Raw genomic sequence first — 57033 nt, 5'->3', positions numbered from 1 at the left:
GGGATTAAGGACATGGGCCACCATGCCCTGCTGTGGATTCTTTTTTAAAACACCGAAGTCCAATATTATACTGCATTATAAAAGCTAAAACTTTAACTGTGTAGCTATAGGAGCCTGATTCAGCAGCAGAGGCAGAGCCCCTTCACGGAATCTCTGAGAGGTGTGAGGGTACAGCACCTGCCTAGAATCTTCTAGAGAGGGGCCGGGAAAGCAACCTGTGGTAGAACATAGACTATTTTTGTCACTGTTACATTGCTGTGAAGAGACACCATGACTAAGGCATCTCTTAAAATAGAGAGCTTTTATTTGGGGGCTTGTTTAATCCATTATCACCACAGCAGGAAGCAGGGCAGCAGGCTATGAAGAACCATTCAAATATTTGAACTTTGGGTGGAAGCTACTCTTATTCAATCCACCACATTCCACCCCCTGGTCCCCATAGGGCTATAGGGACAGCATAATGCCTATGGCCAGCCAAATTGCTTAGCAGGGAAAGCCACGTGCCCAACCAAGCTCAAGGACCTGAGTTCAATCCTTGAAACACACATAGTGGAAAGAGAGAACTGACCTCTGTAGATTTCCTTTGACCTCCACCAAAGTTGCTGTAGCACACTCTTGTGCATACACACACACACACACACACACACACACACACACACACACACACACACACTTAACTAATAAATACAAACTACTACCAATAAGACTGGATTGTAGTTGCTGGTTTGTGTTGTGGTGTCCTCTCAAGTGCCTGGAGAGGACTGGACTAAACCTTCTGAGTCATATTTGGTCTTTGCTACAGGACTGAACTGCTGACAAAGAAGGTCGAGCTTGCCTCCAAATAACTATTGTTAAGCAGATCTACTTCTCCCATGGCCTAATAACATTTCCCTTCCATTGTCTCTGGTGGGCATGAGGAGAAGTTAACCTAGGGAGGCTTAAAAGATATGATACAGCATTTATTTTACTATTTTATAATTTTGGAAATGCCAAGAGCTTTAAAAGCAGACAATGCCCCTCTTTATACTTCAGAGGCTTTTAAAAATTGGCACCTGACTTTGAAAATCTCACAGTCCCTGTAGTGCACAGGGACAGATAGTTATGGAATGAGCCCATCAGACCTTAGAGATCATAAATATTCATCCCCTTATTATAGTTTACAAAACAAAATTAAGTCTATTTTTGAACACTTCCAAACCAAATTAGGCCAAACCTCTAATGAAATCAAAAGACCTGCTAACTGGATAATAAAAAGGACCGGGTGTTTTATTTTGGGAGAATCTTTGCTTGTATATTTTCACAGGGTATTGATCCATCTTTGTGGGTTCCAGACTGGCTGATTGTGCCAGGAATTCCCTCATTGACAGAGGCAGAGACTTCCACCCCTGCCACTTCCTCCATGCTCACCTCAGCTGTGCCCTCCCCGCCTTGAGCAGGCCTGAATGGGTCATTTACCACAGTAGACCAAAACAATAGGACCTGGGAGGCATTGCATTGCCAGCCTTGGTGCCCTGCAGTCTGCTACAGGAGCTAGAAGAATGGATCGCCTGCTGAACTTACCTTGACACCTTCTGGCTGCTATCCCCTCACCCAGCTGCTGGGCTGAAACAAGAAGAGACTCAGGAGTGGAGCTTCTCCTTTATATGTGAAAGCAAAATATTAAACTTTGGGCCTTGATCAGAATACGTTGTCTTGGCCCCACATTTTCTCTCGCCCTCCATTCCCCTTTCATTCCCAGCCTTCCTCTCAGGTAAACGGGGTTACCCTTAGCCGCTGGCGGCTACACTCAGCCATCACTGTTTCTAGGCTCTCCATCTGTCAGACACCTCACCAAATGAGGACACTGAGGACATGGCTCCTGATCTACCTGATGGAATCTGATAGTGTGTTGTTTTACTTTTTGCTGCTCTATACTTGGGGTGCTAAATATTCATGCCACTCAAGGGCAGGAAAGGCTTTTACTGCAGGTGACTGACTCCCTTTGCAAACTTTCTATGCTTTGTAAACTTTGTAAACCCATAAGTTGATCCCCTGAACCCTACTCTTAAAAGCAAAGACATAAAAACCTGTAAGTCAAACACTGTGTTGCCTCAGTCCCAGGAAATTAGCTGACCATTTGAACAGATGGCCCTAACTAAACAAACCTTAAGATTCATGGTGTCAGGATGCTATGGGCCCAAGATTAGCCTGGCCACGCTTTGAACTAACAGCCCTGAGACAGTTGGTGCCAGGATGCTAAAAGTTTGAGATAAGCCTGACCCCCTTGAACTGGAGCTCATGATATATAGTGTGAAACTAGTTCGAAATAGCCAATTATAAAGTGACACACCATCCATCTTAGGAATTTGAGATCAAATATATCGATGACCTAGTGACCTGTTCCCCCTCCTTCCCCCTTCCCTAACTCCACTCTCAGCCTTCCCCCTTCCCTAACTCCACCCCCACCTGGTTTGTAGATTCACCCTTAAAAGCTCTAAAGTTTTTTTGTTTGGGCTGCTGAATGCCCGGGCTTGAAGGAAAGACAGCCCTGGCTAGCCAGTAAACCTCTTGCGATTTGCATCAAGTTGTGTTTCTCGTGAGTGATTTGGGGTGCGTCTGCAGTTCTCCATGGATCGGTGAGGTCCTTTTCATTTGGGTTTTACACCCTCAAGGCAGAAAAGTGACCAGGCTTCCACCTGAAGGAGCTCCAGCAGCCAGGCCCCTTCCTCCAGACCTTTCCTAATTGTCACAAAGGTCATCTCCAGCCCCTCAATGGGACCCTCCCCAGATTATGCTAATTTTAGATGAAAAGTCTGGACAGAAGTCACCAATCCCTGAATAGGAAAACCTGCCAATCCCTGAACTTTTTTAAGAAACACACCAATCCCTGAGCACAAAACTCACCAATCACTGAACAGGAAAACCCAGCAGTCTCTGAGCTCAGGCCTTGATATCCCACTAATCCTCACCCTGGAAATCTCCACCCTAGAAAGCTCCACTACCACCACCCCTAAGAATCCCTATATAAAGACTGTGCTTTGACCAATTCTCTGCTCCTGTCTGCTCCCTCCTGGAGCATAGGCAGTCACTCCTGAATTTGTCCCTCCACACCCTGAACCCTTCAGGAAATCTCTTTCATGATATTTGCTGCCTCATGTGACTCTCATCTGAAGAAGACAAGGAGCAATGACGAGGAAAAGGGAAGAAGCAAAGAGAAGGAGCGGGGCTGAGGCTCAGCGCAGCTGGGGTTCCCTCCCCTGGGAGCTGCAGCAACTCTGCTGAGGAGGTTTCCTCTCAGATCTCAGACTTAAAGCATTCCATGGCTTTCTAAATCCAATGTCCCCAAATCCACATTCCTCAAAACAAAAGCATGGTCAAAAATATCACGGCAATACTCAACTCCTGGTACCAACTTTTGTCTTAGTTACAGTTTGTAGGAGGAGCTAAGGTGGGAGGAGTAAAGAGAGGCAGAGGAGGAGTAAGGGGAGGAGCATGGTGAGAGGGAGAGGGCAGAGATGTAGGAGGATGGAGAGCCATGCAGGTATGGAGAGCAGTCCTGGGTAACAACTTATATTTAGGTTAGCTCATTGGGAAACACCTCTAATTGTATGGGCATATTGTTATTGAGCATTACCAAACATATAAAGCCTTTGATTAATCTTTAAGCTGTAGAATCTCATTTCTACCAGATTGGCAGAGCCATCTCCTATGCTGGCGTCTTATGGGTAGCAGGTCCTGTGTCTCTGGCCGCCTGAGCTGGTGGTCTGAGCCGAGCAGAGGCAAAAAGAATTGCCACTGCTTGTGGCTGCAGAACTAGGCTAGTCGGGAACATGGCGGCTGATTAAGAAAAGCCAGATTGAATTCTTCCGCTGTAAATATCTCCTGCAACAACAGTTTCATTGCTGTGAAGAGAAACTATGACCACAACAACTCTTATAAAGTAAAACATTTAGTTGGGGCTGGCTTACAGTTTCAGAGGTTCAGTCCAATGTCATCATGACGGGAAACATGGCAGCTCGCAGGCAGCCATGGTGATGAACGAGAGCTGGGAGCTCATTCTACATTTTGATCCAAAGGCATTCAGAAGGGGACCTTCCTTGGCAGGCAGCCAGGAGGAGGTCTCTCTCACAGTGGGCAGAGCTTGAACTCTAGGAGCCCTCAAAGCCCGCCTACACAGTGACACACTTCCTCCAGCAATCCCACGCCTTTCCAACAAGGCTGCACCTCCTAGTAGTGCAACTTCCCATACATAGGCCAAGCATATTCAAACATTACACCTTCTATCCTCTATTCTTTCAGGAGGCCAAGTTTCAAACAAGATGGAGAATCTTTATACAACAGGAATGAGATGCCTTTCACTGGGGGAGCTTCCATGTTGGCACATGACAAGCCATGATGCCAACAAGCTGGCCAGAACCCCAGAAGGTGTAATCAACACTCAAGGAAAAGGTTCCCACGTCCCAGAGCAATGCCATTTCTCCTGCCACACGGGAGCAGAAGAGACTCCTGGGGCCTCCAAGGACAATGGCTGTCTCGAGGGTCTCATAAATGACCATTCCAGCATTACTGAAAGTCAGAAATTTCTGTCTGAGAGAGTTCAGAGTTCTTGGAGTAAAAAACATCATATCAAGAGACAGAACTATCAGAAACACTGTCTGCAGACTCCAGTGAAAACCAAGCCATGGCTCTTGGCTCCAGGTGTTGACAGAATGAATTGCATTTCCCATCAAGATAACAATACACTGCCTGAAGGAGACAAAGGCCAGAGCAACAGTGACTGTGGTAAAGTTATCTTTCCTGTGTCACCTGTCACCCAGCATCGTGTTCACACAGATAGGAAGGCCTACCAGTGCAGAAAGGTCTAAGAAGCCTTCACTGACAGACCCACTAAGGAACTCAATCAGCAGGTCCTCGTAGGAAAAAAATGTCCCTTGAACATAGTACACAGGAGGTCTCCAGGCATAGCTCCAGTGTCTCCATTCAACAAAGTGTTCATCCAGGAACATAGTGCTACTGGTGTCGGGAGTGTGGCAAGGCTTTCAGTCAGAGCTCAGCTCTTCAGACTCACCGGAGAGTGCACATGGAGGAGAATCCCTACCAGTGCAACAGCTGTGGGAAGGCCTTTACACAGTGGTCAATCCTCTGTGTCCACCAGAGAATTCACACAGGAGAGAAGCCGTATAAGTGTGGAGACTGTGACAAATGGTTCAGGTTTCGTTCAAATTTATACACCCACCAGAGAGTCCACACTGGGGAGAAACTGTTCAAATGCCACATGTGTGGGAAGTATTCCAGATTCAGACTTCACAGCCATCAGCGGGTTCACACAGGAGAAAAGCCATATAGATGTGACAAGTGTGGGAAGGTATAGGGAGCCAACAGAAGGCAGCTATCATCCTTGCAGCCATTTTGAGCCATATACCCTGACAAGAGACTTGTTTTCAACAGCCTACAACAGCTGAGCACACTCTGATAACATCTTGTTTTATATACCAAGGATTTCCCCTTGGTTGTGTGTGACTTAAAGGCGTGACTTGAGAAGTTAGACTTATAAAAGGCGAGAGGCAGACAGAAGAAGGAACTGAGGAAAACTTGGAAGTTGGAGGCACTAGGGACTGGGAACTTGAGACTTGGGACTTGGACTAGGAACAAGAAACTTGGAAAGAGAGAAGAGAGACTTGAGAATAAACAGGACTGAACCACACTCAGTCTGGTCTTCATTCTTCATGTCTGCCCTCACTCTCCCTCTTGCTGAACCCTGACCCCGCGGACTGGAGCAGCAGTAGGAGGACAGTTTAGCCCCCAAAGCTTGGGGCAGTGTGAGTTCCAACATTGGCAGAGCGACAGGAAGGGTTTCAGTTTGGTCTCAACCTTCCGAAGCCACCAGCGTGTCTATACAGGGGAGAAGCCACTTCACTGTGATGTGTGTGGGAAGGGCTTCAGGAAAGGCTCCAGCCTTCAGGCTCATAAGAGTGTGCACACTGAGTAGAAGCCCTACCGGTGCGACCACTGTGTGAAGGGCTTCAGCTGCAGCACGTATCTCAACATCCACTGCTGGGTGCACACTGAGGAGAAACCTTACAAGTGTGAGGTGTGCAGGAAGGGCTTCTTGAGGTTGTCGCGCCTCCAAACCCACAAACGATTCACACAGGAGAGAAGCCACATAAACGTGGAGAGTGCGGGAAGGGTTTCAGCTTGGTCTCAAACTTCCGAAGCCACCAGCAGGTCCATACAGGCAAGAAGGCATTTCATGCAATGTCTGTGGGAAGTGCTTCCGTCGGGCTTACAGCTTCACACTCACCAGAGAGTGCACACTGGGGAGAAGCCCTACACATGTGACACATGTGGGAAAGCCTTCAGCCAGAGATCCAGTGTCCAAGTTCATCGGCTAACTCATACAGGAGAGAAGCCATATAAATGTGAAGAGTGTGGGAAGGGTTTCACTTCAAACACAAGCTTCCAAGGACACCAGCGGATCCATACAGGAGAGAGGCCATTTCACTGCGATGTGTGTGAGAAAGACTTTAGCCGGAGCTCATATCTTCAGACTCAGCAGAGAATGTACACGGGGGAGAAGCCCTACAAATGCGACACGTGTGGGAAAGCCTTCAGCCAGAGGTCCCATCTCCAGGTCCACCAGAGAATTCACGCCGGAGAGAAGCCGTTCAAGTGTGAGGAGCGTACGGGGCTTACTTCTCACCGGAGGGTCCACAAGGAAGAGAAACCATACGCGTGTCAGCAGTGTGGGAAGGGTTTCAGTCAGGCCTCATTCTTCAAAAGACACCAGAGGGTCTACACTGGGGAGAGGCCCTACATCTGCAGCATCTGCTGCAAAGGCTTCAGTCAGAGATTACATCTCGTCAAACACCAGAGGGTCCACAGTGCAGGGAATCTCTAGGTTTGTTTTGCAGTCAGGTGGGCTCCATGCTGCTGATGCTTAAACCCCCCCCCCCCAAACCCAAAGGCTTCAGAAGACTTCACAGGGGATTATATTTTGGTTATTTTGCCATAAAGTCTTTATCTTACTGCACTCATTATACAAAGGGAATATAGTATTTTAGAATGGATCTTCTTAGTATACAAAATAAACAATTAAAAACATAGAAGTTATCGGATTTCTAATTTTCTATTCAATTTAATATCTGAAAGATATTAAGAACCTGAATTAATTATAAAAGGAAGAATTCTCAGTTGTAAGGAACAGATCCAACAGAAATCGCAGTTCCTGGGCTGGTGAGATGTCTCAGTGGTTAAGAACACTGACTGCTCTTCTGGAGGGCATGAGTTCAAATCCCAGCAACCACATGGTGGCTCACAACCATCCACAATGAGATCTGATGCCCTCTTATGGGGTATCTGAAGACAACAACAATGTACTTACTTATAATAAATAAATTTAAAGAAAAAGAAATCACAGTTCCTCATACTAATGCTGAATTTATATCATTATGGGTAATCAATGGATTGGTAAAGATGTTGCAGCATCTCCTTGGGAAACATTAACAGCAAATATCCTAAAAGCAAGTGACTTTAGTTTATACAAAAGACAAATGATCCCTGATATAGTAAAAAGAACACCAATTCCTGAAGCACTTACGTTTTATACTAATGGAATTTTTCTGACATGTGAGAAAAAATAAGCAAAGTCATTCAAAACACAAATACGCTTCGGCTCAAGAATCAGAGTTGTATACCATTCTCAGGGTATTGTTAGATTTTCCTGGATTTCTTAATATAGTTACTGACTCTCAACATGCAGGAAGAGTTGTCTTGCATGGAGAACTTATTCAGAATTATTCTAAATTAATTTCACTGTTTATTCAACTATAATAATTGATCAGAAATAGAAACCATCAATTGTATACAATATATATCAGATCCCATACAGGTCTACCAGGCCCTTTAGAACAAGGTAATAATGAAATTGATCAGCTATTGATAGGAAATGTACTAGAAGCTTCAATTTTTCATAAGAAATACCATATTCACAACAAAGGTTTAATAGGTGATTTTTCTATCACTTGGTAACAGGCTAAGGAAATTATAATAAAATGTCCTTCTTGTTCTTTATATATTCAAATTCCATTACCTGCAGTGAGTAACCCAAAGGTTACCCAAAGAAATTAAATTTGGCAAATGGATTTGGTTCATTTCACAAAGGTTGGAAAATTAAAATATGTGTGACATTCCATAGACACATTTGGGATTTCAGTGGGCAAATGCTTTAAGTTCTGAAAAGCTGACTCAGTGGGCAAGTTCTAAATTGCTTATTTATTGGAAGTTATGGTAACCTTGGGAATACCTGTAAAGATTAAAACTGACAATGCTCCCCACATATGTATTTCATAATAAAAAACATATTACAGGTACTACACAATCCTGTAGGACAAGCAGTTGAGATCTAACTGTACCTTCAAAGAGATGCTTAATAAACAGAAAGGGGTAACAAAGACTCCCACAGGTAGATTACTGTGGTGATTTTTATATGCGTGACCCAGGGAGTAGCACTATTTGAAGGTGTGGCCCTGTTGGAGTGGGTGTGGCCTTGTTGGAGGAAGTGGATCACTGAGTGGTGGGCTTAGACTTCTCCTCCTATGCTTAGGCTCTGCCGAGATGACATGTGCCCTTCTGTTGCCTGCAGATCAAGATAAAGAACTCTTAGCATCTTCTACAGTAGCGTGTCTTCCTACAGGCTGCCATACTTCTAGCTATGATAACAATGCCCTGAACCTCTGAAACTGTAAGCCAGCCCCAAATAAATGTTTCTTTTATGAGCATTGTCTTGGTCAAGGTGTCTCTTCACAGCAATGAAACACAAAGATAGCAATGCAGTCCAAAGTAACATATAAAGAAAGACAAATGCCTTTCACCTGTTCATACAAGGAGCAGAGAATCGCATTTAGCAGATTTGTTCTCATTGCACATTCCATACATGTTCATGCAAAATGTGTATTACTTCTTAAAGTTAACATGTTTACAGAAGTAAAGGACTGGGCATCAGTGAAGTGAAACATCCCTGACAGAATTCATCCTGGAGGATGCTGAGATGCTGAGAAATTTCTTCCAGCATCCTACTTGGTCCACCTTCAGACTGCCTTAATAGCTGTTTTATCAAAACTTGCTTCCAAGACACCTCCTAAGAAAACTGCCGACTCCAGATGAGCTCTGCTGATCCAGGCTCTCAGAGTGTTTTAGTCAGGACTTCATTTAAGATTCTACTTTCACAGCACACAGAGACTAGACAGCACATATTACAGCTAGGTCTCATAAGACTGGTGAATATCTCTACTTAATTGGGCCTCCAAGAAAGGAAAATGATGCCACAGACAGCAAAAATCCATTTTAAGAGAATGATGCCTCATTTCCCAAAATGTGGGCTGGGTGGTTATTGTTCATCAGGTTATGATTGTCGTTAAAAGGAGTTTGTTTACAAGTTGCTAATGATCTTGATCAGGGAGGAGACAAGGTATAGAAGATGAGATTCTGTTTGTCTTATTTTTCTTATCTAATGTTAAGGGGGAAAAGGGTAGAGAATGTTTGAAAGTGGGGGATATAGGAATAATATAGGAATGATATCTTAAGGGTAGATTATTGAGTCTATTCTTAAACTAGAGAGGTTCTACTAGCCATGCAGGAAGAACTGCCGTGGGTAACTGAGCTTCCTGGAGAAGGTCCTCCATCTTTGTCAACTTTGATGGGTGTGCTCTGGTGAGGCACTGCCCCAAGAATTGCTTCTTGCTACTGATGCACTTTCTCATGTTCGTCATTGCCATGCACCTTGTTTATGTGGCTTGGTGTGAGTGGATGCTGGAAGACACTCACTGCCTATAGCTTGGTGTTCTTGCTTCCTGGGTGCTAGGCCACACTTTTGGGCAGATTTCCTGCAGATCAACATGAAGATGAACTTTCATGAATTAATGTTGTTTATATGAATTACTGATTTTATAGAATTCCCGATTTAATTCATGTAATTTTACGAAGAAAGTTTAAGGAGATGATTGTAGTTGTTTTGCCAGAATGATGGAATACAGTCAGACTAAAGAATAGCATGTGCCCTCCTCCTAGAATAGTGAGTAAAGGCTGCAGAATGACAAAATACAGAGAAGGAAGAAGAAGAGGAGGAGGAGAGCAAGAGGAGGAGGAGGGGTGAGGGGGAGGAAGAGGAAGTAGTTTGCCATGAGGTTAAGCCATGTGCCTTAGCACTGAAGAAAAGACTCAGTGGCTCAGAGCTCTTGCTGCTCTCGCATACAGAGGACACAGGTTGGGTTCTCAGGGCCCACAGTGAGTGGCTCCCAATTGCCTGTAAGTACAGTTCCAGGATCTTAGCCCTCTTCTGGCCTCTGAAGGCACTGCATAAAAAGCAAATATAAAAAGAAGAAAAAAAAAATCTTCTTTGATTTCTCCTGGCATTTGGCAGGTTGCAATTTAGTCTGAATTTTAGGAAGAGAATAACTCTCTGTAACTGTGGATGCGAGGTCAGTATCTTTTGGTGGAAATTTACAGAGCTAAACATTACAGTATCCAAATAAAAATCTTAAATACTAGTTAAGTGGGCTCAAAAATATATTGGTGATGGAACAGAAAACAAATGAACTGGCAGATAGCATGATAGAAATTACTTCCTCTAAACCACAGACAAGTACAGATTAAAAAAGTATTGCCAAACGACAGCTGGTGGCACATGCCTTTAATCTCAGCATTCAAATGTAAAATGTATAGTTGATATAACTGTAAACAGTAAACTAATACAGCTGATTTTTTACTTTATCTTAGTTAGTTTTTGCAATAAGGACAAAAAGACAAAGATTTATTTATGTCTTTACCTAAATACCTATGCAGTCATTTGATCTATTTTAATCTCCAAACTAATCTGGGTACCGTCAAACGAAAATTCCTATAATACTTGCGTTTAGGGCCTCCCATTCTCCAGCTGAACTCTCAAGAATTCCTTCCTCTTTCCTCCTCATTGCTCAAATTGTATCTCTTCAGCTCTCTCTCCTTCCCCTGCCTGGCAGTATCACATCCTATTCTCCCTTTTGCCCAGCCATTGGATGATCAGCTTTTATTGATAAGGTAGAGAATAAATGTTCACACAAACATGTGACAGGAGAATCTTGACATAAGCATTGCAACTAAGTGTCCATATTGAACCAAGATAAAATGGCAGAGAAATCAGCCTTTGAATAACACAAATGGAGGTAAACCTGGTGGAGGAAGAAACCGGATGAAGAGCGATGTGCCATAGGCTCCTGTGACTCCTTGAGGAGTCCTGACCTACGGTACTCAAGCCTTTCATCCCAGCACTCAGGAGACAGCCTTGCAGATCAATGAGTTCAGGTCAGTCTACAGAGCACGTTCCAGTACCGCCAAGCTTAGGCGACGAAGGATTCATAGAACAAGAGGGCTATGTTCCAGCTCCAGCAAACAATGGAAGATGCTACCTCAGTGAATGAAAAATATTCCTAACATTTGCCAGGCATATGTATAGGAAACCCTGCAATTTGTCATAGATGTTTGCTTTGCTTTGCCTTCCATTATATGGATGATATCCTTATGGGTCATGCTGAATCTAAGCCTCTCCAAAGAAAATAGACCACTGTCGCTGCCATCTTGCAGAAGTCTGGGTTGTACATAGCAGCAGAAATGATACAAATACAGGAACCATACCTATTTCTAGGTCACATCATTACAGGTGATATTATTAAACCTCAAAACCTTCACGTCCCCATACCGACTACTATGGAACCCATGCAAACCTTCCTGGGAAATCTGGCCTAGATCCAACCTAGCTTGTCTATCACATCTGGGCAATAAACCCACTTTCTCAGCTTGTAAGGGGGCCTAAAAGGGCAGAAGACATCATCACAGTCACTTCAGAGGCTAGAGAGGCCCTCCATATAGTCAACCATAGTGTTTACCAAGCCTACCTTCACAAATTTGACCCTGCTCTAGAGCTCTGGGGGCTGGTTTTCCCCTACCAAACGCCTCCTCACTAGATCTCTCTTCCAACCTTCTGACAGGATCCTCTATTGGATTCATCTTGCTTCCTCTTCTGCACCCACAACAACACCATTTATAGATGAGATTTGTCTTACAGTTTCTAAGGTGCTGAAATGGCCCTTACAATTCTTAACAGATCTTCCCAAATGATGGCATTACCACTTTCCCAGGAACGTCTGCCAACCATGGACCAACAGGGGAGGGCACAGAGATGACTCCAGCAGAGAGGACATCCCCAGTTATACTCCAAGTGACTTGGGGGAGCCTCAAGGCCCTTGTAAACCAAGCCCGGAGAATGTCCCGAAAGAGGCAGAGACAGGACCTTATACCCTATTCTTGCTCATGTGTGCCATTATAACAACTCACAGACACAGCTACTCCCCTTTTATGGGCAGTGGTGAGAAATTCACTGATACTACTTCCTGTGAGTTGGGAATCCAGTCTCCCTGTAAGGTACAGTGATAACCTGTAGGAAGCCACTGTTAGCGGTGGTATAATCTGCCATTCCAAGATGGCGCGGACATCGTGTCCTCCCACTAGTAAACAAGTAACTGCGCAGCTGCAAAGGCAGAAAGCCCGCCAAAGTCACTGGCCAATCCCGAGGCGTAATATTGGGTGATGAGTGAACAGCAAATCAGAAGTGAATACATCACTCTAGGGTGTATTTAAGCTGGGCCTCTTCCTGTCTTCAGCCTTTCCGCGTTTTCCACGTTTGCTGTTAAGAGTAAAGCCTCGCTGTGGTAACTACCCAAATTCTGCCTCTCGTGTTTCTCTTCCATGGGTGAAAAGGGGACACGGGAGGTGCACGCAACAATAACCCGCTGATGGGAGAGAACCCTTTTCCAGTTCAGTCCACCCTAAAGGCAGCCTTTTATGGCTCATACTTTCTTGTGGAAAGATTCTGCCTGAATGAAACTGTTTGTCCACTGGACTTCATTACTCTAGCCAGTAACAGGTAACTTCTCTAATTGGATTGACTGGCACTGTGACGCCCTGCCCCCCCAGGGATGTTGGACTGTTTCCAATTATGCTCCTTCTATAGTTTATGACCCCACAACTCATTTCCAGTACACTTTTATAAAGGGTACCATGGTGGGAAGTAATGGAACTTCTCCAGTATAACCAAGGAATCCCTCCTTTTTAATGGGCTCTGTGTCTTTTGCTCACCCGGAGGTGCCCTCACTATGTGACTCATGGAATCTCTATGGGGGATGGTACCTTTATCCAGGATGGAAACCTACTTACATGGGATATCTCAACCGACTTGCCAGTACCAGTGGCTTTCAGAGCAGCATTCTGGGGCCAAGAATTTTACAATGCATCTGGCTTTTTCCAATGAGACTCACAACCAGATGTTCATTGACATCTCTGATCAGTCTGGGCTGGCCATACCTCTGTGACCCCTGGACCGGTTTGGGTTATTGGTTATTCATCCCTCATCTCTATTCAAGGTGACTCTTTTATGGCTCCCTACTTGAAGGAAATTATACCACAGCTTTCTCGGAGAGTTGTGGGCTGCAAGCCATTCCTCTCATGAGGAACCAGCCCCCAATTTGACCTACAAAGGGCATCCCTGTGTGAGGCTCCTTTTTTCTTTCTGACTTGGCTCCAAAGCCACATTCCCAATACCAACTTAAATTGTTCAGAGATTAACTGCACTCTCTCCCCTGTTGGTATCCCATGAACGGAGACACCATTGTGCTCCTCTGAGAGCCACCACTAATTGGGGTTCCTGTACATACCTCTGATGGCTTGATTGGGGACCTTGTCATTTCTGAGCATGTCCCACCCCTACATTGTTATAGAAAAAATTTTGGCATTCTGCTATTATGGGGCCCTCAGCCACAGCAACCTTCCACTGCCTTACAACACTCTAAGGAGAGGGCCACTATGAGAGCGCAATAGCTCCACTTGGACAGTCCTGGTTTTAGAGACGTAGTTGCAGTTAAGCCAGCTTTTGCAGTTACGTGTCTTAAGTGTCATCAAGTGGGACTTTCACAGGATGATGTAATCATCAATAGATCTTTGTGACCTGAAGTACCCTGCTATCTGCTTACCGCAGCATCAAACACACCTCAGTAGAATGGCAGCACTGGGTTACAGCATAGCTATGTAACTGGTACATGAAATTCCTCATCTCTCTCTCTCTCTTACATCAGCTGCATCACTTTAAGGATATGGGGTCAGAGTGACTCCAATTTGCTTCCCCTGCAAACATTTTCATTTATGCTATTATTCTTGTTGGAGGCAGAATTATGTTTTTCATAACCCAGGCCATTAGACACATAAGGGCTCAGGAGCTCCACACCAAGTCCCTTTTATTAGAAGTTCTTAGCTTTCAAATAAAGAAGGGGGACCTACGTGGAATATGGAGGTGAGCGAGGTGGAGGAAGAAATGGGATGGAGGGCAAAATATTATAGGCTCCTGTGACTCCTCAAGGAGTCCAGATGTACATGGTACACGATCTAAGATGGCTCTCGGCATACCAGTAAGAACAAAGGATGTCGAGAACTGCACCAGCCCCACGTTCAGGCACCAAAAAATGTCTCAGCCCAAGCAAAATGTTGAGGCCCGGGCTGCCCCGCATTTGGCGGCAACTGTATCCTGGTCCAAGCTACTGCTCCGGTCCGAGAGTCGGGGTTCAACAAGAGAGAGAGTGAGGATGGACTCGAAGAATGGAGACCAGACAGAGTGTGTTTCAATCCCGTTTATTCTTCAGTCTCTCTTCCTAGTCCAAGTCCCAAGTCTTGAGTTCCTAGTTCCTAGTTGTACTCCTTCTGTTCTCTTCCGAGTGTCTAATGTCTACTCCTGTTCCTAGTGTCTGAATCTCTGTTACTCCAAATTGTTCTGTCTCATACTCTCTAAAATGTCTGATTCTCTGATCTCTCTTCTGTCTGCCTCTCGCCCTTATATGTCTCACTTCTAAGCCATGCCTTTTGGTCACACCTTTAATCATGCCCTTAGGTCTTGTCTCTAACTCTGATCTCTACACTTCTAAGTCATACTCTTAAGTTACACACCTTTAATCTCACACACCTTTAATCTCACACACCCAAGGTATCTAAACCAAGATTATCGGAGTGTGCTCAGCTGTTGTAGGCTATTGTAATCCAAGTCTCATGTCAGGGTATATGGCTCAAGATGGCTGCAAAGCTGATAGCTGCTTTCTGCTAAATGTCGGCCCCCAACAAAAGGACCCAAGGCCAGGGAAATGGCTGCTCCCTGAACCCCCACCCTGCATCTTCACAGAAATCTCATTGGGTGATCTACCCTTCTTTTTCTATACCCTCTCTAGTTCCCAAAGATGACACAGAAAACTATTAAATTCACTAATAAACTTTAAGCACTGTAGTTGGGCAGACATTCATGTTTTCTACCCCAACTATGCTGGCCTGGCTACTTCCCAGCCATGTGCCCCATTTCCTGTCATCTTAGTCTCACCGTGTGTGCTCCTGCCCATCCATTTCCTCAGGGCTATTGCCTCATGGAGATGCCTTGTGGCCACCTTCTCATGGTAACCTTCTCTCCCTGACCTTCTCTCTCTCTCCTCCTTGGACCTCCTAACTGGGATAGAAGTCCCTCCTCAGCTCTCCTCTCCTGCCCAGCTATTAGCTGTTCAGCTCTTTATTAACCAATTGGAAATGATGAACAATTTTTACACGAGTTTGAGACAGAAGATGAGTCATAGAAATGGCAGTGACCACGTCCAAACTGCAACCAGAAATCAGCATCTGAATACACAAGTGTGCAAAGCCCACCCCCAGCACTCAGGTTATCAGGACTCGTGTGGCCCACGATTTGCTGTGTGAGGATAGCCATGACTGATTGCTATACTCAAGGCTCTCAGAAAAGGGAGCAATTATTACCCACGAGTAGACAGGAGGTTCCTAGGGAAGTTTGTAGGGGCAACAGGGAGAGTCCAGAACAGTAAACTTATAAAGAATGCTTCTGCCTGGGCATTGTGGCACAGACATTTAATCCCAGCACTCAGGAGGCAGGGGGAGGTGGGTCTCTGCAAATTCAAGGCCAGCCTGGTCTACAGAGTAAGTTCCAGTATAGCCAAAGCTACAAAGAGAAACCCTGTCTCAGAAGAAAAAAAAAAATGCTTCTGAGTCTGGCATGGTGGTACACACAGAATTCAGAGGCTTAGGCAGGAATTTATGAATTTGAGTCTGGTCTCAAAAATGTGACTATCTCAACAACTATAAGAATTATGTTTAATATTATAAAATATTTTATAAAATAAATATTTATTTACTAGGCTGTGTGCAATTGCTAGAAGATTACTCTAATCTAAATTTCTAATGCTGGTCTGGTTTCTACCCCAACTGTGTTTTACAAATACTTGTGTTTAAGAATCCTCTGGGTTACTTCTGCTCCAGCAGTCTGGTGTCCTGGGAGGCAGATTACTCTGGCTCATGTTGTTGATTTGTCACTACCCACCGTGACATCCTGTTTGTCCATCTTCTCCTCTACACACCTAGTAGCACCTACTATGACCCCCAGCCTTGTAACTCAAACTCCACTTCTCTCTATTCCCCCAGTAATTGGCTGTTACCAGTTTTATTTAACAGTTTCAAATCGGGGAGCAAGGTATACACAGCAAGGGCTGGTATCCATAAAGATCTGCTCATGTTGGAGCAGCCAGATCTTGGGGTACAGAATTCATTCATTATTTGAACACAACTAGCGCCAGACCAACCTCCCACACAAAATAGCTGGAAAATATATAAGAAACTTCATGATAGGTCAGTGGAAAGAACCCAAACTAAGCCTAGCACTTGAGAGGTGGAACCAGAAGTATTAGGATTTCGAGCTTTTCTTAATGACAGAGCAAGTTTGAGGGTAGTCTACTCTACATGTCATCCTGTACTAATTTTTCTTATAAAAAGAAAACAGAAAAGTCTGACAAAAATACACAAATACAAATATTTGGATGGTAGAAACTCATGGTGGAGAAGAAGGAGGGAGGAAGGGAAGAAGGGAGTCAAAAGGGGGGAAGAAGAGAGAAAAGGAGAGAGGTGGGGGAGGGGAAGAGTGCAGAGAAATGAAAAAGGTATCTAAGGGATAAAGGCAGAGAACATTCCGAAAGCAATAAAAGACCTCACCTGCAATACTTGAGAAGGACTCAAGCATAACATCAGGGCATGTTGGACTCAGCAGTGAGGGGATGGGGCCAGAATCATCAGGAGCCCAGGTCCTCTCTAGGTACACAGTAAGTTCTGGGCTTCTGCTCCTTTCCATCAAATGTGCTTCATGAGATCACTCTAGTAACCACACAACAGAATCCATACCAGGCTGTTTTGAGGCTTCCTTTGCTAATGCAACTCATCTAAATCCTTTCACTTTAGTCTCAGGTAGACTCTCTGAACAAGGGCAAAAAACCAGCCACATTCATCTCCAAAATATCACAACAGTCTCTAGGCCACATACTAGCATTCTTCTCTGAAACCTCTTAAGCCTGGCCCCCATAGTTCAAATCACCCTCAGTACCAATAGCTTCCATGTTCCTACTAGGGATGATCCATTAAGCCTAACTTAAAGCATTCCAATGCTTTCCAAAGTCCCCAAATCCACATTTCTCCAAACAAAAGCATGGCCAGGCCAATTACAGTACTCTACTCCTTGTACCAACTTCTGTCTTAGGGTTTCACTGCTGTGAAGAGACATCATAGGATTAAAGCTATGTGCCACTACTATCTGCCTTAGTCAGGGTTTCTATTGTTGCAACAAAACACCATGACTAAAAAACAAGTTAGGGACAAAGACTTTATTTCTCTCATACCTCCATATTGCTGTCCATCATTGAAGAAAGTCAAGAAAGTAACTCAGACAGAGCAGGAACCTGGAGGCAGGAGCTGATGCAGAGGGCATGGAGGAATGCTGCTTACTGGCTTGCTCCATATGGCTTACTCAGCCTGCTTTCTTAAAGAACCCTGGACCACCAGCCCAGGGACGGCCCAAACCACAATGGTCTGTGCCTTCTCCCATCAATCAAAATTTTAAAAATGCCTTACAGCTTAATCTTATGGAGGCATTTTCTTGTTTAGTTTTTCCTTTTCAAGACAGAGTTTCTCCATGTAGCCAAGGCTGTCCTGGAACATTCTCTGTAGATGAGGCTGGCTTTGAACCAACAGACACGCACCTGCCGGGCTAAAGCGACAAGGGATTCTGGTGGTGGGAGTGGGGTTTCCCCTTTTTATTTGAAAGCCAAACAATAAACTTTGAGCCTCTATCAGAGAACTTTGTCCTGGCTTCATCTCTTCCCACCCTCCTGTCCTCTCTTGCATTCACAGCTTCCTTTCCAGGTGAACCCGGTTGACTGTAGCCCCTGGCCAGCTACAACTCTCATCTGAAAAAGACAAGGAACAATGATGAGAAAAAGGGAAGAAGCAAAGAGAAGGAGCGGGGCTGAGGCTCAGCGCAGCTGGGATTCCCTCCCCTGGGAGCTGCAGCAACTCTGCTGAGGAGGTTTCCTCTCAGATCTGTGTGGTTCTTAAGCTCCAGTGTCTCAGGATGCCCTTCTACTGGGACACTGTCCCACCTCAGAGCTGGATGGTTGCTGGGCTTCTAGTCCCAGGTCACCTTCCCATTTAAGTAGAAAGACCAACACAGGGTACAAGGGATATAAAAACTACAAAAAAACGGGTCTTTATATAACATTTTCTATAAAAATGCTACTTGAGTAACTGCCAAAAATAACAGATAATAAAATATAAGTTGTCTAACACACAATGAGAAAAAGCATTAGGACTCATAATTATTTGGCTTATAATTATATTCCTGTTCCTTGTTGAAGGAAGTTGGGATGGGAACTCAAGAAGCACTGGGCCCTGGAGCTTATGCCGAGGTCATGTAGGAGTGCTGCTCATTGGATTGCTCATTATGGCTCGCCCAGCCTGCTTATGTATAGAACCTCCTAAACTTGGTGATGATAGTGTATGCATCAAATCCCAGAAAGCTGAGGCAGGTGGGTGTCTGTTGGTTCAAAACCAGCCTCATCTACAGAGAATGTTCCAGCCGATTGTCTGTTTTGAGGACTTTAGGTAATCCCACAGTTTTGTGGTAAATCTCTGACTCAAATTAGTCCGGTCAAGAAAAACACAACTCAGTATTTATGGATATAAACTGGAGGCCTAGATTGGGCAGATTTACCATTGCACTACTCTATTCCCCAGCTACGAGATGCCTTACAACTTGTGATTTTTCCAGGCCACATTCTCCTCCTCCTCCTCCTCCTCCTCCTCCTCCTCCTCCTCCTCCTCCTCCTCCTCCTCCTCCTCCTCCTCCTCCATTGTCCTTCTACTTCTGGCTCCTCTGTTGCCTCTCTCTCCCATCTCTTCTGACTCCTCCCCTAAGCCTTTCTCCACCTCCAGGATGCAAGGGAATGGTGAAAAAACAATCTTTCAAATCTACTATTATTTTATAATATCCTTTAGGAATGGATACTGGAGATGGAAACCCAGATTGTAGGTACCATGGTTTCATTAACCTTTCTTAGATCTTGTAACAATTGCCATTTTCCAGATTTTTTCTTGATAACAAATATCGGAGAATTCAAAGGTGACTGAGATTCTACTATATGCCCTGCCTCTAAATGATCCTGCACAAGCAACAAAGCAGCTTCTATTTTTTCTGTAAATAAAAACAAAGACCACTGATCAACCCACACTGGGACATTATTAAGCAATCAAATTTTATCAGCGTGGGATGCAGGCAAGACAGTGGCCATTATGGAAAATATCCCAAACCTCTAGTGTCAGAATGAGGCTTAGGCGCTTCAAACATTTTAATACCTTGTCCTTCTTTTTCTAGTCCTTGGCCAGGCAAAAATCCTTGTCTTAGCATTTGTTTAGTCACTACTTCATTAGGGCTGTACATCATAAGACCCATCTGTGACAAAAGATCTCTTCCCCAGAGGGTTATAGGCAAATTTGACATGACTTAGGGCTGAATTTGTCCTAAATTGCCTTCTTCATCTCTCCAATTTAGAAGTTTAGAACTCTGTTTCGGGTTATTGGCATAACCAATCCCCTGAAGGTGAGTGAGAGTATCAGACAAAGGCCAGGCTGAAGTCCACTCCTGTCCTCTAATAATCATTACATCAGCTCCAGTATCTACTAATACTTCAAAAAACGTTTTCCTTCGATCATTAACCTAAGATTAGGTCTCTTGCTAGTAATAGATTGAACCCAATACACATCAGAGGAACCAAAGCCATCTTGTCCTCTCTCATTCTTACCAAATTTGGAAGGAAGTAGATGCAAAGGAACCAAAACAAGTTGAGTGATTCTTTTGTCAGCAGTTACAGTTGTAACACCATGGGGGGAAGTAATAATCTTAATTTCTCCCTCATAATCACTATGTATAACACCCAGATAAATTTGCAATCCTTTTATAATACTGCTGCTTCGGCCCAGAAATATTCCCCATGTCCCTGGAGGCAAGGGCCTGAAAACTCCTGTGGGCAGTGTCTGAACTCCCATTTCTGGTGTCAGTACAACATGGGTAGTGGAACTGAGGTCTAATCCTGCACTTCCTGGGGTTGCTCTAATAAGTTCTGAAATAGATTCCCTGGCTTGGCAACAGCTTCATGGCCCCATAAGCGGTTGGCTGTGGATTCCTGGGGCCCTAGGGATGGCCCCGACACTCGTTTCCAGACAAGGGATTGCCCTGATTATCTGCTTTAGATCTTCATTCCTTAGCCCAATGATAACCCTTCTTGCACCGAGGACAAATTTCTGGCATGTGAGCTGATTTTTTGCTCGTGCCCTTTTTCTTAGGTCAGTCATTTTTAAAATGACCTGAATCTCCACATTCAAAACACCTTTTATCTTTATAGTTCTGTGCAAGTATTGCTTGTACAGTGGTCCCTTGAAAACCAGCAGCCACGGCCAGCCCCTGATGGTAAGAGGGCCCAGTTTCAGCACAAAGACATGTAGGGCGGTAGGCTGAGAGAAGCAGCTGGGTGCTTGGTTGAGAATGAGCTTGGAACCCAGGACCATTATTGGACGGCAGAAGTTCCCTCTGCTCCCAAGCCCTGGTTCTTTTCATTTAGCTTCAGTCCTCCAATAACCCCTCCCACAGAGAGGTTTATGACCATCAGTCATGAGGAACAGTCTCTCAGGCTCTCCCACATGCAGATGAGGTATCTTCAAGCTCTCAGACCAAGCCAATAGGCATTATCTGCTGCCAGACCCTAACCCACCCCTAAACTGTATATAAGGGCTCTATTTAGGGAAAGTAAAGCACTCTCAAGAATCATCCTGGTGTCTGAGGGTTTCTGTCACAAGAGCTGTAACACTTGGGGAGAGCTCTGCTCTCCCGGAACCTGCCCGAGACACCAAGCTGCCTCCTTGCCAGCTAGCCGGCTTCTTATCGGCCCAGCCCGGGCCTGGACTGGCTCAGTGCGGAGAGACAGGTGCAGCACTTGGGAGAGACCTGTCAGAGACAGTGGCAGTGAGGGAGCGGAGGCAGCAGTAGGGGCAGGCAATCTCCCCTCCTGACCACACTCTGTGTCCTTGGACCCCGACCTCCTGCATCAGGATGGGCCAGAGACCTACAGACAGTGGAGATGCAGGCCGGAGGCAGCGCAGAGACACTAGCAACCCCTCCCTGTGCTCACCCTGTCCCCAGCCGGGAGACCATCATGGGACACCCTCCAGAACAAGGGGCCTACAAAGACGAATGTATCCATGTAAATCTGTCTTTGCTTTGTATGGCCTGATAGCCACGCAGCAAGCTGCTTTATCATTCTCATAAGCCGATTGTGTAAAAAAAGGAATTCCTGCTTGAGTATCTCCAAAAACTCTACCAGCTGCCTTTAGCATCCTGTCTATGAATTCCCGAAATAATTCATCAGGACCTTGTTTAATACTGGATAAATTCCCACTAAGATCCCCTTTAGTAGATACTTGATTCCAGCAGGCAGCCATAGAAATCTGTGCATACACTCCTGCAGGCAGCTGAACCTGATTAGCATTACCTTCATATTGACCTTCTCCTAGAAGCATGTTAAAATCTCAATCTGCATTGCCTGCCTGATCATTCATCATGGCGTGTTTTTTTTTTTTTTTTTTTCCTAGTATCACGCCATTCTGAGCTCCAAAGCATTTCTTTAGTCTCCTCCTGACAAAGTAGCCTTACATAAAGTTTTCCAATCTTGGGGCATTAAATTTGCTTCTACCACAGTATCCAACAAAGCTTGTGTAAAGGGAGCAGTAGGCCTGTATTTCGACACCGAAATTTTTGATTCTTTTTATCACTTTGAACTCCAATGCCTGATATTGTCTAGTTCTTCTGTTCTGCTGGTCAATTACATCAACTACAGGAAAAGCTAACATGTCAGATGTATCTTGCCCATACCTGCAGGCCTGATTCACAGCTCTTTCAACGGTGATTGGCGCATCTCAAAATCATTCCTCCTTTTTGCACCTGACTGACACTTTAACTCCTGTAGCTCATTAGTCAATTTCTGCAGCTTAATTTCCATCTCTAATTTATATACCTTCATGTCCATCTGGGCAGCTTCTGCTGCGTAAAAGACCATAGGTGGAGCGGAAGGTGCGTGGTGGGACAGCAATCCTCATGATATTTGGAAGCCCTTTCCTTTAAATCAGCTCCTTCCTCTAGATCTGAATAATCATCAGAATCTCCGATTTCTTTTGTCTGAGCTGTAAAAGGTGTACTAGGTCTACACTTCTCTGATTTAGAGTTGAGAGTGCCCCTTTGTGTAAAGCACTCTCTGATAGGCATTCTTGGAACTCTTCAAGCTGCACCTGGGCAGTAGCCAACGCCTGCAAGGTCTCTTTATCTATTTCATTATCAATAGCATCTTTTACCAGCTCCTAGAGGCAGGGAGTGGTAGGATCTGCCTTTGTGGTTCTCAAGACTTCTCTGACTGTTTCCCAGGTTTTCTTATTCAAAGTTCCTTCTTGTGGGAACCATGGGCAGCATGAATTTATTTCTGCCAAGAATTTTTTTAACATACTATTTGAAAACCCTGCTCCTCCTGCCTGGGGCAGGTCTTGCAGACTGCAGGCAAATGCCTGTTTGGAGTTCTCCTGACCCATAATTCATTGTCAGCACCTAAGTAAAATCAGTGCTGGCTCAACACCTAGACTGTATTCCCTTAAACACACTTCCTGCAAACACAGCCTTCAAAGAATAACCGTAACTACTGCTAGTGTCAAATTTGTTTGCTGCTGACCAAGTGCATGGGATACTCTCCTTCTTGTTCTGTTTTCTGTAGAGCTCTACACAAGACAACGCTCCTCAGCTGGTCTCCCGTCTTCAAGGTCCCTGTTGCTGCACCATTCTGTAGCCGGCCAGCAGCTACAGTCAACCTCAACCGAGTTCACCTGAAAGAAAAGCTGAGGCTCCAAGTTTATTGTTTGGCTTTCCAATAAAATGGGTAAATCCCACCCCACCACCAGGATCCCTTGTCTCCTGAAGTATCTCAAGGCGACTTCAGCAGGCAGTCCATTCTTTTCAGCTCCTGTAGCAGGCTGCAGGCCACCAAGGCAGGTAATGCCTCTGGGGTCCTATTGTTTGGTCTATTGTAGTAAACAACTCATTCTGTTCCAGCCTGCTCAAGGCTGGGGTGAGGGCACAGAGAGTCACATGAGGCAGCAAATATCATGAAAGAGATTTCCTGGAGGGTTCAGGATGTGGAGGGACAAATTCAGGAGTGACTGCCTATGCTCCAGGAGGGAGCAGACAGGAGCAGAGAATTGGTCAAAGCACAGTCTTTATATATATATGGATTCTTAGGGGTGGTGGTGGTGGAGCTTTTTAGGGTGGAGATTTCCAGGGTGAGGATTAGTGGGATATCAAGGCCTGAGCTCAGAGACTGCTGGGTTTTCCTGTTCAGTGATTGGTGGAGTTTTGTGCTCAGGGATTGGTGTGTTTCTAAAAAAAAGTTCAGGGATTGGCAGGTTTTCCTATTCAGGGATTGGTGACTTCTGTCCAGACTTTTCATCTAAAATTAGCATAATCTGGGGAGGGTCCCATTGAGGGGCTGGAGATGACCTTTGTGACAATTAGGAAAGGTCTGGAGGAAGGGGCCTGGCTGCTGGAGCTCCTTCAGGCAGGGGCCTGGTCACTTTTCTGCCTTGAGGGTTTACAAAGTTTACAAAGCATAGAAAGTTTGCAAAGGGAGTCAGTTACCTGCAGTAAAAGCCTTTCCTGCCCTTGAGTGGCATGAATATTTAGCACCCCGAGTATAGAGCAGAAAAAGTAAAACAACACACTATCAGATTCCATCAGGTAGATCAGGAGCCATGTCCTCGGTGTCCTCATTTGGTGAGGTATCTGATAGGTGGAGAGCCTGGAGACAGTGATGGCTGAGGTGAGCATGGAGGAAGTGGCAGGGGTGGAAGTCTCTGCCTCTGTCAATGTGGGAAGTCCTAGCACAATCAGCCAGTCTGGAACCCACAAAGATGGATCAATACCCTATGAAAACATACAAGCAAAGCTTCTCCCAAAATAAAACACCCGGTCCTTTTTATTATCCAGTTAGCAGGTCTTTTGATTTCATTAGAGGTTTGGCCTAATTTGGTTTGGAAGTGTTCAAAAATAGACTTACATTTTGTTTTATAAACTATGATAAGGGGATGAATATTTATGATCTCTAAGGTCTGATGGGCTCATTCCATAACTGTCTGTCCCTGTGCACTACAGGGACTGTGAGATTTTCAAAGTCAGATACCAATTTTTAAAAGCCTCTGAAGTATAAAGAGGGCATTGTCTGCTTTTAAAGCCCTTGACATTTCCAAAATTATAAAATAGTAAAATAAATGCTGTATCATATCTTTTAAGCCTCCCTAGGTTAACTTCTCCTCATGCCCACCAGAGACAATGGAAGGGAAATGTTATTAGGCCATGGGAGAAGTAGATCTGTTTAACAATAGTTATTTGGAGGCAAGCTCGACCTTCTTTGTCAGCAGTTCAGTCCTGTAGCAAAGACCAAATATGACTCAGAAGGTTTAGTCCAGTCCTCTCCAGGCACTTGAGAGGACAACACACACAAACCAGCAACTACAATCCAGTCTTATCGGCAGTAGTTTGTATTTATTAGTTAAGTGTGTGTGTGTGTGTGTGTGTGTGTGTGTGTGTGTGTGTGTATGCACAAGAGTGTGCTACAGCAACTTTGGTGGAGGTCAAAGGAAATCTACAGAGGTCAGTTCTCTCTTTCCACTATGTGTGTTTCGAGGATTGAACTCAGGTCCTTGAGCTTGGTTGGGCACGTGGCTTTCCCTGCTAAGCAATTTGGCTGGCCATAGGCATTATGCTGTCTCTATAACCCTATGGGGACCAGGGGGTGGAATGTGGTGGATTGAATAAGAGTAGCTTCCACCCAAAGTTCAAATATTTGAATGGTTCTTCATAGCCTGCTGCCCTGCTTCCTGCTGTGGTGATAATGGATTAAACAAGCCCCCAAATAAAAGCTCTCTATTTTAAGAGATGCCTTAGTCATGGTGTCTCTTCACAGCAATGTAACAGTGACAAAAATAGTCTATGTTCTACCACAGGTCGCTTTCCCAGCCCCTCTCTAGAAGATTCTAGGCAGGTGCTGTACCCTCACACCTCTCAGAGATTCCGTGAAGGGGCTCTGCCTCTGCTGCTGAATCAGGCTCCTATAGCTACACAGTTAAAGTTTTAGCTTTTATTTTATTTTTTTAGAATGATGCTATTTTTATTTGTATTTTTCTTTTTTTTTAAGATTTACTTATTTTTATATATGTGAGTACACTTCAGACACACCAGAGAAGGGCATCAGACCTCATTATAGATGGTTGTGAGCCACCATGTGGTTGCTGGGAATCGAACTCAGGACCTCTGGAAGACTTGTCAGTGCTCTTAACCACTGAGCCATCTCACCAGCCCAAGTTTTAGCTTTTATAATGCAGTATAATACTGGACTTCGATATCTTAAAAAGAATCCACAGCAGGGTATAGTGGCCCATGTCCTTAATCCCAGCACTTGGGAGGCACAGGCAGGGAAGTCTATGTGTTCCATGCCAGCCTGGTTTACAGAGGGAGTTCCAGGACAGCCAGGGCTACACAGAGAAACTGTGTCTTGTGGGGTTGGGGGGGAGGGGTGGGGGGAAAGAAAACCGACCACCACCATCAACAACAACAAAAACAAAACCGTATCTTCAGTTGTCTTTCATGGCATTTTACAAATGAAACAAACAAACAAACAAACAAACAAAACCGAAAAGCAAACTCGGGAGAACAAGCTCCCAAAAAACTATTTCCAGGAACCTAACTACCTAACTATAGTTAAAACAGCATGGAGTTTAACCAAACTTCAGCATTCTGGGAAATGTAGTCCCAGAAGAGCACCAGAGCAAAGTGTTGCCACTGAGGCATTCTGGGAATGTAAATTCCCGCTCCAGCCACTGCCAAAGTCGCCTCCACTTCCGCAAGCCAAGGCGGCCTGGTGTTGCTTCAGGTGGACTGAGATCCTGTGGCGTTCCGTGGCCCTGTGCGCTCGTGCTCCCGGTGTGTCTCCTCGGGGACTGAGTCCGCGGCTGGGGAGAAGTGGGAGGCGGTGGCGCTGGGCTCCGCTAGAGGTGGCGATGCTCTGGATTCCTGGACCAATCTCAGCTGCCCTTGGAGCCCAGGGTAGAGACTAGCTTTCCAGGGGAGCCTGGCACAGGAGCGGTGATGATAGATAGCCAGTGTCCTGAAAGCATGAGCAGTATGGAACTCTGGTTTTGATGTGATTCATTTATTTATTTACTTATTTATTTATTTACTTACTTAGAGAGGTAGGCGTGCCACAGCTTGTATACTGAGGTGATCAGAAGACAACTTTTGGGAGTCCATTCTCTCTTTCCACTGGGTGGAGTCCAGAGACTGGAACTCAGAGGATCAGTTTCAGCTACAGTCACCTTTACCTGCTGAGCTATCTCCTGAGGCCAAAGTCCCCTCTCCTTAACAGAAGCTAAGTTTAGTTTTTATTGGTCGTTATCTTTATACACGTGGGAAAAGAGACTTTGTGAGATTCTTGAAAATGAGCAAGGGTTACTAGTAACTAAGCCTTTTACAGCAAGACAGAGAGAGGGATAATTTCACTCCCATGTGTGGAAACAATAATATGTAAGATAGCTGTCACAATGGACAGATCTTTCTGAGCGTGGTGGTCAGTCAGGACAAGCATTCATCGGAGTTCAGGGTTTCTTAAGCATTTGTTTTTCTGGGAAACCCATCACACAGGCAGCTTTGTAAAGGTAAGAGTGCCCAGCACCCCTGAAGCTGCCAGAACTAGAGAACGTGGTGAGTGAGTCTGGTAACCTGGAGGCTCACACTACCGATTAGCAGGAAGTAGGTAGGAAAGCCTGGTCAGCCCGCTCAGCCCTTGGGGCTGATGGAGAAGCTGAGGAAGCCATGTGGACCGACTGTCCTGGCAATGTTCTCACGAAGCCCTTCCTCCCCCAGCTTGCTTCCCAGAGCCCTGCCTTGTCTCAAAGAGAAGACAACAATGACCAAGTTACAGGTAAGTCGGCTGCTTCCCCATTCCACACAGAGCTAGGGATTGGAAACAGGACCCCTGCATGCTGGGCAAGTGCTCTGCAGCGGGGCCTCTCTGAACTGCATGGAGTAAGAGGGGAAGTTGCTGAGAAGAAAGGGCTGGAAGGAGGAGGATTAGAGAGGACAGTGGGGACATGTGCTCCAAGTGCACTGCATATGGGAAAGTGTAAAAGGATGAATAAAATATATTGAATTAGAGAAAATGGGCTGGAGAGGTGGCTCAGTAGTTAAGGGCACTGGCTTGGTTTGTTCCCAGCACCCACACCTGAAACAACTCCAACTCCATGATATTACAACTGTAACTCCAACTCCAGAGTGTCTGGTGTCCTCTTCCGGCCTCCCAGTGCACCTGCACACATATGTGCACACAGACACAGATACATTTAAAAAAACTGGTCACCTTTATTTTAAAGTTCATTTATATTTTAAAGGGTGACATCATTTTCCAAAGTTTGCCTAATTTTATTTTGCAAATAAGTGTGAATCTTCTCTATTCATGGGATTTACAAAGTTTTCACTTTAAAATTTTGTATTATTATTATTTGAGGGAGTTGTTTGTAACCATGCCAAGGCCATCTTTTGGAAGTTGGGCTTTCTTATTCCATCTCGCTGAAATAGGGTCTCCTCGTTTGGGGACTCTGTAGAGACAGGCAGACCCCTGGTGCTCAGTGGCTGTCATCCCAGCCTATTTGCTAAGTTCTAAGCCCCGGGAAGACCCTGGCTCTGAAACAACAGCAAAACAAATGTGGCTAGTACCTGAGGAAGGACATCAGAGATTGTCGTCTAACTTCCACATCCATATGTACCCTCAGGTACATACATACACATATGTGCATGCAGATGTGTGCACACATGCACAGAACACTGGTCACCCTCATTTCCTGCACGGGGCATCCTGAGCATTCATTTTCTGAACAACCATGGAGCGTCTGGCTGCCACCATCTGCACAGCTTCCATGGTTGACCCAACTCCAGTGATGAAGGAATGAAGAAAGGACAGACTCACAGACACGTGTACAGACAAGCGGGGATTGAATGAGCCCTGTGTTCTGAGGGAGACACACCCGCAGCCTGGAAACTCAGCTCATGTATTAGACACCACTGAGCACCCAGGAGTCAGGATTCAGGAAACTGAAGCATGAATACCAATGCAAAGGGTGTGTTTTACATGGTGTTCAGCCAAGCTCTCCAGCTACGCAGTACCATCAGTTCCCGGGAGCAGATGCTTGTTCTGCTAACAGTGGTGATTTTCCCAAGTAATTTCTGGGTAGCAAGTGTCCCTGTATTCTGATCAAAACTGGACAGTTATAAAATTACGGGGTAGTTTGGTAAGTGATTAAAAATGGTAATTTTTCTGAACTTTCACTTAATTTTTGCATTTATTGTATGTATATATGTGGTAAATTAAACATACACACACAGTGCAGCCTTTATGGAACACAATGTTGCCATGAATGTCATAGTGCATACAATGATGATAGTGTTGTTGGACGTATATTGGCTGCTTACTGCATATGTGCATATCATGCAATGTTCTAGTTGCTTTCTGTGGTCTCATTTATTCCCTTTAGGCATATTGGGATGGAGGTACTGTTAATGCAGATGGGTAAACTGAGGCTCAAGCAAATCAGGCCAGAGCCTTGAAGTGTGAACTGAGGTCCTTAAGATTTACAGAGGCAGTGCTCGCACCATTCAGCTCCCTGAATGTAGCTATTGTTGGCAGAGATGTGTTCCTGAGAACATGGAACGAGCTGCATGTCTCTTCAGCAGCGATGTGTTCCTGAGAACACAGAATGAGCTGCATGTCTCCTCCAGAAGGTTTCCGAAGGCTGGTTTCTTACTCATGGCTTCTTTTTTCTCTCCTTCCCACCCCCACCCCCAAGATAGTTTGTCTGTGTAGCATAAACTGCCCTGGAACTTACTCTGTAAACCAGGCTGGCTTGGAATTGGGAAATCCTTCAGCCTCTGCCTGCTGAATGCTGTGATTAAAGCCAAGGCCCAGCCGCAGTCTGCCTTAGTCTTTCTACTGATGCAGCAAAGCACCATGACCAAAGAGCAAGTTCAGAAGGAAAGCGTTTATTTGTCTTACACTTCCATAGTGCTGTTCATTGTTGAAGGAAGTCAGGACAGGAACTCAAAGAGAGCAGAAACATGGAGGCAGGCTGCTTACTGGCTTGCTCCAATGGCTTGCTCAGCCTGCTTTCTTATACAACCCAGGACTGCCAGCCCAGGGATGGCCCCACCCACAATGGGTTGGGGCCTCCCCCATCAATCACTAATTAAGAAAATACTTACCTCTAGATCCTATGGAGGCATTTTCTTCTTTTGTTGGTTTTTTGAGACAGGCTTTCTCCTTATAGTCCTGGCTGTTCTTGAACTCTTTGTAGTCTAGGCTACCTACATATCCACAGAGACCACTCTGCCTCTTCCTCCCAAGTGCTGAGATTAAAGAGGTGCACCACTGTCCCTCAGTTTAGGAGATATTTTTGTAATTGAGGATCCTCCTTTTAGATAACTCTAGCCTGTATGAAGTTGACACAAAACCAGCCAGTACAGCCTGTAAGACTGGCAGGGCTCAGGACTTAATGAGTGATTCAGGCTTGAGTGCCATCTGCCACATACTTCTGAACACACAAGCATTTCATAAGTTGGAGAATTTTTGGATTTGGGAATATTTGCATATACTTTTCTAATAAAGAATTCTGAATCTGAAATTTATAATCTTGCTCAACAGAAAAATTTAAAGGATGTCATCATTCATGAAATGGGTTTCAGAGAATTTTGGATTTGGGGATGAAAATACACCTGAGCTGTACTACCCAAGAGGAGCTGGGCATCATGGGTATAAGAGGACTTGGTATTGCCAGCTGTCTCCAGTACAAAGTCAGCACATTACTCATGACATAGTTTGGTGCTAACTCTGAAATCCGTGACTTCCCAGTTAATGTCCTGGACCTAGTGACTCAGTTGTGGAAATGACACCAAGTTGAGGAAGCACAGCATTTTTTTCTCTTTGCCCCTTATCCCCTTCTGTAACCATGGAAACGGGTGAATAGGTGTACTGGCTGGTGATGAGTGTCAAGTTGATACCAGCTAGAGTCAGAAGGGAGGGAGGAGCCTCAGTGGAGGAAATGCCTCCATAGGATCCAGCTGTAGAGCATCTTCTCAAGTAGTGAGTGATGTGGGAGGGCCCAGCCCACTGTGGGTAGTGCCATCCCTGGCCTGATGGTCCTGGGTTCTAAAGAAAGCAGGCTGAGCAAGCCATGATGAGCAAGGCAGTATGCAGCACCACACCCTGGCCTCTGCATCACCTCCTTCCTCCAGGATCCAGCCCCGCTTGACTTCCTGTCCTAACATCTTTCAATAATGAATAGGAATATGCAAGTGTAAGCCTAATAAACTTCCATCTTGCCTGTTTGTTCCCAGCAATAGAAACCCTAACTAGACAATAGATGCTGTGTGAACACATGCTCAGGTCCTAGTGACATCGGGAATGGAACTGAGGTGGCATGTGTTTGCTGTCACAGGAGGCAGTGACATTCAGGGACGTGGCCGTCATCTTCAGTAAGGAGGAGCTGAGGCTGCTGGACGCCACCCAGAAGAAGCTGTACCATGATGTGATGCTGGAGAACTTGAGGAACCTCCTGGCAGTGGGTGAGGACGGTCCCCTGTGTCCCTGGCAGTGTCAGAAGCTCACATCCTATGTGTCTGTTGCACTCCACTGCTTTCCTTTTACGTTTAGTTTGTATTTTATGTATATGTCAGTGTTTTGTTTGCATGTTTCTGTGCCACATTCACTCATGATGTCCACAGAGGCCAGAAGAGGGCATTAGATCCCCTGGAACTGGAGTTACAGATGATTGTGAGCCACCATGTGGGTGCTGTGAACTAACTCTTGTCCTCTGGGAAAGCATCCAGTGCTTTGAATTGCTAAGCCACTTTTCTAACTTCCACTTTATTTTTTTAACTGCATTTTATACATAGATGCTGCATTTTAAATATTTTTTTTAACATTCCATGTGTGTGTGTATTTATGTCTATATCTTAGTCAATGCCATGATAATAAAAAAAGCATTTAATTGGGGCTTGTTTACTATTTCTGAGGTTTAGTCCACTGTCATCATGGTTGGGAGCATAGCAGTATTCAGGCAGACATGGTAGCAGAGAATTCTACATCCAGATATGTAGGCAGCAAGAAGAGAGAGACACTGGGCCTGGCTAGAGTATTTAAAACTACAAAGCCCACCCCAGTGACAACCTTCCTCCAAAAAGGCCACACCTTCTGATACCTTTGAGGCTTGCCCCTGTGTATGGACCAAGCATTCTAACACATGAGTCTATGGAGTCCATATCTATTGAAACCACCACATTCCACTCCCTGCCCCCCCATAGGCTTGTAGCAATAGCAGAATGCACCAATGCATCCAGTCCAATCACAAAAGTCCCCATAGTCTATCACAGTCTCAACATTATTTCAAAGTTCAAGGTCTCTTGTGAGACTCATGCAATCTCTTAACTATAACCCTCTGTAAAATCAAAATCAAAAAACAGATCACATAATCCAGCATACAGCGGCACAGACTGCACCTTCTAAAAGGGAGGAAAGGGAGCTTAGTGAGGAAATACTGAACAAGCAGGAACAGAAACCATGAAAGTGAACTCCAAACTCTGCATCCCCATGACTGAAGTCACAGCGTCCTGCAGCTCCCAACTCCTTTCAGCTCCGTTGACTGGAACACACTCCTTTCCCTTGGGCTGGCTCCTCTCCCTGTTAGCAGCTTTGCTGGACAGGTATCCCATTCCTCTGGCACCTCTAACCTCTTGGGTTTGTAAGGCTATCTTCACCTTCACAGCCTCACACAATGGCCTCTCTGTAGGGATATCCTTGCCACACATCTCGCCTCAGTGTCTTTCCTTAGTTCCAGGGAGTTTCTACAGTTCCTTCTTTATGTCCTTGACTGAACAGGTAAGTACAGCCACCAAATGCCCCAGACTGCTTCTGTTCTTGTGTAGGGTGTTCCCTCCTCCACACAACTGAAGAATCCCATTGCATCACTCACTCCCTGTCTCAGACCGCTGGCTTCCCATTTCACTCAGTAAAGTCAAGTTTTTGACAGGTTATTTTTTTGTGAGACAGTCTTGCTATGTAGCCCAGGCTTGGCCAGGAATTTGTGATTCTCCTGCCTCAGCTTCCCAAGCATGAGGGTTACAGGTTTAGTCCACTGTGCCTGACTGGAAATACATTTTCCTAATCCCTCACACTTTGGCTCTACTGATCTCCTTTTTTATCCTGCTGCTTCTTTCCTGTTGAGGTTTGATCTTGCTGTCTATTGTAATGCTAAGTGTGTGCCCCCTAGACCTGGAGTCTTCACTTGGATCCAAGCGACTCAGCTACCAGGTTATTTCTGATGGATAAAGGTACCAACAGCCAATAGCTGTGCAGAAGAGACATAGGTGGAGTTTAGGATGCCTGGGCTTGGGGGTCGGAAGACAGTTTGAGGGGAAGAAGAAGGGGAAGGAGGAAGGAGAAATGCCTATGGGTTAGGTGAGTTCAAGAGAATATGGCCCCGAGGGCTGGCCAACTGGACTTAAAAGTAGCCTAGATGAAACAGTAATAACTCAGGGTTATTGATAGGAAAATAGATTCTAATAGCATAGAGGGTAGATATCTGCTCAGCTCTTGTGCTTTTTAAGGCTTATTGTAAATATAAAGGTTGAGTGTGTGTTTTATCCAGGAACTAAATGGCCAAGAAAGGGTAGAAACCCTGGGTCGGGATTAAATAATTTCTACAATGGTTTTGGTCTTTGTGTCTCAGCTGTTGTGACTTCTTTCTGCTCAGAATGCTGTTCCCTGTTGGAGTGCCGCGGCCTTTCCCCCACGCCCTGCCTCTGTCTGCTCGGCAGTCCTCATAGTCCCTTTACATGTGTCTGTCGCTCACTCTCTCCATTCTGCCCTTGCCTCTGCTGCTGTCTGAGCACCCCACAGCAGTTACCACATAGTCTTAGTCATGGTGACGTACACCTAAATTGGAATGGTCGCACGCTTTGAGGAACAGCAGCAACTCCATGAAGCCTATGGTCCTTGTGCAGCTGCAACAACATCTGTCCCCATAAAGCCGCCCCTGTCCCTCACAAGAGCATCCCTCTCCCAACTTGTAACCCTGCTCCTCAGCTTCTTTCTCCCTCTGACACTAACTATTCCCAATGTGTCGTACAAGCCACTGAGCTGCATCCTGGGAACACAGATCTTCTAATTCACTTGTTTCTGTTTTAGCTTCAGAAGTTGTTACATTCAGCGTTGTTGTTTCCTGTCCCTATAGTTTGATCTTGGTTTATCTTCTCGTTTCATCGGTGTACCTCTCAAATAGTGTGACAACCTTTGCTATTCTGTCAGGACGTCTGCATTAGGTTGGCAGCTGAGATCTTCCTTCTTTATTTAGCCCCTTCCCACTGCTCCTTTGTGAGCCTGGCATTCTTACGTTGGAGAGATGGTGTTTAAAGAAACCCACTTGCTCACGCCCTTGCAGTCTGCCCTCTTCCCAGAGAAGCCCTTCCCTAATCAGCAGGCATGTTTTGAGTCTTGCCATCTAAAAGCTGTAGCTCTCTTCTCATAGTTTCTAAGCATGCTTGTGAGATGAAGTTATTCCAGTCTTCTCCTACACGTGTTCTCTGAGACACAATAACAACTGTGTCTCAGGCTGGACATCATCATGTGGGCCTTGGCTGTTCCATGCGATCCCTGTACACTCCCTCTTTTCTTCAGCCTCCAAAGCCCCCTGTGCCTTCCCATTACACTCTCATGACTTGGATGAGTCAGGTTAGGACCAGGCAGGTCTGGTTTTCTCTGCTCCCTACAGTCTCATGGTCAATTGTGGCTGGCTCTTGAATGTGCATTCTGTTTGTTGTAGATCTTTCTTCCTTAGAATTCTTGTATGTTCATCTTTGATGCTGGTCTCTAGTTAATGTTTCCAGAGAGAAATAATGCCCCTATCCTTGCTGACATTACCTTCTATTCTCTGTTCTTTCAGGAGGCCAGAGTCCAAATAAGATGGAGACTGTTGATGCAACAGGATTAAGGTGCCTTTTACTGGGGCAGCTTCTATGCTGGGAAATAACAAGCCATGATATCAACAAATTAGCCAGAGCTTCAGACGCTGTAGTCAACACTCAGGGAAAGGGTTCTCACTTCCTGAAGCAATGTCACTCCTCCTGCCACAGGCTATCAGAAGAGCCTCCCCAGACTTCTGACGATGACAGTTCTCTTGATAGTCTGACAAGTGACCATTCTAGCATTATTGAAAATCAGGAATTTCTGTCTGGGAGAGCCCAGGGTTCTTGGAGTAAAAGACATCTTAGGAAAAGACAGAAACAACGTCTGCAGACTCTGATGAAAAACAAGCCACAGCTGTCGGCTCAGTATTCTCCTGTACATAGTACACAGGAGGACACCAGGCATAGCTTCAGTGTTCCAGATCAACAAAGCAGTCATCCAGGAAGGAAGCGCTACTGGTGTCAAGAGTGTGGCAGAGGTTTCAGGCAAAGTTCAGTACTTCAGACTCACCAAAGAGTGCACACGGGGGAGAAGCCCTACAGGGGCAACAGCTGTGGGAAAAGCTTCAGTTGTAGCTCTGATCTCAGCATCCACTGCCAAGTGCACACTGGAGAGAAACTTTACAAGTGTGAAGTGTGTAAAAAGGGCTTCATGCAGTGGTCACACCTCCAGGCTCACAAGAGAATTCACACAGGAGAGAAGCCATATAAGGGTGGAGACTGTGGCAAGCGGTTCGGCTGCAGCTCGAACCTTCACACCCACCAGAGAGTCCACACTAAGAACAAACCTTACAAGTGTGATTATGGGAAGCCCTTCAGCTTGAGATTTAACCTCCACAGCCATCAGCGGGTCCACACAGGAGAGAAGCCATATAAATGTGAAGAGTGTGGGAAGGGTTTCAGTTCAGCCTCAAGCTTCCAAAGACACCAGCGGGTCCATACAGGGGAGAAGCCGTTTGTCTGCAATGTCTGTGGGAAGGACTTCAGTCGGATCTCATATCTTCAGACTCACCAGACAGTGCACACAGGGGAGAAGCCCTATCAGTGTGACAGCTGTGGGAAGGGCTTCAGCTGTAGCAGGGATCTCAACATCCATCACCGAGTACACACTGGAAAGAAACCTTACAAGTGTGAGGTGTGTGAGAAAGGCTTCACACAGAGATCACACCTTCAGGCCCATGAGAGAATTCACACAGGAGAGAAGCCATATAAGTGTGGAGACTGTGGCAAACGCTTCAGCTGTAGCTGGAACCTTCACACCCACCAGAGAGTCCACACGGGAGAGAAGCCCTATACATGCCAGGAGTGTGGTAAAGGCTTCAGTCTTTTCTCTAGTCTACAGGCTCATCAAAGAGTCCAAACTGGCAAGAAACCATTTAAATGCAATGCATGCCAGAAGCGATTCAGTCAGGCCTGGAACCTCCATGCCCACCAGAGGGTGCACACAGGGGAGAAGCCCTACAAATGTGACACGTGTGGGAAAGCCTTTGGCCAGAGGTCTGGTCTCCAAATCCATCAGAGAATTCACACTGGGGAAAAGCCATTCAAGTGTGAGGAGTGTGGAAAGAAATTCAGCTTAAATTCAGGACTTACTGCTCACCGGAGGGTCCACACGGGAGAGAAACCCTATGAATGCAAGGACTGTGGGAAAGGCTTCAGTCTTGCCTCAAGTCTACGGACTCATCAGAGAATTCACACTGGCGAGAAGCCCTTCCAATGCAATCAGTGCCAGAAGCGATTCAGTCAGGTCTCACACCTCCAGTCCCACCAGAGGGTTCACACCGGGGAGAAGCCCTACAAATGTGACACGTGTGGGAAAGCCTTCAGCCAGAAGTCTGGTCTCCAAGTCCATAAGAGAATTCACACTAGGGAGAAGCCATTCAAGTGTGAGGAGTGTGGGAAGGAATTCATCTGGAGCTCAGGGCTTAGTGCTCACCGGAAGGTTCACACAGGAGAGAAACCGTACACGGGTCAGCAGCATGGGAAGGGCTTCATCAGGCCTCATACTTGCAATTAACAGTCTGTTCCAATGTAAACATAGCAGGAGCATTATATCAAGTCTGTGAGAAATTAATTGGAAACAAAATATAAGCTAGTATACAGTGAGAAAAAGCATTATGACACATGGTGAAATTATACAATTAGGCAAATAGCATTCTGATAGGAAATGATACATATAGATTTATATTTAACAATTTTATATTCCCTATATCCCTTGTATATAGAATTAAAAGTCCATTCAGATGCAATCAGGAACCATGTCTGCAGCATCTTCTTTTGATGGGGTCTCTGGCACGGGTGGAGAGGGTCCAGATGATGATGGCTCAAATAGTCATGAAGGAAGTGGCAGGTGTGGAAGTCTGTCCGTGAAGAAGGCCTGGCATAATCAAGTGGTCTATAGGGTCCTATAATATACAAACAAACCTTCTGAAAAAAACATCCAGTCTTTTTTATTGTCTAGTTAGTAAGGTCTTTATTTTATTAGAGGCTTGAGATATTTAAATGGGTGCTTATTTTTTGTTCTATGATAAGGTATGTGCGGCATGAATTAGTTAAACGACTCTATGCTTCAAACAGATTGCTCACATTCACCTGCCCAAGAGCTCTCTGGATTCACAAATGAAAGACACACTATTTGTGCCTTGGCTAGATCAAAGGCTAGGCACTGCTAATCCTTCCCATGGAATACCCTCCAGTATTCCAGAGTTAACATCCTTTAAAATCTGTATTTCATCTCTGCTATCCCGGACCCAATCAGGGAAGTGGCCACTAGGGCCACTTACCCGAATTCTTACATGGCTGGTCTGTTCTATGCCCCTCTCATGGAGATTCTGCTTCTTCCCCTCCTCTCTCCCAAGGCAGGGGAATCCTAAACCTCTGTCTGTCCTGCCTAGCCATTGGATGCTAGCATCTTTATTTACCAATCAACCAACTGAGAGCAGGGTCCCTCAGTAGTGTCTTACCTGCAGACATTCGTGTTAGCAGTTTGAGGGGGGACCAAAATTAAGATAACAAAAGCAGCGTTAAGTCAAACCCACTTCAGGAAGAAGTAATTGTGATCTTATTTTGAAGTTTATATGTCTGTCGTTTAAGGTCTGTCTGATGAGCTCATTCCACAATAGCACGTCCCTGTGAGCTGTAGGGAGTGTCAGTGGAGTTTGAGAAACTAGAGAGTTAAACACCAATTTCTAAAAAGACTTTTAACTTCAAACAAGGGTACTGTCTGATTTTTAAAAGCCCTTGGCATATCCAAGGTTATAAAATAATGAAACAAATGCTGTGTCATATCTTTGCAAGTTTTCCCAGGTTAGGCCAAGGCATAAATAACAATGAGAACTAAGTGTCCATACATACAAGAATAAAGGCTAACTTTCCAAAAGACATTGCATGCACGGGGAGCATTTGACTGTTTTAAATCACAAAGACTCAGGTTTATCAGGGTTTATCTCCCAAGAGGAGCTAGCAGTTCTGCAGGAATGCAGGAGCAGTTTAACTGAGTGCTGTAAGATTTTGCTAAATTGCCATTGTAGGAAAAGCAACACGTTTTTGTCAAGGCACTAATTTAAAACTTACCTTCATGCACAGGACCAGGGAGCATAGAATGAACCTGAACATATCCAATAGAGAAAAGGTGATGTCTGAATTGAGGCAAGACTTGTAATTCTGAAAGTTGGGGCTAGAATCATGAAATAGCTATAAAACAGTGAGGCAGTTTTTTAAAAGGGCTTGTCTTATTATTTAAAAGACAGTAACGGTTGTCATTAGCTCCATTGTTATGCAAAGGTTTCGTTTGTGAGGAAAACTTTAAGATCTTTAATAGTTAAGGTAGCCTGATTTGAGTCCCTCCCTATATCCCTCTCTTTCTTTCCTTCTGCCTGTCCATTCATCTGTCTGTCACTGTGTCTGCCCACTGGCCTGCTTGCTGGCCTGCCTGCCTTCCATCCTTCCTTCCTTCCTTTCCTTTCTTTCTTTTGGTTATTTAGGCCCAGATTTTGTTGATGTTTAATATAACAAAGAACAGTTGATAAAAAGGCTTTGATTATTTTTCTCTGCTTCAATTTTTATCAATTTCTGCTTTGAATTTTTGTTTAATTTTTGCTGTCTACTGAATTTGAGTTTGGATTGTTCTTGTTATCCAGAACTCCTGAATTACATTTTGAAGTCATTTTTTTTGTGTGTGTGTGTTCTTTCAGGTTTTTAAATCTACATATTTAGAAGAATTATGAAACAATTGTGAGAACTATCCAGTAAGAATTACATTCATAGTGTCCAGTCCATTTATAATTGGTAACTTTGAAGTTCTATACTTAAATTGTTTTCTATCATAGCTTGTACTTATCAACTTAAAAAAATCTACTTAGACATAAAAATATCTTTTAAAACATTTTCTTAAATCCTAAACACCTTAAGCTTAGTTGTGAGATTATAACAACTTAGTCTTCAACTCAATCAGAATCTTGAGAAGGATAAATATTACTTGAATATGCAAGAAGCGCAGAACAAGCAGCTTCCAAAACTAGAAATGACAGATATAGCTGGCTGCCTGGACAGATACCCAAAATTTCTCTAGAACTTTGGACTACCCACCTTCAGCCTTCTGGCCCAGTATATGACAGACGTTTTTGGGAAGCAAGAATTATGAACAGCTTGCCTACCTGTCCTGGCAAAGCTTAGCAGCCAACTTCCTGCATCAAGTTTGGTCAGTTTGAACATCTGGTCTGCAGTTGAAGCAAGGGCCGTTTCTCACCTGGTGGCTAGCTTACCACTTCTAAAGTAAATTCTGTATGGAAGTTCTTGGATGCTCAGCAGCTTTTTAAAAAGTAGAACCGGGGTGCTTCTAGAAGCAGACATGTCTCACTGCCAGAAAAGCCTGTTATTAAACAAGTATCTTTAAATGCCATAATCTGCGGATCTCTGAGGTTTTTGAAGACCAGTTCTCTATAGTATATCTGAATAGGCAGACATTCTTTGTTTCTAGGTATTTACTATCTGTTCAACTTTGTAAACATCTTTCTGCAATGAACTAGACTATCTAAATGAGCTTGATTGACTATCAACTTAAATCTCTTAATTATATAAATATTTTGTAATAGCAGCTTTCAAGGACTAGAACGTCACATTATGTTTTTAAATGAACTACATAGGTTCAATATCTTAAATAAGAATTGTAACATATACATACTATCTTGTAAACAAATATAACCTTAATTTCATATTGATATACAATTATCTATATCAATGTAAGATTTTTGGCTAATAGTAACAACTATAGTTTAAGGGTAGATTCAATAGCCTAATCTTATGTCTATTATTTCTGTATTATTCCTATATTCTGCCAGCCCTTTCCAACCCCTCTCCCCCTTAACCTCTGACAAGAAAGGACAGAGGAAAGGAAAAGGAAGAGAGAAATCCCGAAGTCTAATCATCTAGACCTTGTTTCCTTCCAGATCAAGACCATTAACAACTTGTAACCAACATCCTTTTAACAATGATCATCACCCTACAAATGAGCAAAACCACCCACCCCTGTGTTTTGGGAGTTAGAGAGTCATTAAAATTGTTTCCCACTGTCTGGAGCATCTTTTTTTCCATTCGAGGGGATCCAAGAAAATTGGGATACTGGCCAGTCTTAAGAAAGCTCCCTGTAACAATTGTTGTATAGTCTGTGTGCTATGAAAGAACAGGCTTAAATGAAGTCCTGACTGAAACAGTCTGAGAGGCTGGATCATTTGGGGGTCATCTGGGGTCAGCAGCTTTCTTTGAAGCTGTCCTGGAAGCAAGTTTTGATGAAACAGTTGGAAAGGCAGTCTAAGGCTGGATCAAGTACAATGCTGGAATAAATATGTCTCAGAACCTTCAGCATCCTGTCAGAGCTGCTGCAACTTATTAGGATCTGGATATTTTAGTCTGTAAATATATAAACTTTCAGAGGTGATGTTGGGCCTAACACAAGGTCTAATCTCCATTTCACCTCCACCCTTCAGTCATGTACACAGGTGGAGGGCGTGAACAGGCCCTAAAGAGATTTACATACCTGAAGGCCAGAGGTGGAGCCAATTAAACATTCCTCCCCAGCCCCTCCCCCCTTGTCCCCTCCCCTTTTTAACTCAGGTTGATCCTGGGTTTGAGGGAGTATGTATCCAGATCCGTCCACAATTCGCCATGTGAATAAACCAGTTTTGGAAACCCAAGGGCTTCCTCGTGTGTTGGGGCTGCGCCGCTATGAGGAACTGTGAGGAGCCAGGGAGAGACTTTTAGTTAATGAACAGCCGGGCCCAACTTCCAGCTGAAGAAACCCAGAGCGTTCCCAGCCGACTACCCACAACATGGCAGGAGGAACCGCGGGATCCCCAAGCCTTTTTTTTCCCCACATATGGCGCCCTCTGTGCCATTCAAGCCTGGAATAGGCTTACTCCACCTTCAGGGTCACAAGACCCTGCCCACTCCCTACTCTCCCTTCATCAGAAGCCTGGAGAACCTCTATCTGATTTTATCTTCAGAACTAAAATGAGCTTAGAAAGAAAAATCTCCAACCCCACAGCTAGGGACCTTCTTCTTAAAACCATTATTTGGTAAGGCATGACTTCCGAGTCTAGACTAGCTTGCCAGGGTCTCCGGGAGGAACATCATGATAGGTGGGTTGTAGCAACCAGAGAAATAGGAACCCCATCAAATCAGGTTGCATCCATAGCTCAGGCATTTGTGCCAGCAAAAAAGACAGAAAAAAACTGCCTCAAATGTGGGGAGACAAGACATTGGAAAGATGAATGCCCTACAACCTGCCATCTTCGGGGCCGGGAGACCCAGCGAGACCTCGAGCTCACGCGTCCCCCGCCCCCGAGCCGCCAGCTGCGAGCTGGCCCCACCGCGACCACCACCGCACTAACCGGTGCCCGGAGAGAGCGGAGAGGCGGCATGAGCAAGGCGGACGAGGCCACCACCTGCGACACCACGCTCCCGCAGGCCTCGGACTCCGCGCCTAAGAGCCCTGCGGCCAGCGGCACGCCCCAGGCCCCGGCGCCAGCCGCGCCCCTCTCGGGGGAGCCCCGGCAGAGACGCAGACCCGGACCCGCCCCGGCCTCTTCAGCTCCCGTGGACAACAAGAACCCGGAGAAGAAAGTTCTCGCCACCAAAGTCCTGGTCACTGTCAAATGGTTCAACGTCAGAAATGGATATGGATTTATAAACCGAAATGACACCAAAGAAGATGTGTTTATACACCAGACTGCCATCAAGAAGAATAATCCACGCAAGTATCTGCGCAGTGTGGGGGAGGGAGAAATTGTAGAGTTTGATGTGGTTGCAGGAAAAGGGGGTCCTAAAGCAACAAATGTGACTGGCCCAGATGGAGTTCCAGTAGAAGGGAGCCGCTATGCTGTGCGCTGTAGACCTCCCCATAATGCTGGTGAGATTAGACAGATGAAAGATGGAGTCCCCAAGAGAACACAACTCCTGGTCCATCAAAATCCAACCTACCGCCCGAGGTTCCACAGGGGACCCTCTCACCCACACACGAGCCCATATCGTTCCCTACAGGTGGTAGAGCCAGCTACAGGTGGTAGAGCCAGCTCCAAGAGTGTTCTCCCCAGTTATTGCCCACAGAAAACCTCTCCTCGAAACTCCAGGACAGTAAATAATTCCCAGCCTAGTTCACAAAACTAGGCAGGCTTCTTTCTGTCTCCCCCCTCTTTCTCCACGAGTTCCTTGTTAGCTTCTTCTAATTTTTAGCTACTGCCTAGTTCAAAAGACTAGGCCCCACTCTTTCTCCATGTGTTCCTGGTCAACTTCTCTACTTTAACTCCTCCTCTTTCTCTCTGTCTCTCCCTCTCCATGTGCTTTCCAACTCAAGGGCAAGATGGCAGACCCCCTAGCCTCCACTTTGCCCATCCCCCAGCTCCACAGAGAGGGCTCCTTCACAGACAACAGCAGTCTTTCAAGTCACAGTGCCTGCTGTGACCCTCCTAAGACTCCTTCCTTAGGTGAGAGATTCCTATAGCCTTTCACTCTCTGACTCTTAGCTCTCCTATCAAGCCTAGGTATCTCTCCCTATAAACTTCAAGTTAGCTTTTTGATCCTTCTCTACAATTAAAATTTCTAATAAAAAGAAAGGTGGAATACAGGTCCTCTCTGCCAGAGCACCTGGACGCCACATCGCAGAACAAGGCCCCTCCCCACTGCTTCTAAACCCGCCGTACTGCTTTTCCCCAACAGGAGGACCTGCAACAAACGTTCCTGTTTTTCAACAAAAATTTTAAACCTTTCCTTTTCTTCCTAACAGAAACACCTAGAACAACAATGCTTGTGTTTTTTCAACCAAAAATTTGTTATTTTTTCTATTTTAATGCTGCCTTTTCTCTCTAATACTTGTGATAGATGTCCAACATTATTTTTCAACCTTTATAATTTCTTCAAGGTTTAAAAGCCATCTAATTTCCTTCCACAGTTAAGTCAACGTGCTGATCACCATATCTTGAGTCTTAATTAACAACTAATTTCTTTTACAGACAAAGTGTTGCTGCCAATCCCAGATACAAAATTAACATTGTTTTTCTCCCTCAGCTATCCAAGATACCTTCTAAGACTAAATTTCCTCAAACACCTTTGCTTTTCCAGGATCTTAACGACAGGCCATAAGGTGCTTGTTCTCAAGCAATTTAATGCCCCATGTCCAGCCTACAGACATCTCCCTGCCGGAGATGCTGCTTCCCTCCTGTGATGATCCTACAGGTATACCCACAGATCCAACAGAGTCCAGCCATCCTCTAGAACCTGCCTGAGATGCCAAGCTGCTTTCTCCCAGCCACCTCATCTGACTACAGACTCCAGAGACACGCTGAGATCCAGAGACAGCGCCACCTCCTGAAACCTGCTAAGCTGCCTTCTTCCAGTCGTCTCATCTGACTGAAGACCCCAAAACATGCTGAAATCCAGAGACCCACACCAGGCTCCAGAGATGCACGCCAGAACCCAGAGATGCTCACTACAGAAGACAGATCCAGACCTTCCAGCTACAAATGAACTCTTTTGCTAAAGTCACATAGCTAAAGTTACATGTTAGTGAGGAAAACATAATGTCTATTTAGATTAATCAGATGTCATTACCCTCAAACTGTACAATCTGTATTTAATTGTTTCAATAATTCCCTGCCTTCCAAACCCTACCCTCAATTCCCATTACCCTTGACTTGGTTATGCTACACCCTCTGGCCTACATAGTGTTTTATTTTGACCACCTCATCCAAAATTTTCACTAAAAACAGTGAGATGTTGGGCCGTGGAGACATGGTTTGGACATAGCCTGGTTGAACGGGTTTTAAACCCCGGAGACCCTTTTAGGGACGGTAGGATGTTTAGCCCTGTTCCTAGGCCCCCTTGATAGAGCACTGGGTTTGAGATAGCCAGGAGACCCAACAGGACATTGCCTGTCAGGGACGGCATATTATCTCCCCGCGCTCTGGGACTCCAGACTACTTCCACATGGTCCACATCTCTCATTAACAGAGTTGCCCCTCCTTTTATGAAAGAAAAAAGGGTGGGATGTTGGGCCTAACACAAGGTCTAATCTCCATTTCACCTCCACCCTTCAGTCATGTACACAGGTGGAGGGCGTGAACAGGCCCTAAAGAGATTTACATACCTGAAGGCCAGAGGTGGAGCCAATTAAACATTCCTCCCCAGCCCCTCCCCCTTTGTCCCCTCCCCTTTTTAACTCAGGTTGATCCTGGGTTTGAGGGAGTATGCATCCAGATCCGTCCACAATTCGCCATGTGAATAAACCAGTTTTGGAAACCCAAGGGCTTCCTCGTGTGTTGGGGCTGCGCCGCTATGAGGAACTGTGAGGAGCCAGGGAGAGACTTTTAGTTAATGAACAGCCGGGCCCAACTTCCAGCTGAAGAAACCCAGAGCGTTCCCAGCCGACTACCCACAACATGGCAGGAGGAACCGCGGGATCCCCAAGCCTTTTTTTTCCCCACAAGGTAATATACTTTTTGCATTAATACACAGATAGAATATGAAATGTGCACAGATCTGCAAAATATGATTTTCTGCTCTTTGTATGACCAAGTGAAAGGCATCTGTCTTCTTTACAAGTTAGTTTGGATTATATAACTGTCTTAGGTTGGGCATTATTGCTGTGAAGAGACACTACAATGAAGGCAACTTTTATAAAAGAAAACATTTAATTGGAGTTGGCTTACAGTTTCACAGGCTCAGTCCATTATCACAGCAGGAAGCATGGCAGGCTGCAAGCCAACATGATGCTGAAGAAAGAGCTGGAATTTCTACTTCTTTGTCCCCCGGCAGAAAGGGCATTCCTAGGTAACCAGGAGTAGGCCCCCATCTATGCTGGGCAGAGCCTAAGCATAGGAAGCCTCAAAGTCCACCCCAATAGTGACATACTTCCTTCAACAAAGCCACAACTACCACAACAAGGTCACTTTCTAATAGTGTCATTTTCCTTGGGCCAAGCATTCAAACACATGAGTCTGTGGAGGCCAAATCTAGATAAACCACAATAACCAAACTAATAAATTTCATCCAAGCCATAAGAAAGGATGGCATGATGAGTCCTTGTTGGAAACCGCACTAGCCCACATTTGGGCGCCAAAAATGTTGAGGCCCAAGCTTAAGTCCCTGTTCAGGCGCCAAAAATGTTGAGAACCGCACTAGTCCCTGTTTGGGCACCAAAAATGTCGAGGCCCAAGCTGGAGCCTCACTTTGGGAGGCCAAAAATGTTGTGGCCCTCTCCACTCCATGCTTGGCAGCCACTGTTTCCGGCCCAAGCTGCCGCTCCGGTCCGCGGGTCGGGGTTCAGCAAGAGAGAGAGGATGGACTCGAAGAATGGAGACCAGAGTGTGATTCAATCCCGTTTATTCTTCAGTCTCTCTTCCTGGTCCAAGTCCCAAGTCTAGCTGTACTCTCTAAAGAGTCTCCCTAAAGAGTATATATCTCTGCCGTCTGCCTCTGCCTTTTATATGTCTCACTTCTAAGCCATGCCTCTAAGTTACACCTTTAATCATGCCCTTAGGTCTTGTCTCTAAATCTGATCTCTAAGTCACACTCTTAAGTCACACACCTTTAATCTTACACACCTTTAATCTCACACCCCCAAGAAAAGTCCTGGGTATCCAAAGCAAGATGTTATCAGAGTGTGCTCAGCTGTTGTAGGCTATTGTAATCCAAGTCTCATGTCAGGGTATATGGCTCAAGATGGCTGCAAAGCTGATAGCCGCTTTCTGCTAAAAGTCGGCCCCCAACAAGTCCTGAAGATTTAGTAGCCAACAAAATTGGCTATGCATAGCTGAAGTTCTGGCCAGAGACATTTTCAAATCACAGGCAGTCTCAGAGCTGTTCCCTTGTAGAGGGGTCAGCAATGTGTTTCCTGTTATTGGCCCCCATGATTTCTTTCTTGCTATCTGCAGCCAAGACCTTCAAGGGTCTCCCCTGATCAAATTAGGTTATTATAAATTTCAATGGCATCCACACTTTGTTTTCTCCTGTTGAAACCATTACAAAACCTCTTCCCCAGCATAACACATTTCCTGTCTTCCATTCTGAAGGTAGGACATCCTTAATATAAGCAGGCTGATTTAGTTCAGTTGTTTGTTTGTTTTTTTCTATAGTCCAATGTCTTTCAGGAGATGTTAGGGTTTTTTTCTCAGTGGCATTTTAAAAATTTAAAGTTACTAAGGCTTTATGTATTCTATCTTTGGGAGTCTTTGTAACCACTTTCTGTTTGTTAGGCATCTCTCTTAAATCATGATTAGATTCTCTACAACTGCTTGTCCTGTAGTATTGTGTGGTATACCTGTAATATTTCATATTATGATATACAAAATTTGCTTCATTTTAGTAGGGACATAGGCTGGAGCATTTTCAGTTTTAATCTATACAGGTATACCCATGATTGCCATAACTTCCAAAAATGTGTTCATTATAGAATTGGCTTTTTTAGAGCTTAAAGCAGTTGCCCATTAAAATCTTGAGTATGTTTAGGGACTGGTGCACATATTTTAATTTTCCAAACTCTGCAAAGTGAAATACATCCATTTACCTAAATTTCATTTCTTTGAGTACTGGATAATGGAATTTGGTTATAGAAAGAACAAGTAGGACATTTTGTTACCTTGACCTGTTGCCAAGAGAAAAATCTCTTAACCCTTTCCTGAGATAGGAAAGCTCATATCTGTGTGTGACTCCAGTTCAAGGGGATCTTATTCCCTCACAGACATACATGCAATCAAAACAGCAATGCACATAAACTAAATAAATCTTTTTAAAACTTCCCTGCTAACATGGTGCTTCTTAAGGAATTCTGAAGGTTCTGGCACATTTCCTAGTAATAGCTGATCAATTTCACCCTTATCTTGTGCTAAAACGCCTGGTAGATCCGCATGGGATCGGGTGTGTATTACATACAATAAAGGATCTCTGTATCTGATTACTTGTTGTATTTGAATAAAAGGTGAAGTTAATTTTGAATCGTCCTGAATAAGTTCAGGAGTCACTATATGCAGAACAACTCCTGCATACTGAGAGTCAGCAACTATGGTAAAACACTCAGAAGAATCAAATACTGGCATTTGAATGGCACAGAACTCTGATTTTTAAACTGAAGCATTTTTAAATGGGGCTTTGAATAACTTTATTTTTTCTGACTTATAACCAGTCATTCCCACCATACTTGCATCAGTACGAAATGGAAGAACTTCAGAAATTGATGTTCTTTTTACTTTGTATGGGAGAGTCCAATTAGTTCTTTCTATAAACAGAAGTCACATGCTTTTTGGGTATTTGTTGTTGATTCCTCCCATATGGCTGCTACAAGCTCTTTGTCAATCTTCATTAACTACCCATAATATCAAGTCTTAGCACTATGAGGGAATATGATTTCTGTTTGCTCTGCTCCTGACAACTGACAATACTTCCTTTTATAATTAAATCAGAAACCTTTTCATAATGATCCCAGTAGGAGAATGAGTTGAGGGATAAATAAACAATATGCAGACCCCTTTTAATCTCTGAATCCTCTGGGTTTTCAGGCAATTTGAACCATCATGAGGAACATGGAACCCACCTGACAGCAGAATCTAGAGATTCTCTGCACTGTGGACCCTCTGGTGGTAGACGAGATGTGATCTCTGACTGAAGCCCTTACAGCAGATGCTGCAGATGTAGGGCCTTTCCCTAGTGTGGACCCTCTGATGTCTTCGGAAGTGTGAAGCCTGACTGAAACTCTTCCCACACTGCTGGCACACATAAGGTTTCTCTCCTGTGTGGACCCTCTGGTGAATACTAAGCCCTGTGCTCTGGGTGAATTCCTTCCCACACTCCTCACACTTGAATCGCTTCTCCCCAGTGTGAATTATCTGATGGACTAAGAGATGGGACCTCTGGCTGAAGGCTTTCCCACACGTGGAACATTTGTAGGGCTTCTCCCCTGTGTGCACTCTCTGATGAGTCTGAAGATATGAGATCCGACTGAAGTCCTTCCCACACACATTGCAGACAAACGGCTTCTCCCCTGTATGGACCCGCTGGTGTCTTTGGAAGCTTGAGACTGAACTGAAACCCTTCCTGCACTCTTCACATTTATAAGGCTTCTCTCCTGTGTGGACCTGCTGATGGCTGTGAAGACTGAATCTGAATCTGAAGCGCTTCCCACACTCGTCACACTTGTATGGTTTCTCCTCAGTGTGGACTCGCTGGTGGGTGTGAAGGTTCGAGCTGCAGCTGAAGCATTTGCCACAGTTGCCACACTTATAGGGCTTCTCTCCTGTGTGAATTCTCTCGTGGGCCTGGAGGTGTGACAACTTTGTGAAGCCTTTCCCACACACCTCACACCTGTAGGGTTTCTCTCCAGTGTGAACTCGGCGGTGGACGCCGAGATCTGCAGTACAGCTGAAGCCCTTCCCACAGCTGTTGCAACAGTAGGGCTTCTCGCCTGCATGCACTCTCTGCCGAGTCTGAAGACGTGAGCTCTTGCTGAAGCCCGTGCCATGATTATGACATGAGTAGCGCTTTCTTCCTGGATGAACACTTTGTTGAATGGAGACACTGGAGCTATGCCTGGAGATCTCGTGTGTACTATGTTCAAGGGACTTTTTTCCTACTAGGACCTGCTGATGGAGTTCATGGTTGGGTCTGTCAGTGAAGGCTTCTTGGCCCTTGCTGCACTGGTAGGCCTTCCTATCTGTGTAAACATGATGCCAGGTGCCAGGTGACACAGGAAAAAGGACTTTACCACAGTCACGGCTGCCATGGGCTTTGTCTCTTACATGCAGTGTACTGTTATGGTAAGAAATGTAACTCAGCATGTCAACACCCAGAGCCGACTGCTGAGGCTCAGTTTTCACCGAAGTCTTTGGACCCTGCTTCCAATGCTTCTGTCTCTTACCCGGGGAACTCTGGGCTCTCTCAGGCAGAAATTCCTCATTTTCAGCAATGCTGGAATGGTGGTTTGTGAGACTCTCCGGACAGCCATCATCACCGGAGGCCCTGGGAGGATCTTCTGCTCCCCCATGGCAGGAGGAGTGGCATTGCTCCAAGAAGTGAGAACCCTTTCCTTGTATGTTGATTACAGCTTCTGGAGCGCTGGCCAGTTTGTTGGCATCATGGCCTGTCATTTGCCAACATGGAAGCCACCCCAGTGAAAGAAACCTTAATCCTATTGTGTGAAGATTATCCATCTTGTCTGGACTCTGGCCTCCTGAAATAATAGAGATTAGAAGGTTATATCAACAAGAATGGGGACATTGAAGGTCCTAGTCCTTATTGCTCTCTGGAAACATCAACTAGAGACCAGAGCTCCAAGGGACAAGATCTATAAGGAGAGCATCCACTGAAAAGAAGGCCACTTTCAGCCATAGTGAGAAACTTAAGATGAGCCCAGCTGTGCAGAAGGATAATGGGAAGGAAGCGCTAATCTGTGGCAACAGGTGTGGTGATGCTCAGACACCAGCGGAGTGAGGCAAGTGCAGAATAAGGAGAGTGAGCGGGAGACACGTGTAAAGCAGGGCCTCTGAGGACTCCCGAGCAGAGCAGATGAATGCAGAGAGGGAGAGGGAAAGGGAGAGAAAAAGAGGGAGAGGGAAGAGGGAGAAGGAAGAGGAAAAAGGAGGAGGGAGAGGGAGGAGAGAGAGCAAAGCACTCCACTAGGAAGAGAATTCTGGACAGAGAGAAGTAAGCCCCAACAACTGAGACACAAAGACAGAAGCAGGAAAAAAAATTAAAAAAGGAGATAGGCAGAGCTGGGGTGTGAGGCCCTAGGAAGGTGAGGTTCCAGTCAGGCACAGGGGATGAAGCCTGTCACCCTAATTCTTGGGAAGCTGAGGCAGGAGGATCACAAATTTTGGGCAAGCCCAGGCTACATAGCAAGACCTTGCCACAAAACAAACAAAACAAAACAAAAACAAACTGAAAATCACTAGATTTTTCTGAGTGGAATGGGAGGCCGGTGGTGTGACAAACTCCTCAGCGGGGGACTGGTGGGGAAGAAGCACAGCACAAAGAGGAGGAGCAGTGTTGGGGCCTTTGGAGGTGGCACTTAACTGTCAAGGACAGAAGAAAGGGGCTGTGGAAACTCCCTGCTGCTAAGGAAGCAACTGAGGTCAGGCATGTTGGGGGAAGCAGAGTGTCCCTGCATGGAGGGCTAGAGAGGCCATGGTGTGAAGCTGTGAATGTGAAGCCTGGATTGCCTTGGAGACCCCAAGAGGTCAGGCATGTGATCACGTGGGATACCTGCCAGGGAGCGCGACTAACAGGGAGTGGAAGCCAGCACCCTCTCCCTAAGACAGACAGACACGTGTTACAGTCAGCAAAGCTGAAAGGACTGGAGATCTTAAGGGCACTTTGATAGCAGATGTGAGAATGCACAGTTGAGAGTTCGCTTTCATGGTTTTGTTTTTTAAGATTTATTTATTTTATGTATGTGAGTACACTGCCGTTGTCTTTAGGCACACCAGAAGAGGACATCAGATCCCATCACCATGTGGTTGCTGGGAACTGAACTCAGGGCCTCTGGAAGAACAGTCAATGCTCTTAACCCGTGAGCCATCTCTCCAGCCCCTGTTCTCATGGTTTCTGTTCCTGTTTGTTCAGTATTTCCTCACTAAGCTCCCTTTCCTCCCTTTTAGAAGGTACAGTCTGTGCCGCTGTATGCTGGATTATCTGGTTTGTTTGTTTGGTTGGTTTGGTTTGGTTTGGTTTTTGTTTTGATTTTATGGAAGGTTACACTAAGAGACTGCATGAGTCTCAGAAGAGACTTTAAACATTGGTTTTCTAAACAGTGTTAAGATTATAATAGACTATGGGGATTTTATGGTTAGTCTAAATGCATTTTACATTCTGATACTGACTACAAGCCTATGGGGGCCAGGGACTGGAATGTGGTGGTTTGAATAGGTATGGCCACCACAGGCTCCTGTGTTTGAATGCCTGGTGCATAGGGAACACCAAGGCTTGACAGGGATCAGGAGGTATGGCCTTGTTCGAGGAAGTATGTCAGTGGGACTCTGGAGTTTCAAATCCTCAAGCCAAAGTCAGTGTCTCTCTTCCTGTGGCCTTTAAATCCGGATCTAAAACTCCCTGCTACCATGCTAGCCCATCATGATAATGGACTAAATTTCAAAAGCGGCATCAAGTCCTAACTAAATTCTTTCCTTTATAAGAGTTACCATAATCATGGCATTGACTAAGACACACACACACACACACGCACGTGCAAACTCACACTCAAAAATAAATATTTATAAAATTGTACTTAAAGCACAGCATCTATGTGTAAACTGCAGTTGTAAAGAATAAAGTGGAAGCTGGAAAAGTGGCTCAGCAATTCAGAGCACTGGCTGCTCTTCCACAGGACCCAGGGTGGGTTCACAGCACCACATGGTGGCTCACAACCATCTGTAACTCCAGTTCCAGGGAATCTAATGTTCTGGCCTCTGTGGACATCATGAGTGAATATGATGCAGAAACACACATGCAGACAAAACACTCACATATACATAAAACACAAACTAAACTATAAAGGAAAGCAGTGGAGTGCAACAGACACATAGGATGTGAGCTTCTGACACTGCCAGGGACACAGGGGACCGTCCTCACCCACTGCCAGGAGATTCTTCAAGGTCTCCAGCATCACATCATGGTACAGCTTCCTCTGGGCGGCGTCCAGCAGCCTCAGCTCCTCCTCACTGAAGATCACAGCCACATCCCTGAACGTCACTGCCTCCTGTGACAGCAAACACATGCCACCTCAGTTCCATTCCCGATGTCACTAGGACCTGAACATCTGTTTATATGCCATCTATTGTCTTAGTTAGGTTTTCTATTGCTGGAAGTAAATACCATGAACAAACAGGCAGATTGTGAAGAAAGGGTTTATTAGGCTTACACTTCCATATTCTTGTTCATTATTGAAGGAATGGTAACTCAAGCGGGGCTGGGCCCTGGAGGGAAGAGCTGATGCAAAGGCCAGGGTGTGGTGCTGCATACTGCCTTGCTCATCATGGCTTGCTCAGCCTGCTTTCTGTAGAACCCAGGACCATCAGCCCAGGGATGGCACTACCCACAGTGGGCTGGGCCCTCCCACATCACTCACTACTTGAGAAGATGCTCTACAGCTGGATCCTATGGAGGCATTTCCTCCCTCCCTTCTGACTCTAGCTGGTGTCAACTTGACACACATCACCAGTCAGTACACCTAGTCACCCGTTTCCATGGCTACAGAGTAGAGAGGGGACAAAAAGGAGAAAATTCTGGACAAGGAGCTTGGTGTCATTTCCACAGCTGGGTCAGTAGGTCCATCACTCTTAAGTGGGAATTCACGGATTTCAGAGTTAGAGAGCTCCACCTCATGTTGGGAGTCATGTGCTGACTTATACTAGAGACAGCTGGCAATGCCTGGCTCCTCTTGGGCAGTACAACTCAGGTGTATCTTCATCCTCAAACCCAAACTTCTCTGAAACCTATTTCAGGAGTGATAACATTTAAAATGTCTTGTGTTGTACAACATTATGGATTTCAGATTTAGAATTCTTTATTAGCAAAGTCTATGCAAATATTGCCAAATCCAAAAAAATTCTCCCATTTGTGAAATGCTTGTGTGTCCAGGAGAATGTGGCAGTTGGCACTCAAGCCCGAATCACTCGTTACATCCTGAGCCCTGTCAGTCCAACAGGCTGCACTGGCTGGTTCTGAGTCAACTTCACACAAGCTAGAGTGATCTGGAAGAAGGAAGCCTCAATTAGGAGAATGGCTCCTAAGCTGGAGGATGGTGGTGCTCCCTGTTAATCCCAGTACTTGAGAGGCAGAGGTAGTCGGGTCTCTGTATGCTCAAGGCCAGCCTGGCCTACAGAGAGTTCCTGGAGAGCCAGAGCCACATGGAGAAACCCTGTCTCAAAAACCAAAAGAAGAAAATGCCTCCATTAAGATCCGGGTGTAAGGCATTTTCTTTTTTAGTGACCGATGGCAGAAGACCCAGCACATTTTGGGTGGGCCCATCCTTGTGGTAATGGTTTGGGATTTTATTTAAAAAAAAAAAAAAGTAGGCAATGGGAGCAAGGCACTAAGCAGCACCCTCCATGGCCTCTGCATCAGTTCCTGCCTCCAGGTTCCTGCTCTCTTTGAGTTCCTGTCCTGACTTCCTTCAACAATGAATAGGAATATGGAGGTGTAAGCCAAATAAACCCTTTCCTCCCCAGCTTGCTTTTTGGTCATGGTTTTTTGTTGCATTATGAGAAACGCTGACTAAGACAGAGGCCTTCGGGAATCTTCTGGAACAGACATGCAGTTCTCATTCTGTGTTCCCAGGAACACATCTCTGCCAACAGCAGTGGTATTCAGTCAGCGACATGGGTGTGAGCACTGGCTCTGCAAACCTTAAGTACCTCAGTTTACTTTTCATGGTTCTGCCCTGATGAACAAGCTTGGGCTACTTCTCAGTGTCACAGTTTTCCCATGTGTATAACAGTATCTCCATCCCAGCATCCCTGAAGGGATTCAATGAGACCACAGAGGGACCTGAGACACTGTAGGATATGCATTAAGCAACCAATATTTGTCCAACAACACTATCACCATTGTTTGTTTTATGGTGTTCCATAAAGTTTGCATTACATAATATATGTAACACACACACACACACACACACACACACACTGCACTGTAATGGTGTGTATATGCTCAGCCCAGGGAGTGGCATGATTAGAAGGTGTGGCCTTGTTAAAGAGGTGTGTCACTGAGGGTTTGGGCTTTAAGACCTTCATCCTAGCTGCCTGGAGGTTAGTCTTCCACTAGAAGCCTGCAGATGAAGATGTAGAACTCCCAGCTCCTCCTGCACCATGCCTGCCTAGATGCTTCCATGTTCCTGCCTTGATGATAATGGGCTGAACCTGTAAGCCAGCCCCAATTAAATGTTGTCCTTTATAAGTCTTGCCATGGTCATGGTGTCTGTTCACAGCAGTAGAACCCTAACTAAGACATACACTGTCCATATTCACACAACAAGTTTAAAACAAAAATTTAATAAGTTAAGTGAGTTTCAGACAAACTGCTATTTATTTTATTTATTTATTTATTTATTTATTGGTTTTTCAAGACAGGGTTTTTCTGTGTAGTCCTGGCTGTCCTGAAACTCACTCTGTAGACCAGGCTGGCCTTGAACTGAGAAATCCGCCTGCCTCTGCCTCCCAAGTGCTGGGATTAAAGGCAAACTGCTATTTTTAATCACTTATCAAAGTACCCAAGATTTTAAAAAGTGTCCAGTCTAGACCAGAATACAGAAAACCAGGAATACTTACTGCTTACAAATTAACTGGGAATATAGCCTCTGTGTTAGCAGAACAAGCATCTGCTCCCGGGAACTGATGGTGCTGCGTAGCTGGAGAGCTTGGCTGAACACCATGTAAAACACACCCTTTGCATTAGTATTCATGCTTCAGTTTCCTGAATCATGACTCCTGGGTCTAATACATGAGCTGAGTTTCCAGGCTGCGGGTGTGTCTCCATCAGAACACAGGGCTCATTCAATCCACGCTTGTCTGTACACATGTCTGTGAGTCTGTCCTTTCTTCATTCCTTCATCACTGGAGTTGGGTCAACCATGGAAGCTGTGTAGATGGCGGCAGCCAGACGCTCCATGGTTGTTCAGGAAATGAATGCTCAGGATGCCCAGTGCAGGACATGAGGGTGACCAGTGTTCTGTGCATGTGTGCACACATGTATGCATGCATGTCATTGTAGTTATATGTACATGAAGGTGCACATGCATGTAGAGGATGAAGGTGAACCTCTGGTACTGGCAACCTTTCCTTTTGTTGAATCATCAAGGTCTTTCCAGGCTTAGAACTTGCCAAATAGGCTAGGATGGCTACCAATCAGCACCAGGGATCTGCCTGTCTCCACAGAGTCCCACATACAGGAGACCTGCTTCAGCCAGGTGGAAGAACAAAGCCCAACTTTGAAAACATGTCCCCTGAGGTCTAAATACATGCATTTACATAGCTTCAACCAACACCCTCACATGATAATAATACAAAATTTTAAAACGAACAAAATTCATGAACCACATGAGTAGGAGGTATTCACACTTGTTTGCAAGATAAAATTAGGTGAACGTGGAAAATGATGGCACTTTTGAAATGTAGGAAAACTGAAGACTTTTTAATGTATGTGTGTGCTGTGTCTGTCTGCATGTACATGTGTGTGTGTAGGTGCCCTGGGAGGCCAGAGGAGGGCACCAGACATCCTGGAGTTGGAGTTGTTTCAGGCGTGGGTGCTGGGAACAAACCGAGCCAGTGCCCTTAACTACTGAGCCACCTCTCCAGCTCATTTTCTCTAATTCAATATATTTTATTCATCCTTTTACACTTTCCCATATGCAGTGCACTTGGAGCACATGTCCCCACTGTCCTCTCTTACCCTCCTCCTTCCAGCCCTTTCTTCTCAGCAACTTCCCCTCTTACTCCATGCAGTTCAGAGAGGCTCCACTGCAGAGCACTTGCCCAGCATGCAGGGGTCCTGTTTCCAATCCCTAGCTCTGTGTGGAATGGAGAAGCAGCCCGACTTACCTGTAACTTGGTCATTGTTCTCTTCTCTTTGAGACAACGCAGGGCTCTGGGAAGCAAGCTGGGGGAGGAAGGGCTTCGTGAGAACATTGCTAGGACAGTCGGTCCACATGGCTTCCTCAGCTTCTCCATCAGCCCCAAGGGCTGAGTGGGCTGACCAGGCTTTCCTACCTACTTCCTGCTAATCGGTAGTGTGAGCCTCCAGGTTACCAGACTCACTCACCACATTCTCTAGTTCTGGCAGCTTCAGGGGTGCTGGGCACTCTTACCTTTACAAAGCTGCCTGTGGTGATGGGTTTCCCAGAAAAACAAATCTTTAAGAAGCTCCGAACTCTGATGAATACTTGGTCATGACTGACCACTCACTGCTCTCAGAAGGGTCTGTTAAAGTGATGGCTCTCTTACATACCATGGTTCTATGCACCAGAGTGATAGTCCCCGGCTGTCTCTTGCGCTAAAAGGTTTAAATACTAGTAAATTAAACACTGTTCATCTGCAAGAGCATCCACAAAGTCTCTGTTCCAAAGACCAGTAACAACCTTCTCTAATGAAAAGGGAGTTTGTCCCTGGGAAATGGCTCATCAGGTAAAGGTGACTACAGACAAGGGAGATCACCTGAGTTCTAGTCTCTGGACCCCACGTGGTTGAAGGAGAGATGCGACTCCCACAAGGTATTTCCTGGCCTCCTTCATACACAAGCTGTGGCATGCCTCACTCTAGTAAGTAAGTAAATGCAAAAAAAAAAAAAAAAAAAAAAAAAATCACATAAAAACCAGAGTTGCATACCACTTAAGGCTTCAGGTCACTAGCCATCTGTCACCACAGCTCTTCCCCCATACTCCCTTGGGAAGCTAGACTCTCCCTCTGGCTCCGGAAACAGGGGAAGTAGGACCAGGAATTCCTGACATTGCTGCCTCAGGCTGAGACCAGCAAGAGAGGACCCGGCCGCTGCCACCGCCGTCAGGGCCCCAGTTCTCCCCGGCCGCGACTTGTTTCTCGAGGGGACACACTGTTAGCAGGAGCGTTCACGAAGGCCCGCAGGAAGCTAAGTTCTCACCTTGCCAGAAGCACGGCCAGCCCACCTCTGCTTGCGGAAGAGACTCTGACGGTTGCTGAAACGGAAACTACAATTCCCAGAATGCCTCAGTGGAAGCGACACACTCTAGCGTCCTTCTGAGACAACATTCCCCAGATCTCTTAAGTTCCAAGCTGTTATAACTAGAGTGAGGTCCCTGGAAATCATTTTTTGGGAGCTCGCTCTCCTGGATTGCTTTTCGGGTTTTTTTTTTTTTTTTTTTTGTGTGTGTGTGTGTGTTTGTTGTTTTTTATTTCTGGAATGCCATTGTAAGGGTCAGTTGTTTGCCGAGGAATAATACCCCAGACTCAAATAATATA

The 57033-nt window shown here is 45.3% G+C and overlaps 2 protein-coding genes and 1 pseudogene across 6 annotated transcripts; 2 read left to right on the top strand and 1 right to left on the bottom strand.

The window, feature by feature from the left end:
• Positions 1-4903: 4903 nt before the first annotated feature.
• On the top strand, positions 4904-6877 carry LOC117715857 (uncharacterized; annotated as a pseudogene).
• Positions 6878-26365: 19488 nt separating this feature from the next.
• On the top strand, positions 26366-36826 carry LOC117717847 (uncharacterized). Of its 3 annotated transcripts, none has more exons than XM_034515331.2 (4): positions 26366-26488; positions 27428-27485; positions 31048-31174; positions 34549-36826. In XM_034515331.2, the coding sequence occupies exons 2-4, from the start codon at positions 27471-27473 to the stop codon at positions 36585-36587; spliced, it is 2181 nt and encodes a 726-aa protein (XP_034371222.1). In that variant the 5' UTR covers positions 26366-26488; positions 27428-27470; the 3' UTR covers positions 36588-36826. The 3 variants fall into 3 exon arrangements, with proteins under 3 accessions (XP_034371222.1, XP_076785408.1, XP_076785416.1); XM_076929293.1 differs by having other exon boundaries at positions 26374-26488; positions 26754-27485; XM_076929301.1 differs by having other exon boundaries at positions 26387-26488; positions 28333-31174.
• Positions 36827-44729: 7903 nt separating this feature from the next.
• LOC117718552 (uncharacterized) lies at positions 44730-56758 on the bottom strand. 3 transcript variants are annotated; one of them, XM_034516304.2, is made up of 4 exons: positions 56696-56758; positions 55642-55699; positions 51677-51803; positions 44730-49280 (listed from the first exon to the last, which is right to left on the bottom strand). In XM_034516304.2, exons 2-4 carry the CDS (start codon positions 55654-55656, stop codon positions 47662-47664), a joined length of 1761 nt encoding a protein of 586 aa, XP_034372195.1. In that variant the 5' UTR covers positions 55657-55699; positions 56696-56758; the 3' UTR covers positions 44730-47661. The 3 variants fall into 3 exon arrangements, with proteins under 3 accessions (XP_034372195.1, XP_076785468.1, XP_076785462.1); XM_076929353.1 differs by lacking the exon at positions 56696-56758 and adding an exon at positions 56425-56689; XM_076929347.1 differs by lacking the exon at positions 56696-56758 and having other exon boundaries at positions 55642-56391.
• Between the last annotated feature and the right edge of the window lie 275 nt (positions 56759-57033).

This window comes from Arvicanthis niloticus, chromosome 1 (assembly GCF_011762505.2).
Source record: "Arvicanthis niloticus isolate mArvNil1 chromosome 1, mArvNil1.pat.X, whole genome shotgun sequence".
Taxonomy (NCBI): domain Eukaryota; kingdom Metazoa; phylum Chordata; class Mammalia; order Rodentia; family Muridae; genus Arvicanthis; species Arvicanthis niloticus.
Note: the sequence above shows the minus strand (reverse complement) of the source record. Positions and strands in the feature narration are given on the sequence as shown.

Bases quoted from the DNA above. Each gene is read 5' to 3' on its own strand.
- LOC117718552 (XM_076929347.1), bottom strand. From the start codon at position 55,770: ATGGAGAAGCTGAGGAAGCCATGTGGACCGACTGTCCTAGCAATGTTC. The intron at 51,804-55,641 runs GTAAGTCGGGCT...TTGCTGTCACAG, and splicing joins GAACAATGACCAAGTTACAG to GAGGCAGTGACGTTCAGGGA. The intron at 49,281-51,676 runs GTGAGGACGGTC...CTATTATTTCAG, and splicing joins GAAGAATCTCCTGGCAGTGG to GAGGCCAGAGTCCAGACAAG.
- LOC117717847 (XM_076929293.1), top strand. From the start codon at position 27,357: ATGGAGAAGCTGAGGAAGCCATGTGGACCGACTGTCCTGGCAATGTTC. The intron at 27,486-31,047 runs GTAAGTCGGCTG...TTGCTGTCACAG, and splicing joins CAACAATGACCAAGTTACAG to GAGGCAGTGACATTCAGGGA. The intron at 31,175-34,548 runs GTGAGGACGGTC...CTGTTCTTTCAG, and splicing joins GAGGAACCTCCTGGCAGTGG to GAGGCCAGAGTCCAAATAAG.